At 62.1% G+C, this 56,050-nt stretch overlaps 5 protein-coding genes across 11 annotated transcripts; 1 reads left to right on the plus strand and 4 right to left on the minus strand.

The window, feature by feature from the left end:
• Positions 1–1,688: 1,688 nt before the first annotated feature.
• On the minus strand, positions 1,689–7,650 carry LOC135455368 (TBC1 domain family member 24-like). The gene is made up of 7 exons (XM_064728521.1): positions 7,548–7,650; positions 5,374–6,409; positions 4,845–5,003; positions 4,123–4,186; positions 3,771–3,866; positions 3,364–3,634; positions 1,689–2,630 (listed from the first exon to the last, which is right to left on the minus strand). Exons 1-7 carry the CDS (start codon positions 7,648–7,650, stop codon positions 2,485–2,487), a joined length of 1,875 nt encoding a protein of 624 aa, XP_064584591.1. The 3' UTR covers positions 1,689–2,484.
• Positions 7,651–12,451: 4,801 nt separating this feature from the next.
• CCDC42 (coiled-coil domain containing 42) lies at positions 12,452–16,615 on the plus strand. Its single transcript, XM_064728882.1, has 7 exons — positions 12,452–12,516; positions 12,873–12,978; positions 13,068–13,187; positions 13,739–13,936; positions 14,248–14,469; positions 14,948–15,106; positions 16,547–16,615. The coding sequence occupies exons 1-7, from the start codon at positions 12,452–12,454 to the stop codon at positions 16,613–16,615; spliced, it is 939 nt and encodes a 312-aa protein (XP_064584952.1).
• An 877-nt stretch (positions 16,616–17,492) lies between these two features.
• LOC135455409 (bMERB domain-containing protein 1-like) lies at positions 17,493–28,174 on the minus strand. 2 transcript variants are annotated; one of them, XM_064728589.1, is made up of 6 exons: positions 27,958–28,174; positions 23,346–23,466; positions 21,501–21,574; positions 19,603–19,717; positions 19,397–19,470; positions 17,493–18,627 (listed from the first exon to the last, which is right to left on the minus strand). In XM_064728589.1, exons 1-6 carry the CDS (start codon positions 28,031–28,033, stop codon positions 18,509–18,511), a joined length of 579 nt encoding a protein of 192 aa, XP_064584659.1. In that variant the 5' UTR covers positions 28,034–28,174; the 3' UTR covers positions 17,493–18,508. The 2 variants fall into 2 exon arrangements, with proteins under 2 accessions (XP_064584659.1, XP_064584660.1); XM_064728590.1 differs by lacking the exon at positions 27,958–28,174 and adding an exon at positions 27,020–27,100.
• Positions 28,175–31,769: 3,595 nt separating this feature from the next.
• On the minus strand, positions 31,770–34,191 carry MFSD6L (major facilitator superfamily domain containing 6 like). Its single transcript, XM_064728546.1, has one exon. It carries the CDS (start codon positions 34,189–34,191, stop codon positions 32,203–32,205), a length of 1,989 nt encoding a protein of 662 aa, XP_064584616.1. The 3' UTR covers positions 31,770–32,202.
• Positions 34,192–34,909: 718 nt separating this feature from the next.
• On the minus strand, positions 34,910–55,816 carry PIK3R6 (phosphoinositide-3-kinase regulatory subunit 6). 6 transcript variants are annotated; one of them, XM_064728677.1, is made up of 20 exons: positions 55,467–55,816; positions 48,619–48,696; positions 46,640–46,723; positions 46,079–46,170; positions 45,757–45,825; positions 45,243–45,375; positions 44,362–44,431; positions 43,838–44,021; positions 43,004–43,145; positions 42,641–42,727; positions 41,676–42,096; positions 40,981–41,077; positions 40,609–40,725; positions 39,973–40,074; positions 38,639–38,729; positions 37,942–38,012; positions 37,590–37,680; positions 37,131–37,201; positions 36,539–36,651; positions 34,910–35,953 (listed from the first exon to the last, which is right to left on the minus strand). In XM_064728677.1, the coding sequence occupies exons 2-20, from the start codon at positions 48,629–48,631 to the stop codon at positions 35,797–35,799; spliced, it is 2,205 nt and encodes a 734-aa protein (XP_064584747.1). In that variant the 5' UTR covers positions 48,632–48,696; positions 55,467–55,816; the 3' UTR covers positions 34,910–35,796. The 6 variants fall into 6 exon arrangements, with proteins under 6 accessions (XP_064584747.1, XP_064584748.1, XP_064584749.1 ...); XM_064728678.1 differs by lacking the exon at positions 55,467–55,816 and adding an exon at positions 52,215–52,299; XM_064728679.1 differs by lacking the exon at positions 55,467–55,816 and adding an exon at positions 52,209–52,294.
• Between the last annotated feature and the right edge of the window lie 234 nt (positions 55,817–56,050).

Raw genomic sequence — 56,050 nt, forward strand, 5'->3', positions numbered from 1 at the left:
AGGGTTAGCCATTCCAGGGACTAAATTGTGTGGAAACAGGGATGGAAACATGTTTGTTTTGATAAATGCTGTGGGTTTGACTGCAAGAAAACATCTGCAAAACCCCTCCTGTGGCACTGAAGGCTCTGCTCCAGCTGGAAATTTCTGCCGTGGGACATTATACATGTCTCCACGAGGAGCTGGTGGCAGTGCAGTGACAGGGAATTGTTGGTGTGAGCAGCAGGCGGGTGGGACGGGAGGGGAATCACTGCACAGGGCTGGGAGAGGAAAATGGGAAGGATGCAAATGGATCTGACAGTGGTGGGGGATAAAAACACACCAGGACCTTCTCCCCAGCTGCAGGGACAGGAGGGCCTGTGGATTTCCCATTTCAATGCTCTGGAAGTTGCATTTGGTGAGAGTGAGTGAAGAGGGCAGGGAGGAAGGAAGGTGGGGAGAAGGAGGGAAAGGTGAGCGCTTGTGTCCTCCACAATCCTGGCTTTGAACAGAAATGTCTGCTGTGGGCAGCAGGGGAAGGAGGAGGCTGGAGGCACTGCCTGTCACTCCCATCCCACGCATCTCCTCTTCTCCCCCTTCACCCCAATCATCAGTGGGCATTCCTCTCCCAAGACAGCCCCGTGGGAGCCAGTGCTGGGGTGAGACAGGGATGGTTGGGACACTCTTGGGTGTTCTGGAGTCAGTTCTGGGGTAAGACAGGGGTGCTTGGGACACTTTGGGCCGTTTCTGTCACAGTGTAACTGCCCAGGGAGCACACACAGCCCCTCGGCGCTGCCCCCATCGTGTGCCAGTGTGGGAACTGCTGAGCCCAGCCCTCCGGAGGAGCAGGGCATCCACACCCCCCAGATCTGCAGGGAAATCAGCTCCAAGCCTCACAAAATGTGCTTTTTGTAGCCATTTGCGGAATTGCTGAGCCCGTCCCTCGGGAGGAGCAGGGCATCCACAGCCCCCAGATCTCCCCAGCTTCACAAAATGTGCTTTTTGTAGCCATTTGTGTTATTGCTGAGTGGGGCCCTCTGGAGGAGCAGGGCATCCACAGCCCCCAGATCTCCAGGGAAATCAGCTCCAAGCCTCACAAAATGTGCTTTTTGTAGCCATTTGTGGTACAAGGCAGTGTCCAATAGTCCCTCACCTCGGGGGGAGCAGGGGATGACCCAGACCTGCAGGGAGGGATTGTCCCTTCGTTAATTCCCCGTTGTTCAGAGCCACCCTGAGCTGCTCTATTTGTGCCAAGGCTGGCAGGAGCCCAGAATGCAGCTCAGGGAGCAGAGGTGAGCCAGGCAGGTCCCTGTGCTGCTCTGAGACACCTCTGTGGGGACAAGGAGCAGAAACGCCCCAAAGGGATGAGCTGATGGATATTCCAGCTCCTTCCAGAGCACACGGGGGTTGAAGTTTCCTTTTTACTGAAGATTTCAGTGAAGACGCAAAGTCAAGGGAAATGGGTAGGGGGTGGCAGGGCTGGGGAGCTCTGGGGCTGTAGGGTGAGGGGCTGGGGTGCTGTGGGGCCATGGGTGAGGGTTTGGGGTGCTGACCGTCTCCAGGGAGGTCAGAGTAGGTCCCAGATCTCTTTATTCCCCATCATATGTCCCCTCTGCCTCCCAGCCCTGCTGCTCTCCCACCGTGTCTTTGTGCTGGAATTTCTTTGAATTCTCCAAGAGTTTGGAACTTTATTCAGCAATAAGGGGCAGGAAGGAAGAAGCCCTTTCAGGGTCCCTTTCAGCACGGCAAGGGCTCGGCAGAGCTCGGGCACCCCCCAAACCCCAGGCAGGGCTTTGCCACCCCCGGCAGCACTTCCAGCCAGGGACAGGGGGAGTCTCTGCCGGTGCTGGTGGGTCCTGGGCAGTCCTGGGTACCCACGGAGGCTGCAGAACCCCCTGGGTGCCTGAGGGGCTGTGCTGGGCTGGGGGCTGGGAGGGAAGCGGATCTGAGAACGTTTCTGGTGAGCTCTGGAGCTCAGTGCTGGAGCTTGGCCTCAGAACTCCCACAAGATCTGCCCGTGCTGTCCCTGTTTGCTGAGCCCCACGCTGCAGATAGGCCAGGGAGGTGTGAGAATCCAGCCTGGCTGCCCTCCCCTCCAGCGCCCCAAACTGGGCCAGACTGGGTGGAGTGAGCCAGATCTAAACTGTGAGAGGGGACATTGAATGTCCCCAGGGGCAGCTCGAATGTCCCCAGGGGCAGCACCCGCAGTTCTGGCCCTGGCACTGCCTCGGCCTCTCCCACAGAACCACGAGGGCTGATCTGGTCTGATCTGATCCGATCTGATCCAGTCTGATCCATTCTGCTTTGTTCTGATCTGGTCTGGTTGATCCATTCTGCTCTGCTCTGCTCCGTTCTGCTCTGCTCTGCTCCGTTCTGGCCGTGGAGGGGCCCAGGGGACCGGAGCAGCCGCCCAGGTGGCCCCAGCCCGGCCGGAGGTGCCAGCACAGGGAGGGTCCCGGTGCCCGGTGCCCGTGCCCGCGGGTGGCACTCGGGGTGTCCCCAGGGCCCCTAGGCGCTCTGGAAGCCCCACACCTCCAGGAGCTGCACCTGGAAGTTCTCCCGGCAGAGCGGGGGGTTGTCGAAGGTCTCGCAGCGCTCCGTGTGTCCCCGCAGCAGGCTGGCGTCCAGGGACAGCGCTTGGCCTCCCCCTCCGCCTGCAAGGGCAGCGCGGGCTGGGCTGGGCTGGGCCGGGCTGAGCCGGGCTGGGGCCGCCCTCGCAGCGAGGGAAGGGCCTGGCAGGGCCGCTCCGGGCCCGGGCAGCGAACCCCGGCAGGGTTTGGGATGTGGGAACCCCCTGGGGCTCCTGGGGCTCCCGGGCTGGGGAAGGGGAGCTGCCCTCGCCTGCCCGGACTTCAACCCGATATCCCCAGCTGGAGCTCCGGGGAGCCAATAGGGATCCCCCCCTTATTGATAAGGATCCCCTCTTATCCATAGGAATCCCCCCTCACTGATAGGGATCCTCCCTTACTGATAGGGATTCCCCCCCTCACTCATACGGATCTCCCCTTATTGATAGGGATCCCCCCGTCACTGATAGGAATCCCCCCTTATCGATAGGGATCCCTCCTTATGGATAGGGATCCCTCCTTATCCATATCAATCCCTCCTTACCAATATCGACCCTCCCTTATTGATAAAGATCCCCTCCCTTATTGCTAGGGATCCCTCATTACCGATATCATCCCCCTTTACCGATATCGATCCCCTCTTAGCGATACCAACCCCCGCTTACCGATATCAATCCCTGTTACCAATAACGATCCGCCATTACCAATATCAATCCCCCTTTACCGTTACCGACCCCCCCTTACTGATACCGACCCCCCTTACCGATACCGACCCCCCTTACCGATATTGATCCCCCATACAGACATCATCCCCCCTTACCGATAACGATGCCGTCCCGGGAGCCGGACATGAACATGGAGGCCGTTTTGGAGGGCAGCAGGAAGTGCCTGGTGGCCAGGAACGGGGACAGGCGGCCTCTGCCCTGCGCCGAGGGCACGGCCAGGTGCTGGGGGCTGGAGCTGTCCCGGGAGGAGCCGAGCAGGGACTCGGGAGCGGGGGAAGGCGAGCGCTGCCGGGAGCGCGGCACGGCCTTGGCCAGCTCCGGCCTCTGGATGAGCACCCACTCGTACCTCTCTGCCTCGGGGCGCACCTGGGCACGGGACACACCTGGTGACCTGGGGGAAGGTGCTGCTGCTGCTCCGGGTGGGGCCTGGGGCAGGGAAGGGACGGCGTGTCCTGGCAGGACAGCAATGAGGGGACAGGGCCGGACACAAACCGTGACTCACAGTGAACACAAAGCACTCCCCTGTCCCAAAAAAGCCCGAGGTGGCTCCGCTCTTCTTCCTTTCGGCCCAGTCGGAGGAGAGAAAGGCCCCACACACCTGGGAGAGAGCACAGGGAGCTCAGGGATGGATCAGTCTCACTGGTGGCCTCTCCCCCTCACCCTCCCTTCCTGGTTCCCCAGCACCCCGGCTGAGGTGTGTCCTGGTGGCAGAGGGGCAGTTTGTGCTGCCCTGGGAGCTGGGACAGACCCAAGCCGGGGCACGACAGGGAGCTCACAGCCCGTGGGTGCTCCCAGCAGTGCCAGGGGGGTCACCCAGGCCGTCCCCTTCCCCAGCCCTGCCTGGCAGCGCTCACCTCCCCCTCGGTGGTTTTGATGAGCAGCACCGTGGGTTCGTAGCCTTCACAGCACGTGTAGAACCTGCAGGGATTGACAAGGCTGGGCTGGGGGAGCTGGAGCCCCAGCAGGGTGTGCTGGCTGTCCCTGGGCACAGTGTGCTGGCTGTCCCTGGGCACGGTGTGCTGGTTGTCTCTGGGCACAGTGTGCTGGCTGTCCCTAGGCAGGGTGTGCTGGCTGTCTCTGGGCCACAGTGTGCTGGCTGTCCCTAGGCACGGTGTGCTGGCTGTCCCTGGGCACGGTGTGCTGGCTGGCCCTGGGCAGGGTGTGCTGGCTGGCCCTGGGCACGGTGTGCTGGCTGTCCCTGGGCACGGTGTGCTGGCTGGCCCTGGGCACGGTGTGCTGGCTGTCCCTGGGCACGGTGTGCTGGCTGTCCCTGGGCACGGTGTGCTGGCTGTCCCTGGCTGCTCACAGCATGCTGGCACAGGGTGGCACAGGGGACATCCCTGCCTGGCACAGCCACAGGGCTCCCTGTGCCCCGGGTGGTGCCCAGGGGTCGGTGCCCATCTGGGTCAGCCTCTGCCCTCTGCCCTCAGCCACCCTCGGGACCCCGAACCCAGCCCAGGAGGGTCCCCAGCAGCCCCAGAGGCGTCCAGGTCCCTTGTGCTGCTCCTCCCTCCAGCACCAAGCCCTGCCCAGGTTCCCCCGTGCCCGCCCGGCCCCGGGGCAGGTGAGGCTTCACCTCTGCAGGCTGCAGCCGTCCTGGGAGGTGGAGAAGAGCAGCAGCGGGGGGAAGAGCGAGAAGCGCTCGGGCAGCCAGGACCAGACGAGGCGCATCTCCTGTGCCGTGACCGTGCTGGAGCTGAACTTCTGCATGTCCACGGCCAGGTGGAAGGATGGCCTGGGGGGAGGGACATCAGGGGGCTGGGGGCCTCTGCGTTATGGGGCACAGCCCCTGCAGCAGGTTCTGCCCTGCCCTGAGCACTGTGAGCTCCCTGCCAGCACCCCCAGCTGGGCTATGTCCCCTGACAGGGTCCCCAGCTCTGGCTGGGCCGTGTCCCCTGACAGGGTCCCTGACTCTGGCTGTGCCGTGTCCCCTGACAGGGTCCCAGCTCTGGCTGGCCGTGTCCCCTGACAGGGTCCCCCAGAGGCTGTGAGGGCCCAGCACAGCCACAGCTGCGGGAGTTTCCTGCAGCTCCCCCAGAGCTCTCCACAGGAGCTCCCATTTTGCCAGCTCAGCCCCAGAGCTGGGAGCGCAGAGCTCTCCTCACCTCCTCTGCACCACGGTGATGCCCCTCTCCACCAAGGCCTTCCTGTTGGCCATGTGCAGCAGCCAGATCTCCTTGCGGGAGAAGAGGCGGATGCCGAAGGCTCTCTCCAGGAGTTTGTCCACGCTGACGTGCTGGGCGATGTTCCTGACGAAGGCCTGCAGCTCGGCCTTGACGTCGGAGCCCTGCGGCCCGGCCGGGGCCGCCGAGAGCCGGAACTGCTTGAGCAGGGCCAGGCCGATGCGGTACAGCACCTTCTGGCCCTCCAGCAGGAACACGTCCAGCACGCGCACGGCGTAGGCCAAGGGCAGCCCGGGGAAGAGCCACGACAGCCACTCCGAGTAGACCTCGAGCACGTTGTCGGCGGCGCCGGCGATGAGCTTGTGGGCCGCGGGGCAGTGCTTGCTGGCCAGGTCCCCGAAGGTCATGCAGGAGGCCTGGTGCGCCAGGAAGGACTGGTCGATGTAGGCGGCGTGGGGAGCGTTGCTGGCGATGAGGCGCGAGAGGCTCTCGAAGCACCGGGCCTCGTCCTCGCTGTAGTGCAGCAGCAGCGCCGCCAGCGCCGGCAGCAGCGGGCTGTGCGTGATGTCGGGGAACAGGGCGCCCACGCAGATGAGGATCTTCCTCAGGGCCGTGACCCCGCGCGGGCTGAGGCAGTAGGTGGGCACGGGGCAGCCCTCCAGGAACTCGGGCAGGGGGTGCGAGCTCACGCTGCGCTGCCCGAAGAGCCGGCCGGCCACGTCCCGGTACACGAGCGCGTCGGGGGTGACGAGGCGGCAGGAGACGCGCTGGATGAGCCGGGGGTAGAGCCGGGCCCGGCCCGCGTGGCTCCCGGCCCAGCAGCCTTCCCTCGCCAGCCGCTTCAGCTCTTTCGGGGGCCGGCCCAGCACGTCCCGCGGGATCCGCGCCGGGCCCTGCGCCTCCGGCATCTGGGCCCAGTCCACGAAGGGCCCGCAGCCCCGGCCCGGGGAGGTGTCGATGTCCCACGTGTCGGCCTCGGACGTGACCACGATGGTGACCGGGGGCGAGCCCAGCGCCTCTGCGGGACACAGAGCTTTTATTGATCGCCTCTCCCCGCCCCACCAGCGGCGTTCCGCCCCGGCTCAGGGCGCTCTGAAGCCTCACAGCCGCGTCCTGCATTTCTTTGCTCTGCCCCGCCAAGGGAAGCGTTTCAGCCTTTGCCCTCTCCCGCTCCCATCAGCTCCAGGCCCCGGAGAAGCTGGGGCCAGGTCCCAGCTGGGTGTCAGGGCTGCTTCTCACACCGTGAGGGGCTTTTCCCCGCTCCCAAAGCTCCCGGCCCCGATCAGGGCTCGGGCAGCCACCGGCGCTGGGCAGAGCGGGCTCCGAGCTCCACCCGGACACACGGGAGCGGCATTTCCCCGGGGCTGGACAGACGAGAGCGGCATTTCCCCGGGGCTCGGGAGAGCTGAGCCGAGCCCTGCAGGGGCTGGGGGCTGTCCCCGCGTCGGTGAGCTCTGCTGGGCGCTCATCAGCGGCCGGGGACACTGCCAATTAGCCACTCATTAACTCTCTGGTGTTTGTACCGTGCCTGTGCTCGGCTGCTGGGGGCCAGGGAAGGATTCGCACCGAGACAAGGGGACACGGGGACAGCCCGTGGTGGCACATCGGGACGGTCCCGGGCCGGGTCCGGCTCTGGCTCTCGCTCTCCAGCTCAGTTCGGCGCCTGCCCAAGGCCAGCGGGAGCAGCGGGTCGGGCTCAGCCTGGTTCAGGGCAGGAGCTGCTGGATCCGGAGCCGCTCGGGCCGGCTCCTGACCCGGACACAGCCTGACCCCGGCACATCACGGGGGCTCCTGGCCACAGAAACCAGGCTGAGACATCACTGGGCGGCGATCAGGGGCCGTTCGCAGCCCAAATTCACCCCAAATCCCTCTCTCAGGGCGCTGCCCTGCCCGGGTACCGAGGAGCATCAGCCCGAGCCCACCCGACCGCCGGTGCCCCGGGTGCTGAACGGAGGCTGCGGCTGTGCCCGGCCCGGGACGAGCCGGGGGCTGGGGGCAGGACCTGGCTGTGCCCCAGCCCCTGCGGCTGTGTCCGGCCGTGCCCCAGCCCCTGCGGCTGTGCCCAGCCGTGCCCCAGCCCCTGCGCCCCCGCTCGGTCCCGCACTCACCCGGCCCGGTGCCCGGCACGGGCGGGTCCCGCTCGGTCCCGCACTCACCCGGCCCCGTGCCCGGCTCCTCGCCCGTGCCCGGCTCGGCCATGGGGCAGGCGGCGGCCGCGCCCCCGGGGCAGCGGGGCACGCTGAGCCCCAGCTGCAGCATCTGCCAGCTCGGCCACCCCTGCCGGGTCCGCTCTGCCCCGCACCTGCCGCGCTTTTAAGGTGCGGGCCGGCCCCGGCCCCGAGCTTTGTTTGGGGTAAACACGGCGAGGGGTGGAGCGGCTCCGCGCCCGCATCGCCCCTTCCTGCCCCGATTCCGCGCCGGGCCCGGCCGGGGACCTCAAACACCCCGCGGGCCGAGATAGCATCGAACAGCAACACGGGCAGCAAATGAACCCTTTATTTTCTCCAGGATACCCTTCGTGCTCCGCTCGGGCTGCGGCTGCTGCGGCTGCTGCGGCCCGGCCGCGGGGCTCCGGCGTTCCCCGTGTGCCCCCGGGGAAATGCTCGGTACCGGTCGGTGCCAGCCCCAGAACGCGCTGCAGAGCTGCACAATGAGCGGGAAATGCTCGGTACCGATCGGTGCCAGCCCCAGAACGCGCTGCAGAGCTGCACAATGAGCGCTGTGCTCACCGACAGAGGAGCTGGGCTGGAGAAAAAGCGGCCTCCAGCAGCTGGGAGAGGCTCCCGGGACACCGCCCCGGTCCCACAGCGCTGCTCTCAGCTCGGGCTGCACTTAGCGGGCACTTTTATAGGCATCCCAGCCTTGTAAAGGATCTTTATTTGCCTTTAAAATCGGATTGTTTCTGCTGTGATAACAGAAGCTGCAGGTTGTTCCTGACCAAGTCCGGCTGCACCTGCAGCACCTCCCCGAGCATCTCCTGGCCCCGCGGCCCCTCCCGAGCACACCTCCCTGCTGGAGGAGCCTCTCCTTCCCCTCACCTTCCCCGTGCTGTGCCGAATCCCTCGGGAGCAGCTCGGCTGTCCCGTTACCCCTCCCTGCCTCTGCCCCTGACGAGCGAGAGCCTCGGGAGAGTCAGCAAAGGTCCCCGGGCTGTGCAGGGTGCAGGGGGGCGAGAGAATCTTCCAGTGGAGTTGTCCGTATCCTCATCTCCCTCTCCCGATCCTCCCAGAGCCTGTCCAGGCTCCTGACGGGCGGTTCTGCTCTACAGGCCGCTCCCAAAGGGGCAGTGCCGGCCCCAGCCCCGCTCCCGGGGATCCCCACTCTGCACCCCGCGCTCTGCCCGGTGCCTAGAGGCCGCTGGTTCCCTCTGCAGCCCCAGCCCTGCCCAGCTCCGGCAGCAGCGCCTCCTTCCCGCTGCCTGCGCGGGACCCTTGGGTCGCCTTATCCTCATTTCATCCTCATTTGCCTTTCCCGGGACAGCGGCCGCCCCTCCTGGCAGCCCCCCGCAGCTCTGACACCTCCGGCAGCCGCTCCGGAGATGGAGATGGAAGTGAATTAGGGACAGGGCGAGAGGAAATGTCGCTTCATGCGTTTTTAATGGCGAAATATGAAATATGTAGAGGCCGCGGGGCTCGGGCTGAGCAGCGCAGCCCAAGGCCATGAATGTTTGATGGCCGCGGCCGCGGGAGCATCTCCGGCTGTGCGGGGACCGGGCCAGGGCACAGAGCCCACCCTGTTATCAGCATCGTTATCATTGTTGTCATTGTGCCCCGGGCAGGGAGGGGTTCAGCGGGGTTTAGGGCTGGGGTTTTGGATGGCAGGTCTCAGAAACCCCAAATAAGTGGGGTTTGAGCAGTATTTTCTCTTCCTTTGGAGAGTTTGGAGGTGCAGATTAAATTCCTGCTTTCAGCATGGTGAAGTGTCAGAATTGCACAGAGACACCTCAACAAGAGCAGAGCAATAAAAGATTGCTGCTCAATGTGTCTGTATTTATAGAGGGCAAAGTCCTCTCCTGCCATCAGTGCCACCCCTGAGGAGCCCAAAGCCCAGGGAAACGTGGGGCTGGTGCTGTTTGGAGCCTTTGTGGGGCTGGAACTCTCCGGGCTTGTGTTGGCTTGTTATGGAAACATTGCAGGGGTGGCTGACTTCTCCATAAAATCATTTGTCCCGTGCCCTGTGTTTTCCAGCTTCTTTTAATCCATTAACAGGTAAAGGGGGATATTTGGCAGCGTTTGATTCTACTCTAAACAAGGTTCCCACAAGGAGAGAGGTGTTTCCATAACAGAAATGCCTGTTGAGAAACCCATGGCTGAGCAGTCGCGTGCCCTGTGCCTGCTGAGGGCTGAAATGCAGGGAAATGTCTGTGTACAGAACTGGCCTTTCAGGGAGAATATAAACAGGGTTTATTTCTGTAGTATTTTGCAATTAGCATGGCTGAAAAATTTCTTGCCTGTTGCTGAGCCAAAAATAGAGCACAAAATCTAAAATAGAACAAAAAAAACCTGTAGGGTAAGATTAGAATCCGGCACTTGCCATCTGTGAACTCTGCTCCATTGAGCTGGTCTCAAAGCTTCCACTGGATTCTTTTTTTTCCCTGAAATGGAAATGAACCCTTTTGTCCTGCCCTGCAGCGGGAGGCAGCAGTGGGGTCTGTGCTCAGTGACTTTCTGGGCTGTGTCCCCTTTGTGCTGCTCTGGGGCAGTTCAAGGCAGTGTTCTCCACGTTTTTGGGATTGGTGGGAGCCACACAGGCTCTGTGTCCATAACACACAAACCACGATGGGCACGGACTTGGAATAATTCTCTTTTTCCTTCCACGTGTTTAAAGCACCCAGTGAGTCAATTCCTGGAGAAGAGAGAGGATAAAAGGGATAATAAAACCCCAGCCTTGTTCCTCAGCTGGTAGCCAGCTATGGACAGCGAAGTGACTCTGCCATTTCCTCCTGTGGGGTGAATTCCCACCTGGAATTCCCTGGTCTTCAGGGGTACATGCAGAGACACCTCAGGGCCTGGATCTTGTGCCAGGAAATCCAGCTTTGCTCTCTTGCCTGAGCCTGAGCTGGGACTGGGTCTGTAGGGAAGGGGCTTGGGGAGAGCTTGGAAGGAGTTTGGAGGCATCTTGGGGGGATCTCAGAAGAATCTTGGAAGGATCTCAGAAGGATCCTGGCAGGTGCTGGCAGGTGCTGGCAGGAGCTGGTGCCAGGCATGGAGCCCCAAGCTCTGCAGGGTTCAGCTGCCATTCCCAGCTCGGGGACCCTCTGCAATCCTGGTGGATCCTGGCCCAGCTTTGGGCTCCTGGAGGTGGCAGAGCCCCCCTGGAATGTGCCTGGGGCTGACACTCAGCTTTGCCCTGCATTAGAACAATCAGCACCTGGGGTTTGATGGGGCTGAGCGCTGACACTTGCCTGGCTGGTGCTGCTTTTCCACATCTAATCCAGGCCTGATGTGACAGCCCACGGTGCCCAGGCCCTGCTCTTGCCAGCAGCCCTTCCTTTCATTAACCTTCCTGCACCACTGATCACATGTTTGCTGGCCAGGCCTGGGGCTGGAGCTTTGCCCTGGAATTAAGCTGCTTTACTGTGCTCAGCACTCAGGGAGCTCCACATCCTGTGAAAGCTGCTCTGAAGCTGTTTGGGCTGCAGGGCTGGGCTTTAATGCTCCCGGGGCTGATCCCAAGTGACAACTGCTGCAGGACTCTCCCTGCCTGGGGACAGCATTCCTGCCCCTCCAGCCCTAATTAAGGAGCCCCTGGAATGCCCAGGGCAGGGTTGGGCTGTTTGTGTGCCCCCCTCGAGCAGGGCCAGCTCCATTTCCTTTAGTGGGGATTTAATGACAATTTCAGTGGCTTCTGCCCCTGTTTCTCCGGGAGGGTCTGTGCAGGCTGTTGGAGCAGGGGCTGCAGTGGGGCAGAAACCCCAGGGTGTCACTGCATTCCCAAGGCAGGGCGGGGAGAGCAGCCAGCAATGGGGACTCTCTGGGTGCTGCTCACATTTGTAGGGAATCTTGCACAGAAACAGGGAGAGGGGTGGAAAGAAAGAAGAGCCTGGTGTTTGACAGAAGGGCTAATCACCTGGAAATCTGAGTGTGGGCTGTGTTTTGAGGGGGTCAAGAGGAAAGTCAGACTTGAAATGAAATGAAATGAAATATGAAATGAAATGTGCCCAGGAGCAGCAGGCAGGCTCTGCTTCGGTGCTCGGGGTGGTTAAGGGAGATGTTGTGATTTAAAACAAGTGCGGTTTAGTCACTTTTAGCAAAAAGGGATTTTTTCCTATTTTTCTTTCAGACAAGCCGGAGCGCAGTGCCCGCGCTGCCGCGGCCGGGCAGAGGAGCTGCGGGCTCTGCTCGGGCGATTTTCCAGCAGCGCTGCTCCATCGCACGGCCAGGAGATGTCCCCAGCTGCCCGGATTGCTGCGGGAGCCCGGGATTGCTGCGGGAGCCCCGGCCGGGCCGGGCTGGGCTCGGAGCCCTTCGGTGCCAGCGGGACCCGGAGCCCCTGTGTCCCCGGTGTCCCCCCAGTGACCCCCCAGTGCTCAGCAGGGCAGGGCAGTGCTCAGCCCTCCCTGGGCTCCAGCTGGGCTTTGGGAAAGGGGCTGGGGCTCTGGGACAGGGGCTGCCAGGACCCTGAGAGATCCCCGGAGCAGCACAGGGCACAAGGGCCAAATCTGGGCAGAGGAAGAAGCAGAAAAGATGAGGGAAGAAGAGAAGGGAATGAAAAAATTCCAGGTCCTGGATACAGTGGTCAGTCCCCCTGATTCACAGGAGCTGTCACAATAGGCAGAGGAGCCCCTGGAGCTGTCACAAAGGGTGCAAGTGTTACTGGAGCTGTCACAAAGGGTGCAGGTGCCCCTGAAGCTGTCACAGTGCCCGGAGTAGCACTGGAGCTCTCACAATGGTTGCAGGAGACCCAGTGGCTCTCTCTGGGACTGAGTAGCCACAGGGCTTGTCCTGGTGCACTGGAGCAGCCCCAGGGCCCGAGCAGTGCACAGCAGCCCCCGGGCTGCCCCGAGGCCGGGCCAGGAGCAGGACCTGCAGCAGGACCAGGACGTACAGTGGCCGCAGCCATGGCCCACGAGGACCTGAGCTATTACCGGGGGCAGTACAAGGACAGGCTCCTGTCCCTGCTCAGGTCAGGGCTCCTCCAGCCTCCCCCCATGTCTCCATGGCTCCTTCCCTGCCTTGCCAAGCTCCATCCCTTCCCTGCCGTGCCAAGCTCGCATCCCTGCCCCGCTCCTATCCCTCACCTGCTCCTGCCCCTTACCTGTTCCTGTCCCTTACCTGCACCTCTCCTTTCCCTGCTCCCATCCCTCACCTGCTCCTGTCCCTGCCCTGTTACCCCCTGCCTTGCCCCGGCTGTTCTGGGGGTCCCTGCAGGGAGGGCTGGGGGTTCCGAGGTGGGGCTGGGGTCCTGCCTGCCCCCAGGACACAGCCCAGCTCCGGAGCAGCCTGCCAGGGTGCCGTGTGAGCTGGGGACATGCGTGGCAGGGAGCTGCAGGCAGCCGAGGAGGACTCCACCAACTCCTTCATCTGCGTGCTGAAGAAGATGAAGGAGGTGCGGCAGATGGAGAAGGTTGTGGAGGAGACAGAGGAGGTGAGGAGGCTAGGACGTGCCTGGGGGGCTTTGCAGGGTGGCAGGGCAGGCGGGGAGTGGCTCTGGCTGTGGCAGCCTTGTCACCCTAGCTCTGGTGCTGCCAGGCCTTCGCAGAGAGGATGAAGACCCTCGCTGAGCAGTGGAGGGACCTGCATGCCAGGAGGGCCCAGCTGAAAGCCCACGTGGTGACATCTGGGGCCACTGTGAAGGTACAGGTGGCACACCTGGCACACCTGACACTCCTGGCACCCCTGGCACTCCTGGCACACCTGATACACCTGGCACACCTGGCATACCTCATGCTCCTGGCACACTTCATACACCTGGAACATGTAGCACACCTGATACACCTGGCACACCTGGAATACGTGGAATATGTAGCACACCTGGCACACCTGATACTACTGGCACACCTGGCACAGCTGGCACACTGCCCCTGCTCACTGACTCCTCTCCCCTGGGAGGAGCCTTGGCTCAGCACTCCCCGTCAAGGCCAAGGCTCCCCTGAGCTGTGGGGAGCAGGGATTTGTGCCCTGGTGGGAGAGGGATTGTCTGGAAGGCACAGCCCGGCCCAGGTGCTGCCCCAGGCCAAAGGGACAGGGAGGGGGGTGGCACAGGGACAGTCCTAGGGGGGTGGCACAGGGACAGGGAGGGGAGTGGTCCCCAGTGCTGGCCTCTCCTCCCTGGAGGCTCTCCTGAGTGACCCAGCTCCTCCATCCTGTGCCTCCCTCCCCCTCTGGCTGTGGGTGCTGATCCCCAGGAGAATGAAAGGCTGAGAACACAGGCTCTGAAGAAAGCCAAACAAGAGAAAGTGGAGAATTCGAAAAAGGAGAGTGAGCTCCTGAGGGCAAGGAGGGAACTGGATGACCTGAGAAAAAAGCACGAGAAACTCTCCAAAAAATTGCTGATGTACTCTCCATTCAAGAGGTACCTGGAGGATGTGGTAGAGAATTCACAGGTGAGCTTGGATGTGGCTCAGGGTTTGAGCCAGAGGGAGGAGGCAAGGCCAGGGACATCAACCCCTGACCAAACCCAGAGACTCCAGGTGGGTTGGGAGGGGCTCCCTGGAAATCAAGGCGGGTCACAGGGAGCAGGGTCAGGAGAGGAGAACCAGGACAGGTGAAGGTAGGGCAGGGTGTTCCTGATCCCAGGCAGGGTGTCCCTGACCCCAGGGATGGCTGGACAGGATGTCACTGATCCTAAGCAGGGCAGGGCAGGGTGTCACTGACCCCAGGCAGGGTGTCCCTGACCCCAGGACCTGTGCTGCAGTTCCGTGACATTGATGACATCATCAGCTACTACAAGGCCCTGCTGAGGACCCGCAAGGACCTGCTGCAGTCCCAGTGGTGGCACCGGCAGCTGATGGAGCAGGGCAAGGGCCTGCAGCAGCAGCTCAGGGCAGAGAAGGAGGCTGAGATGCTCCAGTGCAGGAACGACCTGGTGCAGCTCAAGGAATCCTTTGACCAGGCTCAGAGTGACATCCAGCAGTGGGTAAGGAGCTGATGGGTGCCCAGGGGGGGCTGGGGGGACAGGGCTAGCTCCTCCTGCAGCCAGGGGCTCGTGGCAGGGCCAGCAGCAGTTTGGGGTGGGAGGAGGTGCCCCATCCCATCCCATGGATCCCATCCCATGGATCCCATCCCATGGATCCCATCCCATCCCATCCCATCCCATCCCATCCCATCCCAGGGCTGCAGGAGGAGCATGACAGCCCGGGTGAGGGCAGGTTTGTCACCAAGGGAGGTGACAGTGGCAGCGCTGAAGGGCTGGCAGGGAGGGCGTGCCAGGGTGGGCACTGCAGGGTGGGCAGCACAGCCAGGCTGGCTCCTGGCTCTGCTCTGCTCCCAGCACACCGGGCTGCACCAGCCCCAGCCCACCAGGTCCTTCCCAGCCCAGATGAGGCTGAATTTGGGGTCCCCAGTGGGGTCCTGGGGCTGAGGCTGCCCTGCTGGGACGTGTCTCGTGTCCCCAGGAGGAGCGCTGGGCCAAGGTGCAGGACAGGCAAGCCAGGAAGGCCGTAGAGCTGAGGTCCCTCACCATGGCCATCCACGGCCTGTTCCACACCGCCAGCACCCGGCTGCAGCCGCAGGGCAGGGTGGCAGCTGGGGACAGCCACCGGCAGCTGGATATGGTAACGTGGGACAGACCCAGGGACAGCCCCGGGTACAGCCCAGGCACAGCCCCAGGGACAGCCCCGGGTACAGCCCAGGCACAGCCCCAGCACAGCCCAGCACAGCCCCAGCACAGCCCCAGCACAGCCCAGCACAGCACAGCCCAGCACAGCCCCAGCACAGCCCAGCAACCAGCCCGCCAGCACTGCCCAGCACAGCACAGCCCAGCACAGCCCCAGCCAACAGCCCCGGGGCCCTAGCCCGCAACCAGCACTGCCCCAGGACAGCCGGGTACAGCCAGGACAGGCCAGGGTAAGCCCAGGCACAGCCCCAGCACAGGCCCAGCACAGCACAGCCCCAGCACAGCGCAGGTCCAGGGACAGCCCCGGGTACAGCCCAGGCACAGCCCAGGCCAGCCCAGCACAGCCCCAGCACAGCCCAGGGACAGCCCAGCACAGCTCAGGCACAGCCCCAGCACAGCCCCAGCACAGCCCAGCACAGCCCAGCACAGCCCCAGCACAGCCCAGCACAGCCCAGCACAGCACAGCCCAGCACAGCACAGCCCAGCACAGCCCCAGCACAGCCCCAGCCCAGCCCAGCACAGCCCAGCACAGCCCCAGGGACAGCCCCGGGTACAGCCCAGGGACAGCCCCGGGTACAGCCCAGGCACAGCCCCAGCACAGCCCAGCACAGCACAGCCCCAGCACAGCGCAGTCCCAGGGACAGCCCCGGGTACAGCCCAGGCACAGCCCAGCCCAGCCCAGCACAGCCCCAGCACAGCCCAGGGACAGCCCAGCACAGCTCAGCACAGCCCCAGCACAGCCCCAGCACAGCCTCATCCTGGCCAGGACACACAGCAGGAATGGCTCCCCCAGGGCAAGGGGAGCCCCCTGGCCCAGCACAGTCCCCTCCTCCCCTGGGGACCCTGGCAGGAATGGTGGGGACAGCGGGCAAACCTGTCACTCTGAGCAGGGGAGTGGGGACCAGGTGTGGATAGGGGTGCAGGGATATGGGGGTGCAGGGATGTGGGGATGCAGGTATAGGGGATGCAGGAATGCAGGGTTGTGGGGATACAGGGATATGGGGATGCTGGGGTGCAAGGGTTCATGGGTGCAGGGATGTGGGGATGTGGGGATATGGGGGTGCAGGGACAGGGGATGCAGGAATGCAGGGATATGGGGATACAGGGGTGCAGGGATGCAGGAATGTGGGGATGTGGGGATACAGGGTTCAGGGGTGCAGGGGTTCAGGGATGCAAGGATTTGAATGTACATGCGTTCAGGGGTCCAGCCATGGCCAAGATTTGGTTCCATTCCCCCACAGAGGCACACTCTAGTGCTTTCCTGTCCTGTCACTTAGCTCAGGGACATCATCTGCCCTGCAGGAGGGACAGGCTCCCTCTGCCTCCTGCCCCCACTGCTGCCTGACCCTGCCCTGTCCCTGTCCCTCTCCCACCCCAGATCCGGCAGTTCATCCACGACCTCCAGGACTTCACGGAGGACATGAAGGAGCGTGGCCGAGCTCTGTGAGAGCCTGCCCTGCCAGCGAGGCAGCAGCAGGGCGGGCAGGGACAGGAGAGGACGAGAGAACCTGCAGAAATTGCAGACTAAAGAAATAGCAAATATTTAAAGCATCTCTTCATTTCCTGCTGATCTTCCCTGCTCTTCTGTGAGCCCGATACTCAGCAGCAGAGGAGAGAAAAGCAGAAGGGAGTGAGCCCTGCGTGGCTCTCGGAGTCCCAGAGGCCTCACAGACACTGGCAGTGCCACCAGGAGCTGCTCCTGCTCTGGAAAATCAGCTCCTGACTCATCCTGGAGCACAGAGCATGCAGGGCCTTTGTGTCTGTCCATCTCATCTCAGCTGTGACATTTCCAGAGGGACAGGGCCATCCACACCCCCCCGAGAGGTGACTCAGCTGTCCCCAGCCACAGCCACCCTGTCACCCACGGGGGTGCCACCCTCTGGGTGGTGGCAGGAGCTCATGGGACAGGAGCAGCTCTGCCCTGTGACGGATGGATGGGGACACAGCTGTTACTGCCCTGTGAGGGATGGATGGGGACAGGGCTGTCCCCTCCTGTGAGGGGTGGATGGATGGATGGATGGAGACACAGCTGTCCCCAGGGGCTGGTGAGGACACTGAGGGACCAAAAGTGAAGTGTGGCTCAGAGCCAGCAATGGGAGGGTTGGGCTCTTGCGGCAGCAGCACGAGCTGCTCTGGGCACTCCAGGAGCTCCTAAGTGCAGCCCAGCTGTTCAGGGTCAGGTTCTGCTCCTCTCTGCCCACCCTGCTGGGCACACACCCCTTTCCCACCCTGCTGAGCACACACCCCTTGCCCACCCTGCTCTGCCCACAGCTGAGCCATCTCCTGAGGCAGTCCCAGGAGTGAAAACACACACAGAGCTTCCAGCAGACATTTATTGGTTGGGGTTGAGGTGGATGCACGTGAAGCTGTGTCCCTCCATGGGCTGGGCTCCTCTCCCAGCCCTCCCAGCACTTCTGTGTGCCTGGGGAGCAGCCTCAGGGCCACGGAGGGACACACAGACATAGCCTGCCCATCCTCAGGGGACACACAGACACAGCCTGCCCATCCTCAGGGGACACACAGACAGACCTGCCCATCCTCCAGCACTGCCTCCAGCCCAGGCTGCCTCCAGAGGGTCAGGTTTGGAACCCAGGGCTCTCCTGGCCTCTGGCTGCCCTCAGCCCAACCAAACTCTCTGTCTGGGTCACTCACTGTCCCAGTGAGGCCTGGGAGGGCAGGACAGACTGGAGCCTGTGGTATGTGTGGGACAAAGCAAATCCCTGTGGGCCAAGCACAGCAGCCCTGGAGAGTCTCTGGAGCAGCGCAGGATGGAATAGGCTCAAGGCTGGGATCAACCCCAGGCTGGGATCAGCCCCAGGGCAGGATCAGCCCCAGGGCAGGATCAGCTCCAGGACGGGATCAGCTCCAGGGCAGGATCAGCCCCAGGATGGGATCGGCTCCAGGCTGGGATCAGCTCCAGGAGAGAATCAGCTCCAGGGCAGGGTCAGCCCCAGGATGGGATCAGCCCCAGGACAGGATCAGCTCCAGGACGGGATCAGCTCCAGGACGGGATCAGCTCCAGGACGGGATCAGCCCCAGGACGGGATCAGCCCCAGGACGGGATCAGCCCCAGGACAGGATCAGCTCCAGGACAGGATCAGCTCCAGGACAGGATCAGCCCCAGGCTGGGATCAGCTCCAAGATAGGATCAGCTCCAGGACAGGATCAGCTCCAGGGCAGGATCAGCCCCAGGCTGGGATCAGCTCCAAGACAGGATCAGCTCCAAGACAGGATCAGCTCCAGGACAGGATCAGCTGCAAGGAAGCCCCTCCTGCCTGTCCCGTGTCCCCAGGACGTGCCCCTACCACGGCCGTGTCCTGTGCCAGGCGCTGGCAGTGCCCTACATGATGGAGCAGGTGAAGCCACAGCACCCCCTGAGCAGGGCCAGCCCCGTCTTGGTCACATAGGGAGCCGAGGTTTGCTGTCCCCTCGATGTCATCTTCTTCTCTGGGACAGGAGCTGCAGGAACAGGAGCAGCTGTGTCTGGGGACAGGGACACGGACAGCAGGGGCTGCTGCTGGGGACAGGGACAGCCCAGGGCCACTGCTCTTCCTGGGACAGGGACAGTCCAGGGCTGCTGCTGGGGACAGGGACAGCCCAGGGCCACTGCTCTGCCTGGGACAGGGACAGTCCAGGGCTGCTGCTGGGGACAGAGACAGAGACAGAGCTCAGCGGGGGGTGCTGCTGTGCCAGGGACAGACACAGGGACAGCAGAGGACACTGCTGTGCCTGGGGACAGGGACAGGGCACAGCAGTGGCTGCTGCTCACAGATGCTCTGGGGCTGCTGCTGACCCCGAGGCAGGAGCTTCTGCACCTCCATGGCACTGCCTTAGGGCTCTGGGTGTCCCCTGGGGCTTTGGGTGTCCCCAGGGCTGGGAGTGCTTCCCATCACCCTGGGGAGGTGGCAGAGGAAAGGGAAGGGGTGGCTGTCATCAGAGGAGTAGTGTCCATCTGCACCCTCCCGAGGTGGAGCCGGTGTTCCAGGGGAAATGAAAGCTGGCAACTCTAAGAAACTCCCCCAGCCCCGTTCTCGGGGGCCATGTGGGAAATGCCAGGAGGGAAATCAGTCCCCAACATCTGAGCCCCCATGCTGGGACCTCAATCAGCAGCACCCCCGTGCCCTTTGCCCACCCTCCCCCAGGCAGGGAAACCTTGGGGGCAGAGTGCCTGGGAAGGGGACAAACCCCAGGGAGGGTCAGTGCAGGCAATGAACACATCAGCACCCACTCGTTCTCTGGAGGCAGCTTTTGGAGAGCTTGCTCTGCAGGAACTCGGCCATTTCCTTGTCCTCTTCCCTTTCCCTGTGTGTGACAAAGAACTCGGTTACTGCTGGGAAAGGAGCAGCAGGGCCCCAGAAGCCCTGGGAAGGCAGGACCCAGCTCAGGGGATGGATTGCAGAGTCCCCAGCACGAGCAGCAGGTGACAGCAGCTACCTGAGCCTCTCAAACTCCACGTCATCCACCAGGAAATCCCGCGTCTCCACCAGCTTGTGGATCTGCTGCACCAGCTCTTCTTCCCTCTGCTTCTCCTCGTTGGATTTCTGGTTCTCTGCAGCACGGGGAGCACTTTCACATCCTCACAGGGAGCACATTTCACACTCCACAGGGGCCACCCCACCCTCCAAGGCCAGTCCTGCTCTGCTCAGCTCCAAGCATGGGGGCAAAGCCAACCCAAGGGAGCCGCTGGATCCAGGCTTGGGCTGCTCAACGAGAGGAATCTCGTCCCAGCTGCCCTGGCTGGATGTGACAGCTCTTCTGGGGCTCTCCTGGGGCTCTCCTGGGCTCTCCCACCGCCTGAATCAGTGCAGAGTCACCTGGGCGCTGTCTCTGAGCATCCCGCACTGCCGGCTGGGACAGGGCCACCCCAAGGGCATCAGGCCCAAGCACCCCTGTTTGGGGTTCATTAACACCGGCAATTTGCGGTTCATTAACACCAGTATTTGGCGTTCATTAACGCCGGCTATTAGGGTTCTTTAACACCGGTATTTGGAGTTCACTAACACCGGTATTCGGGGTTCATTAACACCGGCTATTCGCCGTTAATTAACAAACTGCAGTCTGAGGCAGAACCTGTCAGGGTTAAGGTCCCCCTGGACAGATGCTGCCCCTTCCCGCTGCTGGCAGAGCCCATCACGGTGACATCTGAGTCACCAAAGGCGCCGTGGCCCTGGCCGGGCTCTGAGCAGCACTGACGTGTTCCTGTCTTTATCCAAAGCTCAGCTGCCGGGGCTGTCTCACCAGAACAGACGTGTGCAGGCTTTTTCCAGCACACACTGCTCTGAGTCAACTCATAAAGACAACAAAAAGCAGAATTTCTGCTCTCAGCTGAGTCTGAGAACACTGAAAAGGCAAGAAATGAAAGCCCAAAGCAGATGAAGGAAAGCCAGGCTCATTTATCCAGATGCAAAAAAACCCCACAATTTATCTCTGCTCTGAGCTGTGGTTTAGGGAAAGGCTTGGTTTAGGGAAAGGATTGGTTTATGGACTGGAAGGAGTTGGGATTAAAGCCCCCATGAGATGTGGAGCAAGGAGCTCCTGTTTTCCTGGCAGGATGCTCCCCTCCCCACTGAGCCTCCATCCACACACCGAGCCAGGTTTATTGCGGGGAGCAGCACCTGAATATTGAGCAGCACCTGAATCTTGAGCAGCACCTGGGCTCTGCCTGTGTGCACTCTGTGGCTGCCAGGCCCAGCCAGCATCGTGGCACTGTGGCACCTGGCAGGGCCACCCTGGCCTCTGGGGTGTGCTGGGCACGGCACAGAGGAGGTGCTGGGGACACAGCTGGGCACAGCTGGGCCTCGCCTGAGCCCAGCACCCCTGTAACACCTGCCCTGGGATGAGGAGTGCAAAACCCTGGGGAGAGCAGCATCCTCAGGGATCCCAGCATTGTCAGGGATCCCATAACCCCAGGGATCCCAGCACCCTGGGGATCCCATCACACTGGGGATCCCAGCACCCTCGGGAGAGCAGCACCCTCAGGAATCCCAGCACTCTGGGGATCCCAGCACTGTCAGAGATTCCAGCACCCTCAGGGATCCCAGCACCCTCAGGGATCCCATTACTCTGAGCATCCCAGCACCCTGGGGATCCCATCACCCTGGGGATCCCAGCTCCCTCGGGAGAGCAGCACCCTCAGGAATCCCATTACTCTGAGGATCCCAGCACCCTGGGGATCCCAGCACTGTCAGGGATTCCATCACCCTGGGGATCCCAGCACCCTGGGGAGAGCAGCACCCTCAAGGATCGCAGCACTGTCAGGGATCCCATCATCCCCAGTGATTCCAGTACCCCAGGGATCCCAGCACCCTCGGGGAGCACCCCCAGAGCCTCACCTGGCAGGTCCAGCAGTTTCTGGAGCTCTGTTTTCAGCCGGCTGATCTCCTGGCAGAGCTGGATGTCGTCCATCCTGTAGGGACACAAACGGGACCTCTGAGGGGGAAAGCTGGGACAGGAGAGGCTCAAACCCCCAGAGCAGCACCCAGGCAGTGCCTGTGGTGGGATCCCAGATTTTCCTGCCTTTCTGCGGGAGATGCCAGCCCACTTCATCCCAGAGTTTTGTTGGGGCTCTGGTTGTTGGCAGACAGAAAGTTAAATATGCTAATGATAACAAAGCCTTATCAAAACCTGGCCCATCCACCAGGCAAGGGCTGCTGTGTTTCTCCTGGTCCCAGAAAAATAATCCCCAAAGAGCAAATTCAAAAAGAATTGGAAGCTGCTGCCATAAAAAAAAAAAAAATCTTTTTTATCCCACCTTCCTGCAGAATTAAATAAAGGTATAAACATGAAACATAACAGAGGGGGTGTGCAGAGCACCAGGAGGCCAGCGGGACAGCAGAGATTGCTGGGGACACACTGATTGAAATGAAAATTACACTCAGATGAGAGCTGGATGATTGTTGCATTTAAATGGAAATTAATTCTGGAGACACTGATAGGGAGAATAAAAGATAATAAATTCTGGTTTCAATTAAAATCAGGAGGGGTTTCAGGGACAAGCAGCCAGGAGGCTCCTCTGGGGCTGGGATTGGTTCCACCCCTGCTGGTGACACCTGTGGCAGCCTCAGCCAGAGCCAGGTGTCCCAGGGAGTCTCAGAGAGCCTCAGGGACCAGGGTGGAGCTGCAGCTCCCACAGAATCCCAACCCTTTCCTTCTGCCCTGGGAAGGAGAAGTGTTTGGTGCCCCATTGTTCCCAGAGCAGGGACACCCAGGAGTGCTGGCATGGCTCATCTGACATTGCCCACAAGAGCAGACTCTGGTTATTATGGGGGTCCCTGCCCTGTTCAGCTGCTCACCCTGCTAGTTCTCCATCTCCCTGAGCCCTGCAGTCCATCCACCCACCTTGAGCATCACCTTCTGTCCCACTGGGGACCAGAAAGGGCCTTGGAGCCCCTGCGTCCCAGCCCTCTGAGGCTGTGCCACAGAGCCCAACTCTGGGCTCCCCCTCTCCAGCAGCAGCGTCCAGGAACTCCTCAGCCTTCCCTGGCTCATCCTGGGCCCTGCAGAGCTGAGCCTGAGCTCCCCCAGGTCACAGAGCTCCCCCAGATCTCCCAGAGCTCCCACACATCTCCCAGAGCTCCCACAGCTCCCCCAGAGCTCCCACAGCTCCCCCAGCTCCCACAGAGCTCCCCCAGAGCTCCCCCAGAGCTCCCACAGCTCCCCCAGATCTCCCACAGCTCCCCCACAGCACCCTCAGCTCCCAGCCAGGCACTCCTGGCCTGTCCCAGCCCCACGGGATCGCTGTGGCAGCCAAGCCCACCAGGAGGTTTCTGCAGCAGATTTCCCTTTGCTTTCCAAGGGAGAAACCAAACCAAGGTTAAGGAAACACCAGAGCTGGAGCTCTGACAGCACCTGAGAGCATCAGGTGCTGCTGCCATGGAAAGCCTTTGGGAGCTGCACTTCTGATGTTTCCACAACTCCTTTTCAAACTCGAGTTCAGGGGCAGCTGTGCCCCCCAAATCTGAGCCTGAAAGCAGCTCAAAGCTTCCACTGCCCAGATTGACCTGACACTCACATGTAGCGCAGAGGGACAGACACACAGCACTGATGGACAGACGCACAGCACACACAGGGACAGACACACAGCACACAGAGGGACAGACACTCACAGGTAGCACACAGGACAGACACACAGCACACAGATGGACAGACACACAGCACACAGAGGGACAGACACTCACATGTAGCGCAGCTCCGACTCCCGGCGCACCAGGATCTCCCGGATCCGCTCGATCCTGAAGAGCTCCCCCTCGATGTCATCCATGGTGGTGGTGGAGTCCGCCATGGACACGATCTCGTCCTCTGGACAAGGAGCAGGGTACAGGAGCGCCTGAGGCAGCAGCAGAGCAGCGGGGCCCTGGGGCAGCCTCGGGAGCAGCAGCAGCAGCAGCAGCGCTTCCCTGCTCCCGGCCCGTGCCAGGCTCTGTGCTGGGACACAGCCCCACATTCCCTGAACAGCAGCAGCCCAAGGGAGCTGCAACCTGCTGGATGGGAGGGCAGGAATGTCCCTTTCCTTTTGCAGAGGCACAGAAACCTCCAGCACATCCAGCACAGAGAGCTGAACCTGCCCTGCACCCTCCTGCTGACCAGGAGCAAACCCGGGCACACAAAGCTCAGAGCTGAGAGCCACGGGGTGAATTCCTGCTGCTGCTCCCCTCATCACAGGCTGGCTGAACACCCCCATCCCTCCCAGCCACTGGGGTGAGCCCCCGTTCAGCTCCCCCACCCTCTGCAGGGCTGAGCTCACATCCAGCCCCCACCTGGGGAAACTGAGGCAGGGAAGGGGGGGGTCACCGGCTCAGGGTGAGGCAGGAGCTTCACAGCAAAACGTGGGATAGAGGGGCTGTGATTTTTGTTTGAGAGGATGCACAGGGTGAAAGCCCATCCACCTCTGGCCGTGGCTCTGACCAGCAGCTCTGCCTCCCCCGCTGTGACTCACACACAAATCCCACTCACTGCTCCTGCCTGGCCTATGGATTCCTCTGGATGCTGTGGGGATCCCACAGGGACTCCCAGCCGGGTTTGGGGAGCAGCTGAGGATTTGGGAACAGCTGAGAATTTGGGAACAGCTGAGGATTTGGGAACAGCTGAGGATTTGCTGCAGGCCAGCTCCCAGCCTGGGCTGGCTCAGACACGATTCTGAGCCTGTCACCTGAGCCTGTCACCAGTGCCAGCAGCAGCACCTTTGTCACATCCCAGCCAGTCCCACATTCCCGGGGGTGCTGGGGACAGGGGCAGAGCCAGACTGGGGGACAACATTCCAAACAACATTCCAAAAACTCCTGCAGGGCTGGGTCTTCTTCCTCTGACCCTTACAGGACACAGCTCCCCTCTGAGGCTTCGCCTTCCTGCAGCCCTGGGACTTTCCCTGTGCAGGAAGAGGGGAAAGCACAGAAGGTGCAGCTGCTCCCAGGAAGAGGGGAAAGCCCAGAAGGGGCAGCTGCTCCAGGAGCAGGATTGCCCAGGCAGGGATGCTGAGAGATGCCAGGCTGCGTGCTCTGGGCATTCCAGGCAGGCCAGTGCTGAGGATTACAGGGCAGGAAGAATCAAACTCCAAAGCACAGGAGCAAACTCTCTGCACTCTGTCCTCTCCCCATCACGAAACACTCCTCAGGAAATCATTCCCAGAGTGGGACACATTCCAAAACTTCCAGCAGGGAAGGTTTATTGTGGAAATCCGATGGTTTGGATCCATGTGTGTGGTTTGGGGAAGACTTTTCTGCTCTTTCTGGCTTGGAAACCCATGAGGGTTCTTGGAGGTTTTGTCCCTGCCACCAGGCAGGAAGGGCAGGGTGAGGCTGATGCCAGGGCGTGACTCTTCCCTTGGTCCCTGTTGGGGTTCGGGGTGAGGCTGGATGAGCCCCCAGCAGCTTCTGCCTTGCTCTGCTCTCCCTTTTCCCCCCTCCTGGTGGTTGCCAAGGGACCGGCCTGTGCCTGCTACAGCATCACCGTGCGGTTGCTAAGGGACCAGAGTGCGGTTGCTAGGGGACCGGGATGCTGAGGTCCTTCATCCCGAGCACTCTGGGGCTCTGCTACCCCACAGCTCCTCTGGCCTGCAGCTGCACCCAGCTGAGCAGCTGGGGATGGCCCCAGGGGCCCGCTGCAGACGCTGCCAGATGTGCAGGGACCAGCACAGTTGGAGTGGCAGGTGGCACAGCTGGCACCAAAAGCTGTGCTGGTGTGTCCCCTCTGTGTCAATAAACACAGAGATACACAAAGCCAGGGTTCCTGCAGCCTCTGTGCCCAGGGACACCCCAGGGACACCCCAACCTGCCCGGGGGCATACTGGGGACACACTGGGGACACCTCAGCTTGCCGAGGGCACAGGGCGGGGCTGGGGACAGGGACTGTCCCTCCTGGCCTGGGAATGACCTGGAACGATCACTGCGCTGAGGTTCCCAGCAGGAATTTCCCGGGGGCAGCGCCAGGGCTGGAGCAGCTCCAGAATCCCAGAATGGCATCGGCACAGCCATGCCAGCTGCGAGAGGGGAATCCTCGGCAGGAGAGGCAAAGGGAGGAGGCAGCGCTGGGACGGGAGGAGGTGACAGGGATGGGACGGGAGGAGATGACAGGGATGGGATGGGAGGAGGTGACACGGCTGGGACGGGAGGAGGTGACAGGGCTGGGACGGGAGGAGGTGACAGGGCTGAGCTCCTTTCCCCCACCTGCAGCAGGAGGCTGGGGTGTAATTCCAGCCCCTGGGCAGAGCCCACAAGGGCAGGAAAGATCCTGGCTGGGCTCTGGGTTTGTTCTGGCACCACCGGGCGTGGCTGGCACCGCCCTGCCATCCCCACACTGCTCCCGTCACCCTTCTTCTGGACACTGAGCAGGTCAGAGTGTGCTGTGACATGGGGACAGTGGGAAGGTCACAGCACAGCCCGGCCAAGGCTGCAGGGCTCAGCTCTTCAGGAGCTGTGGTCAGTCCTGGCACTCTGCAGCCCTCAGGAATTCCAAGGAACTGCTCCCCAAGCAGACAGTGCTGGACAAGAAGCTCTGTCAGGACCTTTGTGTGCCTGGAGCTGCTGAATTCAGGGCAGAAGCAGAGGGAGGGCAGTGCCAGGAGAGAACTGCTGGAAAATTAACCCACAAACCCTGGGATGGAGCACATAGAGAAGGGGACACCCATGGCAGGGTGGTCACTGAAGTTGGGAGCAAGCCTACAATCCAGATCTCCCTTTGGGGACAGACAGGATGGCCCCAAGTGTGGCCATACTGCTCAGGGGTCCCTGTGCTCCCACAGCTCTCCCAGAGCAGCACAGCCACACACAGGAAACCTTACACAAACCCTAAACACAGAAACCCCAGAGCCTGAGCCAAAGGGATCCTGTCTGGCACCACTTCAGGCTGGCAAAGCAAGGACAGAAAATTTGGAGATGCTCTGATCATCCCAGGCAGCCCAGGGAGGGGCCTCAGCTAACGAGGAGTGTAACAGCCAGAGACTTCCATTGCAGATGGTTCGGGGACAGCATTTGGGCAGGCAGCAGCCAGCTGGGATGAGTCACAGCAGCCAACAGTGCAGGGTGAGTTTTGGGCAATTCTCTTCAGGATTGGAGTTGGGAAATCATTGTCAGCCCCTGTGGAGGTTCAGGGCCCTTCATGGGGGCACCATCCCGAGAAACCTCAGCTCAGCCTTGTGTTCCCTCTGCTCCTGCCAGCAGCAGGGACAGGGGACACTCAGCCTGTCCCATCCAGGCCCTGCCCCAGCCAGCAGCAGGGACAGGGCACACTCAGCCTGACTCCAGCAGGACGAGAGGCTCCAAGGGCTCAGTGCTGCACAGACTCAGTCTGAGCTGTCCTGGTGGGGAGGAAGCAGCAGAGCAGCACCCGAATAGCAGACAGGCATTGCTGTTCTTACCTGTCCCAAGGTTCTCACCCACGCCAAGGTTCCCAGGAGCTGGGAGCTCACGGAACTGCTGTGATCCAGCAGAATCACAGCCACCAGCTCTGCCCACGGGCACCCACAAGGGATATCCTGCCCATACCCAGAGCAGAGGACGGGCTGCTGAACCCCTCAGAGCCCCACGGGAGCTGTAGGGGAGGATTCACAATGCCAGGAAAGGCACAAAGGGAAAGGACCCAAACTTCCCACAGCTCTCCCAGGAGCTGAGCAGCTTCTCGGGCACCTCACAGCCCCCAGGCAGTACCAGCAGGATGCTGGAGCTGGTGATCCCTCCGGCCCTGCCCCTCCAGCTGTCTGTCCGAGACCGCTGGGTGCAGGGAGCAGACAGGGGCAGCGAAGGGGAGGGCTCGGAGGGGCGGTGGAGCAGAGGGATCGCAGGCACCTCCCTCGGCCCAGCCCAGCGCTGCGACCCTTCCTCCAGCCCAAGGTCGAGGGCTCTGCTCAAGGCGATTCCCCCGCTTGGCGTCCCCGCTCTCCTCACCTCGGTCCTGCTGCAGGGACCGGTCTGAGAGGGGCAAAGGCGGTGGAGGACAGGGGAGCCCCCCTGTGCCCGCTCACAGCCGTGCCCAGGGCCGCGCACGCAGCGAGATGTGACCGTGCTGCCCCGGTGTGTCCCTGCAGACACCCCCTGCACCCACCCTTCCTCCCCTCCAGTCCCCCTTCCTCCCGTCCTTACTGTCCACCAGGCACTCCATCCATCCATCCATCCATCCATCCATCCATCCCCGCTCCCGATGGCCGCTTGGGGACCCGGGCCGGGCTCCGTTTGCTGGATGAAGCCGCCGGTTCCCCGCCAGCTGCCGGGGCTCGGCTGCCCGGATTGTCCCGGACCCGGGCCGGGGGAAGTTGGGCTCAGGCGGTGCTGGTGCCGGTACCGGTGCCGCAGGGCTCACCTGGCCCCGCGCCGGCCGGCGGCCAGCGGGTGGATTCCATGGATCCGTAGCGGGGAGAAGCGCGGCTGCCCTCCATCCGCAGCCAGCACGCCGTGCTCCGCCGGGGCGGGGGCTCCCGCTGCTTTCACCGCTCCCTCCGCTCCGCTCCGCCGGGGCGGGGGCTCTCACCGATCCCACTGCACCGACCCACGGCTCCGCTCCGCCGGGGCGGGGGCTCCAGCTGCTCTCTCCGCTCCGCTCCCACCGCTCCCGCTGCTCCCTCCTCTCCCTCTGCTCTGCTCTCTCCGCTCCGCCGGGGCGGGGGCTCCTGACGCTCCCTCCTCTCCCGCTGCTCTGCTCCCAGCCCTCCGCTCCCTCGGCGCTGCTCCCGCCGCTCTGCTCCGCCGGCACGGGGGCTCCCGCGGCTCCCAGTGCTCCCTCCGCTCCGAGCCCGCCGCCTGCAGCCCCCGGCCCCCGCAGCTTCACTCGGGGCACATCCCTGCCCCTTTCAGCCCCAAAAGAGCATCATCGGCACCGACCGAGCGGGGCCCGGGCACTGAGGGCGCCCAGGCTCCGTGGGGCACAGGGGTGGGACACGGGGTGCCGGGGGTGAGGCTCGGCACCCAACAACCCCCTAAAACCCGCTGAGCCAGGGCAGCCGTGGTTCCTGGTAGAATCCACTTTTGCCCATGGAAAAACCCAAGAGCAAGAGTTTGAGCCAAGCCCCAAGGGCTGGAGTGCAGCAGGAACCTCAGCAGGACCTGGGGCTCCCTTCTGTCTGGGCCAGGACAGCAATGCCCGGGGGCACTGCCCTAGGCTGGGCACAGCAAACGGCCAGGACGGACTGGGTGTGGGGGGCAAACCCTGCTGTGATGGGGGTTTGTGCCCCCAGAGCGCCTGGCTGAGGATTCACGGCTCTTCAGGGACACATCTCAACATCCCTCCCAAAACACAGCGAGGGGACACACCTCAGCATCCCTCCCCAAAACACAGCGAGGGACACACCTCAACACCCCCTCCCCAAAACACACCGAGAGGACACACAGAGTCCTCTGCTGGGATAGCTCTCGGCCAGGATGTGCCTCAGGGTGACACTGATGTCCCCATGCACAGCTCCAAGGGCTCAGGCACACCCCAGCTCGGCGAGGTGGCTCAGGGACACTTTGGGAAGTGCCTCTGGGTGGAGAGCAGAGACACGGTGACACTGGGGGGGTCTGGGGGATCCAACCCCACCCAGAACCAGCCCGTGGGCTCTGGTCACAACAGCCTCAGCTCCAGCCAGTGCAACACAAACCTGAGCAAAATCCTGGAATTCCCACCTCCAACAGCCAAAGAAGAGCTCCATCCAGGCAAAGGATTTGAAGCAGAACACATGCCAGAGATGGTGCTTCATTCTTTGAGGATAACTGTGGAATATAAACACAACAAGGCAAAAATTAAGAGTCTCTGTCTAAAAACAGGGGAAAAGGATATGGGAGCTGCTGCTCTGAGAAGGAAATGCAGCAGCAGCACCTCTGGAAATGCAGAAGCACTCTCCCAGGAGCAGCACAAAGCCAGGGGGCTATGCAGGTGGGCTGGGAGCTGGAAGGGTGACCCTTGTCAAACGGGGAGCTCCAGCTTTCCAGGGAATCGCTCAGGAATGCCCTAGGGCTGTAAGGAACTGCTGGTTCCCAGCCGAGGGGAGGGACACGGCTGCCCGGGCTGGCTTGGGCGTGCAGGGGCTGCTTTGGGTGTTGGCGTTGGGGTGTGCAGGGGCTGGTTCGGGTGTGCAGGGGCTGCTTTGGGGATTTGGCTGTGCAGGGAAGGAGAACCATGAAGCTGCTGCCTCTCAGCCGATGAAAGGATCAGCGCCCCCAGCCCTGGAGCCAGCGGGGCTGCAGTGACTCACCTTGTTTTGGTCGCTCGGAAGCGCAGAGAAAATGAACCTGTAAATACTTTAATCAGTTCTTCAGGCAAGCACTCTCCAGGATGACTTTCACTGCGAGCAGCCAGATCTGCTGGGGGCTGAACCGGAGTTTAATGCATTTTATACACTCAATTTATCGGAAGTGAATCAGACAGCCCAGAGTCACCCAAAGCCAGGATACAATTCACCACTGGAGCTGCTGGATTGGATGGAATCCTCGGGGCAGAGGGAACTTCAAATCAGGCACAGGAGCAGCTGGGCTTCCTTCCCAGCCCAGCACCTGGAACTCTGAGGCTGAGGAGTTTCAATGGGACCTTCCCTGCTCCTCCTCAGGGAGATGTGCTCGTGCTGTGGACGGGCAGAATTTAAGGGAATGCCCAAAGTCAGTGTGATAATCTTGCACAATGAGGGATTTTTTTAAAGATTATCAATCCATTAAACACATTCGGTGCAGATTCAGGGGAGTCACCCCTCTGCACAGCTCCAGGATGGACAGGCTCCTGTCACTGCAAGGTTTCTCCCCGTGAATCTGGAATCCAGCAGCCGCTGCTGTGCTGAGAATGATGAAAAGGGCACGGCTCACCCAGGTAATCGGCTTCTAACGAAGGCAGCTGAAGCAGCAGCTGCATTTCAAAGTGTTCCAGCTCTTTCTGTGCCGCTCACAAAGGATCGGGATGCGCTGCGTGCAGGGATGAGCCTGACTGCAGGCAGATCCCCCATTAACACGCTTTGTTCCTCGGGTATTACACGACAATAAGACCGGGAGAAATTCTTGACATCAAAATTGCTCCGCTCGTGTTTGAATTCCCGGGAGATGATAACATCTTAATAAAAAGTTCCAGCTATTCTCGGCACGGGGACAGCTCTATCTATGGAGCCACTCCAGCGGAGCATTGTGCAGGCACCCAGGATCGCTGCCAGGAGAGCGGGAGCTAATTACCCTGAAAACATCTGATGCACACATAATGCGGGATCGATGCCTACAGAGGGAGGAATTATCGCCCGGAGCCCTTTCCTTGTCTCCAGCGCTTCCTGCGGAGCCCACAGCGCGGCACGGTGACACACTGCCAGGCCATTTGCATGTGCCACAATAAATGTGCATTTCCATAAATATTCTGCTTTCTGCAGCTGCCTGGCTCGGGGCTTGTGAGCCACTCATGCAGATGTTACTGAAATCCATCCCTGTGCACAGGAATGATGCGATTTCCTGACCGAGGGATACCTGATAACTGACAGCAGCCTTTGCTGTGCCTTAAGGGACTCCAAGGCTCATTTAAGGGGTTCATTTAAACCCCATTTGACATCTCTTGATGACACCAAAACACCGATTTTCCATTGAGAAGCAGAACTTACCTCCTGGAGAGGGGCTGGAATCTGTGCCTTGGAGGTGAAGGCAGGGCAGGTGAGGAGGCTTCAGCCTCCTCTTCAGGGTTAAAAGAGGAAGGCTGGGAACCAGTGACTTCCAGCAGGGAACAAACAACCTGGGATAACTCAGTGTAAAGGAGATCCTCTGGCATGGAGCGAGCGCTGCTCGCTGCTGTGCACCTGTGCCCAGGTGTTGCTTTGTTAGTGAGGGTTAATAAGGGACATAAATTCCCCTTCTCTTTCTGCGGTTGTGCTGTCCCTGCCTGGCTGTTTCAGCAGCCGCAGGAGCCCTGCGCAGGATGCGGCTGAGCGAGGGCAGGTGTTCCGTCCCATCCCAACCCCGGAAATCCCAGCCCGGGCGCCCAAGCCCCTTCCTGCCACCTGGAACGCCGGGCACACCTTAAATCAGCACCGGGAAGTACCCAGGAGGGCCGGGCCAGGCGCGGGCTCTGAGCACACCTGCAGGGCTCTCCCAGCAGATTCCCAGCAGGACACACCGAAATCACAAAGCACGACAAGCGGGCGGTCTGTGGAAAAACCTCCTCTTACAAATGAACCGGGTTTTTATTCACATCCCTTATAAAGTGCAGAGAGTTCACAGCCACCCCGGAAGGGTTCTGGTGCTGTCAGCATGCCAATAATTTCCATTTGGTGGTGTCACAGCCCAGGTCACAACTGTCACTCAGCCTCAGCAGCAGCTCTGGCAGCAACAATCCAAGCTTGGTTTGTGACTGAAAACTCAGCTACATTCATTTAGCCAATGTACACCTGAAATACCCTTTTGGGATTTTGGAAGCAAAATCATCAAGTTAAAAAGGAAAAATTACAAAAAATGTAGAATGTTAGAAAGTAAGAAAATAAGATTTATAAGAGTTTTTTAAAATAATCTCTCCTGTCAGATATAGCAGTATATATTCAGCAGTTTAGAATTGATGGTGATTTGTGGACATTATCATTGCCAGGTTCCCACTCCACCCCACAGATTTAGGTACAGACTAGTTGATCCCATGCTGTTGTATCCAATTCTTGTTAAAGCTCTCATCCTTCATCGCCTTTACCAGCCAGTCCTTCTCGCTCTCCTCCTCAGAGTCACTCATTTCACTGGAATCCGCAGCCAGCAGCCGGGAATAATTAATTTTCCTCTGCCGGGGCAATCTGGATCGGACAATTAGGGAGAAGATGATCCAGATCCCGAGCCCCACGCAGCTGGCCCGGAGCAGCACGGCCAGCCCGAGGTGCTGCACCACAAACCCTGCCCCGAGGCTGCCCAGGCCGGCCCCAGCCGTGCCCAGCGCCCGCAGCAGGGCGAGCAGGGCGCGCTCGGTGCCCGGCGTGGCCACGTCCCGCACTGTCCCCTGCATGTGGCACCGCAGGGCCCCGCTGCCGAGGCCGGACAGGCCCTGCAGGGGCAGCGCTGCCCAGGGCACCCGGAGCAGGGAATAGCTCAGGAGCTGAGCTGCCAGCGCGCCCAGGCCCAGCGCCTCTGCCCCGCCGCCTGGCAGTGCCCGCAGCAGCCGCTGCCCCAGCGGGTGAAGCGCCAGCTCTGCAAGCGGCCCCAGCGCCACCCAGAGCCCCACGAGCAGCTCGCTGCCGCCCTGGTCCTGCAGCTGCCACGGGAGGAAGTTGTGGTTGGCAGAGCAGGCGGCGCCCACGAGGAACAGGGTGCCCGCAAAGAGCAGCGCCCGGCCGTGCCCCCGCAGCAGAGACAGCGCCTTGGGCAGCCCGGGAGCGCGGGGGCTCCGCCTGGGAATGGAGCTGGGAAAGGAGACGCTGACCGTCAGGGAGAGCACAGCCAGGACAGCGTAGGCGTAGAAGTGCACGGCCAGGCGGGGGATGGAGCCGCCGAGGGAGCAGGGCAGCCGATCCACCAGCACGGACACGCCGCACGCCCCGGCGGCTGCACCCACACAGCCCCACGGCCACAGCCCCCCGTGCCTGTCCGTGGCATCCACAAAGTCCAGGTACTCATACACACTCTCATCCATGGCCCATTCCAGGGACGTGGCCAGCAGCTCCCAAAGCACCACGGCGCCCAGGACCATGAGAAAAACCGGGTACTGTCTGTCCTGGGAGAGGCTCTGCACTGCCTCCAAGCTGGCATCTCCAGAGTCTGAAAGGTTTTCAGGCACGTGGGAATCTCCAACGGCGGGAAGAGCTGTTTTAAACAAAGCTGGCTCATTACTCTCAGTAGCATTTAGGCTTTCTTCAGCATTGTCAGCAGGATCGGTGGCGGCAGAACCCGGAGTTTCCTCCTGGAGCCCAGGGGAGGGAGGGCTGTAGGACGCCGGCCCTCCTGGTTCCGGTGTCTGCTGGTCGATGCCTTTCACCGTCCGGCCAGAGCGACCATCCGAGGAGCCTTTTCCTTTTGGATCACCTTCCCCAGCCCCTCTGCCGCGTTCCTGAAGCGCACCTGCTGTGCCCAGCAGCCCCTGGGAGGCTGAACTGCCCAGAGCGGGCTCCCTGCTCGCTGCCACCACGTCAGCAGCCCTTGTCCCGGCTCGCCCTGGCACAGCTCTGGTGTGCGGCACAGCGCTCGGGTTCAGCGCGCTGTCACTGCTCCTGCCGGGGCTGGGCACGGGGCTGGGCACTGCGGTGGGCACCGGGCTGGGCAGAGCGGAGGGGAGCACGGAGGGCAGCGGGGCGGGCAGGGAGCCGGGCAGGCCGAGCTGCAGGCTGCAGCCCGTGTGCGCCGTGTCCCCCGCGGGCGGGACGAGGGTGAGCGCCAGGCTGGCCCCGGCCGAGCCCAGCGCCGTGCCCAGCAGCAGCAGGAGCCGCCCGGCGCGGCCCCGCGGGCAGCACAGCGGCACGGCCAGCGCCGCCAGCAGCCGGGCCCCGGCCGCGGCCCCCACCAGCGGCGCGGGCAGCCCGAGCAGCCGCAGGTAGAGCGGCAGGAAGGGCTCGGCGCAGCCCCGGCCCGCGCCCTGCAGCCCCCGGAAAAGCGCGGCCAGCGCCAGCGCCCGGCCCACGTCCCAGCGCTCGCTCATGGCCCCCGCAGCATGGCCTCACCCGCTGCCAGCGCCAGGACCCGGCCCACGTCCCAGCGCTCGCTCATGGCCCGCTCCGCATGGCCTCACCCGCCAGCAGCGCCGCCGCTCCCCGCCCGCCCCGCTCCGGGCAGGGCGGAGCCGCCGCACCTGCGGCACCGGGGCGGCACCGGCCCGGCAGCACCTGCCCCGCCACGGCACCGGCGGGGGCGCAGCGCCGTCTGCGGGCCGGGCGGGAATGGCCCGGGACTGGAACGGGAATGGTCTGGAACCGACACGGGAACAGCCCGGGACCAGCACGGGAATGATCTGGAACCGACACGGGAATGGCCCAGCACCGGTACTGGAGCGGCCCAGGACTGATACGGGAACAGCCCGGTACTGACACGGGAATGGCCCCGTACTGGCACAGGGATGGCCCGGGACCGGCACGGGGATGTCCCCGTACTGGCACGGGGATGGCCTGGCGCGTCCCCTCCCGCAGGTCCCGGGATGCTCGGGCTGGAGCGGCCACAGCGCTCATCCGGCCCCAGGGCCCCGCACAGGCCGGGGAGTGGCAGCCGCGGTTCCGCTGGGCTCGGAGGGGCCCTGCCCGGGGCTCGCCCTCCTCCCGGCCCGCCGGGGCGCGGGGGACACGGACGGGAGCCACAGGAGCCATGTGCAGCCCAGCCATGTGCAAACACACAACAACCACCAATGGCAGCTTCAGCTGGGGTTTGTCTTTATTTCTTCCAATTGGCACTAAAAGGATTGCACCCTCCTGTGCAAGTCATCCATGACACCTATACAAATAATTTATCATCCATGTACATAAATTACAGCTATACAGAACAAATTCTGACCCCAGCCCAGCTCCAAGCCTTTTAGCTTTCTGAGCCTTTTCTCTGTGTGTGCAAACCCCACAGGGAAGCCGTGAGGAGGCAGAGGGGTGCAGAGGGGTCACCCCTTAAAGCCCACACGATCCCAAAAACAGCAGCTGCTCGTGCAGAGGTTTCCTGAGGCGCCCAAGAGCTCCTGCTGCTCCTCAGCTTCCACCGAGGCACAATGTTTGATGCCCCAGACTGGCACACAGAGCTTGCGAGGTGAAAACCTGAGCCCTGCTGGGCTGTGAGACATCTCCAAAGGTAACATTGCTGCTGCCAGCTGCCCTGGGCTCCCCAGGACAGACAACACCACCTCCCACGGATCTGCCTTGTTCTTCCTGAATGGAGAGCTCTGAGCTTTTCCCTGACCTATGCAAAAGGTGAAAGCTCAGTCCTGTGGCATGGCTGTGCCCTTGGCATTGTCACACATGTCACAGGGCATGGTTGTTCCTTTGGCAGAGGCATGGGGCCATTGTCACACTGTCACAGGGCAGGGCTGTGCCCTTGGCAGGGGCATGGGGCCATTGTCACACTGTCACACTGTTACCAGCAGGGCTGTGCCCTTGGCACGGGTTGTCAGCAATTGTCACACATGTCACAGTGCAGGGCTGTTCCCTCCGAGCCCATTACCTCTGCTTTCCCCAGCATTGCCATGTAAAGTCCCCCCTGGTGGCTTTCAGAGTGTTTTCTCTCCCCATAACTGGGGCCACATTGTAACCCACAGCACCTTTTCCTGTCCCCTTCAGGGGATGACTCCTGCAAAAGTGTTGATGGGCAGCAGCAGAGACTTGGGCAGGTATTTCACCAGCCCCACGTCCTCTGTTTCCTCAGGGCTGCATTTCGTGGTCCTTGTCTTCTGCAGGCAGTAGCTGGGCTCGAGGCAGGGAGACACCTCCAGGCTGGAAGGGCACAGAGCACATTTCCTGTGATGGGATCTGTGAGCAAAGCCCAGCTCTGCCCCTGCCAGCCACAGCTGCATTTGTGCTCTCTGCAGCTGGGGCTGACTGCAGAGATGGGCTGCTGGGTGCCAGTGTCTGACACGCCCCGAGCTCCTGAGCCCAGTGAGACTCAGGCATTCACAGTTTGTGTTGGCTGGGCCCTGAACCCTGAGCACAGCCCGTGTCCCTGCAGCTGCCCAGGCCCATCAGCCCAGCCATGGCCGCAGGGCTGGGTGCTCTCCCCCCCTGCCGGAGAGCCCGGGGGGGATGCAGGCAGTGCAGGGAGCATCAGCATCCTGATACATTCATAGCTCAGGAGATCTGAGCTCTGCATGGCCCTAGCAGTGCCTGCTTTTCTCCTGCCTCAACGACAGCACCTTTTGTGTAAAGGACACATTATTCCTCACACCACCTCCCAAAACACAAATGTAGGAGAGCCCCTGTGTCCCTGCTGTCCCTGGAGAAGGAATGGGGCTTTGTCAGGGGTGAGGACCAGGGCTCCCTGACCGAGGGGAGGCAGGAGATGTGCAGAGCCAGGATTCTCACCCGACCACGTCCCTGTAGGTTCTCCTGCTGTCCTTGTCCAGCCGCACAGTAAAGGGTCTCTGCTCGGAGCTCCTGACCTTGATGCTGCGAGTTCTGAACCTGTGTGCCACAGCCTGCATGGGGACAGCAGGGAGAGCCTGTGAGGGTGTCCCTGCCCTCCCTGGGCTGCGTGCTGGTGTGACAGGGACAGACAATGGCATTGCTCTGGTTTTCTTCTTTAGCCTCAGATGTGACACAGAGAGAATCCTTTGTCTGGATTCAGAACCTGGCACTGACCAGCAGGGATGAGAGTGACCAGCAGGGATGGCACTGACCAGCAGGGATAGCAGTGACCAGCATGGATGAGAGTGACCAGCATGGATGGCACTGACCAGCAGGGATAGCAGTGACCAGCACGGATGAGAGTGACCAGCATGCATGGCACTGACCAGCAGGGAGGGCACCCAGGGTGTCTGGAGCTTTGGCTTAAACATCCAGACTTTCCCACAGAAAATAATTGCAGGGTGGTCCCAAAGCCCTCTCCTCCCCACAGGGTTGCCCCTTTCCCTGCTGTTGAGGGGAGTCTGGCCCTGAGGATCCCACAGGTACTCACTGAGAACGAGCGTCCTGCCAAGTTGCTGGTCCTGATGATTTCAGTGATGGTCACAGTGAGGCAGCCCTGGCCTGGGACAGAAGCAGAGGTTGGGCTGGGGCCAGGGCACAGCCTCAGCTCAGCTCTGGGGGCCCTGCCCCACATTTGGGTGCACTATGGACACACAGGACTGCAGCAGGCTCCAAGGGCATGGGAACTGTGTGGGGTCGTGCTCAGGGTGGAAAGCTGGCCCAGTGCTAAGGGGCAGCTGGAAGAGGAAGACTGGAGCAGAGGGAACATGCTGGAACCCTGTCTGAGCCTCAGACACGTCATTCCTGAGAAAACCCCAACCAGACTGTGGGGACAGCAATATTCCTGTCACTGGTTCCACCCCAGAGCCCAGACACAGCTGGCACCAAGGGCTGTGGGCAGATTCACTGCCCTGAGCACCAGGAACCCCAGAAAGGAGGAAGAACCCACCTGCAGCCTCCTCGGCAGGGATGGCTTTCATCAGCAGGCCCGTGGAGCGCAGGGACAGCGCCAGCTCCTTCTGCCGCTCACTGAGCACGACCTGCGGGCAAGGGGAGAGCCCTGGCAGTGCCCTGGAAATGTCCTGACAATGCCCTGGCAGTGCCCTGGCAATCAATGCCCTGGCAGTGCCCTGGCAGGGCTGGGCACAGCCTGTCACAAGCACAGCGGAGCTCACAGGTCCAGCACAGCCCCCGGTCCTTGCCTAGACAGCAGCTCCAGAGGAAGGAGGGAGGGTCAGTGCCCTTTTAGGAGATGTGTGCCCTGCTGGAGCAGAGATTGGGGGTGCAGGGGCCCCACTCACCCTCCTGCAGGTCACTGTGAGGTCCATGCCAGGCCCATCCAGGGTGCTTTTCCTCTTGGTCGTGCTCAGCTCTGCCAGGAGGGAACCAGGCTGGGTTGGATCTCCCTCCTCTCACCTGTCTGTGCTCAGCAGAGAGGGATCTCCATTGGGCTGAGCCCCCCAGTGTCCCACCATGGCCTCCTGTCACAGTCTGTCCCTTCTGTCCCTGCCTTGGCAGCTGGGGCTCTGTGCCAGTGGGACAGGCTCACTGCAGGCTCTGTGCCAGCCTCAGTGACAAACATCCCCTGGATTGGGCACCAGAGTGCACTGACAGAGGGGCTGGATGGCACTGCTGGAACTCAGTGTGGCACTGCTGGCACAGCCTCCAAGCACTCCTGCTCCATCCCTGGCAGCTGGAGGAGCTGAGTTTCTAACAGGAAAACATCTGGCTGTGAATCCCGGCTTGTTTCCTCAACTAAATCAGGGCTCAGGTCCAGTTCCCGAGTGCCCTGGAGCCGACCAGAGGCTCAGACTGCAAACCCTGGCTGGGCCAGGAGCCAGCGGCCACCAGGGCTCACATCAGCCTGATCTCCTGGTGGAGGTGGTCAGGGAGGCCTGGCCAGGAACAAGGAGTGCTGCCCACGGCCTGGAGCTCTGCAGGCTGAGGGGGGCCCTGGGCATGGCAGAAGCCCTGTCCAGGCTGGTGGGACACACACACCTCTGTGGGAGGGGCTGTCCTGCACCTGGGTCAGCAGCTCCGTCAGGAACACGTCCTCAGCTGGCTCCTGGGCTGGGTCCTGGAACAGCACCTGGAAGAGAGGGACAGCCCTGAGAGACACAATCCTAGCAGGAACATCTCTGACAGGAACAGCCCTGGGAGGAACAGCCCTGAGAGACACAGCCCTGCGAGGAGCTCTGGGAGTAACATCCCTGGGAGCAACAGCCCTGAGAGGATGCTCACGAACATCTCAGGGATGTTCCTCCACATCCCTTACAGGAACAGCCCTGAGGGACACATCCCTGACAGGAACATCCCTGAGAGACACAGCCCTGACAGGAACGCCCCTGGCGACATCTCCTCTGTCACCCTGAGGTGTCACACGAGGCTTGTACCCTGGACAGCCTCTCCAGAGCAGCCCCGGGGGGCTGGGAGCTGACCCTGGTTCTCAGGGTCCCTGTGGTGTGAGGAGCTGCCCTGGCTCCGTTTCCTGAGCTCCAGGAGGGTGGGGAGCCTGGCCAGAGGCACGGGGACCTGGCCAGCCCAGCCACGGGCAGTGTCCCCTGCCACTGGATGTCACTGTGCCCTCGGAGATGAGTCACTCCCATTGCCCTGGCCAGGCTGAGCCGCTGCTGAGCTTCAGGGGACGCTGTTCCTCTCTGACCCAACCTCAGTGCCAGCTCACCCAAACCCTGGGGATTATTTCCTTTTCACGGGCCTGAACTGGGTAGGATGTGCAGAGCAGGTCCTGGAGATCCCGTCCCAGCCACTCTGCAATAGGTGCCACAGTGAGCAGATAAAAGGAGCTCTGTGCCTGAGCTTTGGAGGGGCTGCCAGAGGAGCAGGGAGGGAAGGGTTAATGTTGTATGGTCAAATTTAGCACTTTGCTCTTCTATCAAATGCCAACCCTTGCTCTGATAGCACCTCAGAGCAAAGCTGGCAGGAAATCCATCAAAGGGTGCTGCAGGAAGCCCTGCAAAGCCCCTGCAGGTACAGGGGGTGCTGGCACAGCAGAGCCCTGCTTGCTCCCAGCACTCAGAGCAGCAGGAACAGGGCTCCTGAGCACCCCGAGCCCTGGGGGGGATTTCAAGGCTCCCTTTGCTGGGCTGAGATCCCCAAATGGCCCTGCCAGGGGCACTGGCTCAGCTGAGCTCCAGGGTCACGGGCTGGGGAATGGGGATCAATCTGGGATCAGCTGAGCTGAGCTCCAGGGTCACGGGCTGGGGAATGGGGACCCAGGCTGGGATCTGCTGGGAGCCCCCTCTGGCTCTGCCCAGCTCTGCCAGCCCCCGCAGGGCTGCTGGAGGCCAGGCTGTGCCAGCTGTGCCACCCACCTTGACAGAGTGCACCTGGAAGCAGACGGGCTGCGTGCCCATGCGGGCGTAGTAGGCGATGACGTCGGTGAGGAACGGGTCGGTCACCAGGGCCCTGCTGGGCTGGGGGACAAACCACAGGCTGGCTCAGCCCTGCCACTTCTCAGAAACCCTGCCACGAGGCCTCACACCCTCCTGGGCACCGAGGGAGGGATGAGCTGTCCTCTGGCCCTGCCACTCACAGGGAGTGGGAGCTGCGCCCCCCTCGCAGCCCTTTCTGTGCGGGCTGGCAGAGGCGGCTCAAACTGCCGGGAAATGACAGCTGGGGGGATTTCAGCACAAGGTTTCTTTCTTGAAATCTGCCATTTCCTGTCCCCTGATCAAAAAACCCCACCACAGCAAATGGCTTTTGTGGGCTGGGGCAGTGTCAGACACGGGCACGTCCTAGGGAGGGTTTGGAGGGGAAATCTCTGCCTGGGGTGGAGAGCCCTGCTGGGCCTGAGGAGGGTTTGGAGAGGAAATCTCTCTGGGGATGGAGAGCCCTGCAGGGCCCGGGGAGGGTTTGAGAAATATCTGGGGATGGAGAGCCCTGCAGGGCACAGAGCCCTCCCCAGGGGCTGCAGGTGTTTTCAGGACGTGGGAAGGTTTTCCTCCTACCATGGTGGCCAGCTTGGGGATCATGTGGCCCAGGGTGCTGATGTTGCTCTCGTACCAGGGGTCAGCCCTGCCCAGGTACCCGGCCACCTCACACAGCTCCTCAGGGTCAGTGTGTTCCTGTGGGGAAATGCAGCTCACAGCCACAGCCAACAGCCATAGCCTGGGACCCCGGACAGACAGGAATTCCCGATCCCACCCCCGGACAGACAGGAATTCCCGATCCCTGCTCTCCCCGGACAGACAGGAATTCCCGATCCCACCCCCGGACAGACAGGAATTCCCGATCCCTGCTCTCCCCGGACAGACAGGAATTCCCGATCCCACCCCCGGACAGACAGGAATTCCCGATCCCTGCTCTCCCCCGGCACTCACAGCCGCCGAGGGCTGGGGCTGCCCCGGCACCACGGGGATGTGGTAGAACTGCAGGTCCAGCCGGGGCGTCAGGAACACTCTGCGGGCTTCTCGCTTCCTGAAACGCGAACGGAGATGTCCCGAGGGCAGGGGCAGAAGGTGGCACCTGGGCACGGCCGGGCAGTGCCAGGACACGGCGGCTGCTCTGCCACCTGCGCCCCTCGCTGCCTCCTTCCCCGGGATGTGCCCTGGGCTCCCAGGTCAAGCAAGGGGAGATGATGGGGAGGAGTTTTTATCAGGGCCTGGTGTCCCTGTGCACCCAGCTCTGCTCCGAGGCTGCCCACACTGTCACCCACCTCACCCTAGCTGAGGACAGCCAGCTGGGAAACAGCTTCTCTGTGGGATTTTTCCGTTTGGCACAGGAAAACACCTTGCCTCGTTTGTTGCTCGTTTAACCGAGCCCCGGACAGAGGGGAGGACACGCTGTGTGCATCACCTGGGCCCCGAGAGCCGCCGGGGACAGCCGGGTGCGTTTGGGAGCCGCACACGGGATCAGAGCCCGCCCCGGGCACCGCCGAGCCCAAGCCCCAGCCCCAGCCCGCCCCCAGCCCCCCGGCTGCTCCCACAGCCCCAGCCCCAGCCCGCCCCCAGCCCCCGGCAGCTGCTCCCACAGCCCAAAGCCCCGCTGTGCTGCCGTCCCCCCGAGCCCGCAGTACCTGAGCGAGAGGAAGGCTTGTGCCAGGCGGCCCAGGACGCGATCGTCGCCCAGCAGCACCACGCGGGCGGTGTGCAGCCTCTGCAGCGGGGCCGCGGGCTCGGGGGGCACCCCCGCCCTCCCGGGGGGCTTCCCGGGGGCCTTCCCGCCGCCGGCCTGCAGCAGGGCCACGCTGTCCAGGGGGGACGGCTTCTTCTTGATGCCGCCCTTCCTGTGCAGCCGGGAGCGTTCGCACGGCTCCTCCGGCGCGGGCAGGTCCCGCTCGATGCCGCTGTCCGTGGACAGCACCGAGAAGCGGCTCTGGCCGCAGCAGCCGCAGCCCGGGAGCGGGTCCGGCATCTCCAGGGGCTCCAGCTCCTGCCCCAGGCACTCGGGCTCGCAGCTCTGCGACAGCGGCCGCAGGAACAGCACCAGCTCCTTCCCTGCGGGCACAGGGAGCCTGAGCGGGGACAGGGGCACAGGGGGGCCCAGGGGGGCACAGAGGGGCACAGTTTCCCTCTCCTCAGGGAACCCGCAGAGCTGAGGGCTCCGAGGGCAGCCAGTTCTCAGCCCCACCTCCCATTGAGAAATCTTGGTGCTGCTTCAGCCCCAGAAGCCCAGACTGGTTCGGGTTGGAGGGGACCTTGGGGATCATCCTCATTCCCAACCTTGCCATGGCAGGGACCCCTTTCACCAGAGCAGGCTGCTCAGAGCTCCATCCAGCATCGCCTTGGGCACTGCCGGGGCACCCAGAGGTGCTATGGGCACTACCAGGGGCACCCAGAGGTGCTATGGGCACCTCCTGCAGCAGCCCAGCTCCTTCCCCCTCCTCACCCAGAAGGAGGCCTGGGGCAGGCAGACCCATCTCCACGAGTCTGGCCCTGGCACAGTGGTGCCCCAATTCCCTGCCCAAGGGTCAGGGCTCAGTGACCCCTCTGGGACAGGACCCCCAGGCTCAGAGCCACCCAGCACCCCCGGGGCACTCACAGAGCTGCTCATCCTCTGTCCACAGGTGGAAGCTGATGTTGGGGCTGGGTAGAGGGGTGCCCTGCAGCCCTTCCTGGGGATCATTCCCTGGGAAAACAAGGATGCTTGGGGCATTTCCCCACACAGGAGCACGAGCCCCAGTGCTGAGCGCTGGCTGGGGCAGCCCTGGGGCTCTCCCAGCCCAGAGCTCCTGGGGTGAGGCCAGATGTGAGGCTGGGGGGCCCTGCTCTCACAGAGCCATCACCGAGTGTCTGCAGCAATACTGGGAGGGAGAAATGGAAACTGGGCCACGGGCAGGAGTGACACAGGGACACAGGGGACACCAGGGCTCCCCGTCCTGTGGGAATGTCTGCCTGGGCTCACCTGCAGGAGAGGAGCCCATAAAGCCGTGGTAGATCCTCTCCAGCCGCGCCGTGTGCTGGCCCCGCTCCGAGCCCCCCTCGCTGCCCTCCACGGCCGCCACCACCTGCTGGAACCAGTGCTCCAGGTCCCCCGGGGGCAGGGCCTGTGGGGACAGGGGCTGTGAGCGCCTGGAAACGGGAATGGTCCTCGGGCAGGGCAGCGGGAGGGCCAGGGAGAGCAAACGGGTCCTGCAGAGAGTGATTCCTGCAGGGAGAGCAAATGAGTCCTGCAGAAACTGATCCCTGGGGGATACCAATGTCCTCCTGTCCCCAGCAGAGACGCTGGCTGTGCTGGCTACTCACAGCTCCTTTGGGAGCAGCTTGGCAGCTGAAGGGCACCTGGGGCATCCTCAGCAGTGCTGGCACTTGGGGTGACCCTCGGGACATGGGGACAGCAGGCACACGAAGGTGACCTTGGAGGGGAAATTGCTGAGAGCCCCTGCAGTTTCTGAGGCAAACTTTGGTGCCACTGCAGCCCCACAGCTCCTTCCAGGAAGGTTTGCAGAAGATTGACTGAAACCTTTCCCCTGAGAGGTTCCTGCAGTGCCCAGGGCTCCCAGAGGAGCTGACAGAGTCTCTGTCTCAGCCTTGCTGGGCAAAACCAGCACTAAGACTGAAGGTTCCACCTCTGGCTCTGCTGCTTTCCATCCGAAGGGTGTCTGAGCTCAGCTCTGGGGCTGCCACCAGCACTGGGGAGCTGGAGGTTTCTCCACTTGCCAAAACACCTTTTGCATCTCCAGGGTGTGCAGAGCAGGAGCAGGGGAGCAGGGGATCAGGGGAGGAGCTGCTGCAGTACCTGGAGGCGGGCCCAGAGGCCGGGGGTGTCGCAGGTGTCCCCCAGGGCCGCCTGCAGGGCGTGGGTAACCACGCAGCTCATGCAGCCCCGCGGGCTCTGCGACACCTGGGCAGCCTCGGTGTCCATGGCCAGAGCCCTGCAGATGGCTTCGGGCAGCAGCTCGGGGTCAGCAAAGATGAAAATCCTGCGGGGGAAGGGGGGAGATGCAGCCTCACATCAGAGGCCCCAGGGCTGGCAGGAGCAGCTCCCATCTCACATCTCACTTTTTCCATTGTGGCTGTTCCCCTTCTCCACCCTGTGTGCCCCCCGAGGACAGCTCCCTGCCTCCCAGAATAATCGGGACACAGCAGAATGTGTCCCCCTGATGCAATCCCAGTGTCCCCAAGGCCACGAGGCTCAGCCCCAGGCTGTCTGTTCCAACCAAGAGTGCTGGGAAAGGACGGGGCTACCTGAGAGACCCCGAAATGACAGCACAGCCCCTTCCAAGGGGCAGCACTCACAGCCCACCCCAGGGCAGCACTCACCTCTCCTGGCAGGGGAAGGCAGCGCTGTGCAGGCTCTGCTCGGAGATGACCATCCTTTGGTACAGGGTCCCTGCGAAGCACAGACACACTCGGTAGGAGCAGCACAGCGCTCGGGCAGCCAGCCCGGGCCGCTCCCGGTTCCGCAGCCTGAGGAGGCTCTGCCAAGGCGGGGAACACCCGCTGAGCTCAGCTCAAACAGCCAAGAGCTGGGCCAGAGCTAAAAACAGCCCGGGACAAAGATAGCCCAGGCTCCCGAAAAAGAAACCCCCGTGTGTTCCGGGTGATTTCCTGTGTTTCCCTTCCTTTGTTTGGGGCACTATGAGCTCGGGAGCGGAGGTGCAGGCAGGAGGGAGAGCTCTGTCCCCAGGGCCGCGTGGGGACGGTGTCTGGGGACATCTGAGGAGCACCAGGCGACTCTGAATCAGGAGAGAGGCACTGCCCTGCCCTGCCCTGGCTTGGGGACAATCCCCCTGGGACCCCCGTGCTGGCCCAGGGGAGCCCTGCTGGAGATCCCCCCTGTGCACCCTGAGCCACCCCTGCACCCAAGCTCAGGGGACACAAAGGTGCCCCTTGGAGCCAAAGCAGTGCTGGGGAGGAGAGCTGGGGCTGCTGTGGGGGGCTGAGGCTCCCCATAATGGCACCAAAACTCCCCAGCAGGTTCCTCCTGCTTCCCCTGCCCCTCACAGGATGTCTGCACATGCTCTGCTCTAAAGGATTGTTTGAAAGGCTCCTATCAAAGAAAACCTGAACTGGAGGAGCTTTAATGAGAACAGAGAAAAAGAACACAGGGAAAAAGAAACCAGGTGTTCCCTGCAGCCCCAGTGACACCTCAGTGCCCACGGGCTGCTTTAGAGCTGATCAGCCCTGCCAGCCACCCTTACCTGGGGCTGCCCTCTCCAGCTGCAGCCTGCTGGCATAGTCCAGCCCGATGGTGCAGAAGGGCTTGGGCAGGGTCAGCAGTCTCTTGCAGAAGTCATAAACCCTGGCACAGAGCTCGTCAGGGATGCAGGGAGCCTGCAGGGGCACAGGGAGGTGACAGGCAGTGACCCCTGAATCTGCCTCAGCACAGCCCCCGGGCTGGGAAGGCACCAAACTCACTGCACAGAATTCATTCTGGATTTAAATGTAAAACGTGGGGCAGAATCAGGCCCTGCAGGGGTTTGGGAGCCTCCAGCAATGCCCACTGGAGCCTGGGCACACATTTGCTTTGCCAGGTTGTGGCTTCCTGCAGGCACTGCAAGGCAGAGCCTGGCACTCCCTGTGCCACAGGGACGCGGGAGATGCCCAGCTGATCCCGCCCAGGGCAGTCCCAGGGCTCTGCTGGCTCTGAGTGGCTCCAGGTGGCCTCTCCTGTGCCCTGATGTCCCCGGGTGCTGCCCCAGCCTGTTCCCTCACCTGGATCAAGGTGTACATCAGCGTGTGCAGCAGGGGGATGATGTAGTGCCGCAGGTCCCCTCGCTCTGCCTGTGGGAGCAGAGGCAGCGCAGGCACGGTCAGCTCACTGCGCTGGGCAGAGCAGCCCCAGAGCCCCCGGCGTGGGCCAGGCTCTCTGGGGTGGCACTGTCCCCTCCCCGGAGTGGCACTGTCCCCTCCCTGGGGTGGCACTGTCCCTTCCTGGGGTGGCACTGTCCCCTCCCTGGGGTGGCACTGTCCCCTCCTGGGGTGGCACTGTCCCCTCTCTGGGGTGGCACTGTCCCCTCCCTGGGGTGGCACTCACCCTCTCCAGCTCCTTCACCAGGATGCTGACCAGGACACAGCTGGTTCTGGGGTTCTGGTCCATTCTCTTGTGCAGGGTCCAGCGCAGCATTCCTGGGGGGGGACAGACGGGGTGGGACTGCAAGGGTGACGATCACACCGGGTGACACAGGGTGTGCAGGGGATATCACACAAGGTGGCACAGGGTGACACAGGGTGACAGACGCTGCTGGGGATGTTCAGGGGGTGTCACACAGCGTGTCCTCAGGGTGACAATGCTGGGACTCTGCAGGGGTGACAGTCACACAGGGTGTCCCCAGGGTGGCAGACGCTGCTGGGGCACGGATGCAGCTGATGAAAGATTGGCCCCTCCCGCAGAGGGCTCGGCAGGGCGGGTGAGCGGAGTCAGTCCCCAGGTCCCCGCGGGCAGCGGGAGGAGCGGGGCCGGGCAGGAGCGGGGCCGGGGCAGGAGCGGGGCTGGGGCAGGAGCGGGGCTGGGGCAGGAGCGGGGCTGGGGCAGGAGCGGGGCTGGGGCAGGCGGTGCCCGCTGTACCCGCTGTGCCCGGGCATGGGCAGTGCTCACCTCGGTCACTCTGGCAGGACGGGTGGTGCCCGTCCAGCTCCCGCAGCAGCGTCCGCACCCGCCGCAGGATGTCTGACTCCAGCTCTGCAGGGGACAGCGACACCTGAGCAGGGACAGCACCCCCGGGGTGGGGACAGCCCAGACAGAGCCGGGATAGAGCCCGGACAGAGCCCCGGGAACAGCTCGCACAGAGCCCGCACAGACCCCGGACAGAGCCCGGACAGAGCCCTCCCCAAGGCATCAGAGCCCTCCGAGCCCTCAGAGCTGTGATGGAAACTGCAGAGCTGTGCCCAGGGCTGCTGGAGCGGGTCGGGAGGTGCCACAGAGTGACCCAGAGTACCACAGAATGACACAGAGTGCCACAGAGTGACAGAGTACTCCGGAAGAGTCACCCAGCCTGGGAGGTTCTGCCTGCCTGTCTCACTCCGGCCTCTTTCACTCTGCCTTCCAGACCTTCTCCTGGCAGCCTGCTCCTCTTTACAGGCTTGCAGAGGATAAAAAGCTGAACTTTCTCTTCATTATATCACCTTAAAGGTGATATCACTGCCTGATACATGTGGTTAATGAAATAACTGACTTCTTCGTCCCATTCTGTGAGCAAGCACAGGTCCAGCCTGCAGCTCCCAGCTAGGCTGGCTGTGCTGAACTTGATGCCCCAAATTCCTGCAGGCTCTCTGTTAGATCCCTCAGCCATCTTGCGAAGCAGAGAGAGATAAACATTTGGCCATAATCTCACTTTTGGCTCACAGATAAGTGTGAACTGTTCAGAAATGCCCCTTTGGATGCAGGCTCTGCTGCCTTTCCAGCAGCAGAGCCTCGGAATGACTTCGGGGCTGTGGTGGGGCACAGCCCCAGGCTCAGGGCCAGCAGTGCTGCCCTGCTGAGGTCGGGTCTGTGTGTGCACAGGGAGCCCCATCCCTGCCACGGCACCAAAACACCCCCAGGACTCTGCGTTTGTCTCGTTTAGGAGGTGTCATTGGAGAGATGTGTCAGAAACTGCTCTTTCCTCACCCTTGGTTTCCCCTCAGGGATTTTGGGAAGCTCCCCATGTCCCTCTCCTGTTTATTGGTTTGGGAATTCCGCCTCAAAGGGCTGTTTGAAATGTGCTGCTCTTTTCCTTTGTGAGTGTTTGTAACCAGGGGAGGCTTTTCCTGAGCTCCGCTCTCAGCCCGGGCCTCTCCTGCTCATCAAAGCAGCCCCAGCGCTGAGGGTCCCTCACGGGGCACAGCAAAGAGTCCGACCCAGCACAAACAAGAGGCACTTTGATCTAAAAACAGCAAAAAATAAACCCAGCAACAAAGAGCAGGGGCTTGGAAATGGAATAAAACCTTTCAGCATTGACATCCTGACCCTGGGAGATCAACAGCACCTCTGAAACAGCACGAAAATGAAACATGGGGGAATGGACTGGAATACACACACACAGACAAAAAAAAATAGTACTATAAAATAAAAAATAAAATATACTACTATAAAATAAAAAACTCTAAAATATACTACTATAAAATTAAATAACAATAATAATTTAAAAATTTACTATTATAAAATAAAAAAGAATAATAATAAAATATATTACTATAAAATAAAAAAGAATAATAATGCTAAAATATAATACTATAAAATAAAAATAATAAAATCTACTGCTATAAAATAAAAATATATATTCTAATAAAATATACCACTATAAAATATAAAACAAAAATCATAATTAAATATACCACTATAAAATAAAAAATTACTACTATCAAATAAAGAAATTAAAATAAAACATACTACTATAAAATGAACTACTTTAAAACTCAAATGTTTTGTCAGCTGTGAGTGCCCCTGCGCTGCTCTGTGCTCATTTCCCACCTTCCAGCAGCACCCGGCAGCACCTTGGGCAGCACCCGGTGTTTGAACAGAGGACAGGGGTGTAAGGGGTGGCTGAGGGGGATTCCCCGGCTCCCCCTCCCCGCCCGGGGCTCAGCATCACCCACCTGAGCTGTCCATGGCCGGGCCGGGCTGCGGCTCCTGGGGCACCAGCGCGGGGCTGCTCACGGCGCTGGGGCATGGCCCTGCAGGGAACGGCAACAGCGGGCTCAGGCGGGTGCAGAGCGGGCTCAGGGTGAACCGGGGCAGCACGAAGCGGCCGGGACCCCCTGGGACCCCGTGGAACTCCCTGGGACCCCCTGGGACCCCATGGGACCCCCTGGGACCAGGACAGAGCCCGAGGGGAGCACGGGCGGTGTTTGGGGGAGAATCCCCAGCTCGGGGATGCTGGCACTGCCAGTCCCGGGGCTGGAGCTGCTGGGTGAGCACGGCGCTCGCCGGAGCTGTGAGACCCCCGGAGCTTTGAGACCACCAGAGCTTTGAGACCCCCGGAGCTGTGAGACCCCCGGAGCACCCCAGAGCTCGGAGCCCCCCGGAACTGGGAGACCCCCGGAGTTCGGAGCTCCCCGGAGCTCAGAGACCCCTGGAGCCCCCCGGAGCTCGGACACCCCTTCGCTGCCCCGGCTCCTCTGGGCGCTGCCGGAGGAAGCAGCCGCTCGCTGCGTGCGGCCCAAGGTGTCGGTGGCTCCCCACATCCGCATCCTCCTGGCGCTGCGGGGGCGGGCGCTGCCGGCCTCCCACAGCTTCCAAATTTAGCCAAGAGCAACGTGAGCCCGAGAAACTCCGCTCCCCGCTTCACCTGCCTGCCCCAAGGGGCTCCTTCTGCTCCCCGGCAGCAGAGAGCAGCTGAGGCTGAGCCCTCAGTGCACGGCTTGCTCCCAGTGCTTGGGTGTCCCGGGAAAATCCAACAGAAAGAGATCAAACAGGTCCCCAGCAGGCTCAGAACCAGTCACGCTGCCCGGGGGACAGGCAGGAGTTGTGGGAGAGGAGGAGGAGAGGACAGGCACAGGAACAGGCTCTGAGGAACTCTGGGGTCAGGCAGGGTCCTGCCAGCTCCAGCCGCTGCTTCTCTCTGGCCAGGACCAGCACAGGAACCCAAACAAGCAGAAATTCCCCCGTTTCATGGGGATGTTCCTGACCAACACAGAAACCCAAATGAGCAGAAATTCCCTCTTTTCCCTGGGAATGTTTCTGAGCAGCACAGGAACACAAATGAGCAGAAATTCCCTCTTTTCCCTGGGATGTTTCTGAGCAGCACAGGAGTCCAAAGGAGCAGAAATTGCCCTGGTTCCCTGGGAATGTTCCTGACCAGCACAGCAACTCAAACGAGCAGAAATTTCCCCTTTTCCCTGGGAATATTTCTGACCAGCAAAAGAACCCAAACGAGCAGAAATTTCCCCTTTTCCCTGGGAATATTTCTGACCAGCAAAAGAACCCAAACTAGCAGAAATTTCCCCTTTTCCCTGGATGTTCTCTGCCTGCTGCGCTCCCCAGGGTGGGGGCACAGCCCCTCAGCCCTGCTGTGCCCATTGCAGACCCAGCAGGGCAGCAGGGATGATGCCAGCCCACAGGAAGGGCTCTGGGCACCAGGGCCCCTCTCCAGCCATCCTCTCTGTGTGCCTCAGCCCTCCTGAGAGCATCCCTGACCCCAGGAATGGGAGCTGTCCCCAATTCTGGGCATGGACCCTGCGCTGGTCCCAGCCCCTGCTGGACTCAGCCCCTTTCCCTGGAGCCCCTCCCTGCTCCAGGAGGGCTGGGAAGGTTCCCTGACCCACACCAGGAGGGCTCTGTGCCCTCTGTGTCCTCATTCCCCTCGTCCCCCTCATCCCCTGCAGCAGGCACGAGGCAGAGCTCATCCATCCCCGGGTGTTCTGCTGTCTGCCAGCTCAGCAAGACCGGAGCCTTCTCTGCATTCATCCCATTTCTCTGCAGAGCTGCAAATCTCCGCTTCCTCCCTGCAATTCTTAAAATACCCATGGCATCAGCTGGATTTTATTCCTTTTGAAGGGAAAAAAATGAAAAAGGAAGGGCAAGAAGAAGAAGAGTTGCAATTCTGCCTTCAGGCTTCAATAATCCTGAGATTCATGGGACAAAAACCCCAAATTACCCCAACGCTACCTCCCCAAAGAGTTTGGGGCAGTTTTGGGGAACGCCTGGCTCTAGTCTTAAAAATGCAGGACATGGCAGTGAAAGTGCAGCTCTCCTTTGACCCTGGCAGATAAATTGATGAGTTAAGGGAATTGCAGGGTTAAAGGGAACCCTCCTGTTCCAAACTGACCTGGCTGAGCACAGGGTGCTGAGCACCCCACAAAGCCTCCTCAGCCCCTCCTCTGCAGGGCAGCAGCCTAGGGTCGGAGCAGTTCGTACCAGAGCTCCACCTCAGCCCAGCCAATCCCAGGTGAAGCTCTGTCCCATTTTGGGATCCTCCAGCCTCTGCCTCCTCTCACCTCTCCATCCTCCCCCTGCTCATCCCACTGAGACTCCTTCCTCCCAAGCAGGGATCCCATTTACCGGGCCCAGGAGTGCACAAGGAAATTGTCACCTCCTCCAGGGTTGTCCCTTCCCTAATCCTTATAGGCTGGGGGGAACACTGAGGACACCACCCTGAATGCTGGGCACACCACCCCAGGGCTGGGGACACCCCCAGCTCCCTCTCCCTTCTCTTGGGCTGATCACGAGCAGCAAAGGCTCTGTCACCAGGTGGGTTCCACAGCTCAAACAACGCCCTGGTGGCCTTTGGGCGTTTCTGCGGGGTCCTGGGCAGCAGCAGCAGGGACAGCCAGCAGGTCACTGTCCCTGTGGGGCCATGCTCTGTGTCCTGAAGGGAGGAGGATCCACCCAGCCCTGGGCTCATCCCTGCAGGAGAGCACAGCCCTGTCCCACTAAGGGACATCTCCAACCACGGCAGGGGCTGGAGCTCAGCCTTGGGGAGCCCTCGGGGTGGGACTGAAACCCCCCTGAGGGATGGGGACCTGCCCATGCAGGGAAGCCACTCCAGCCCCACCGTGGTGACTCAGGCTGCCCCCTGGAAATGTGGGGTGGCTCCCCAAAAACCTCTTTCTCTGTGTCACCATCAACACTCGCAAATCACTAAGCCCCAACCACCCCCGGCCAGGTGAAACACAGAAATAGAGAGGCACAGAAATAGCTGAAGAGAGGCAGAAATAGCTGAAGCCACGGAAGAAAACCCAAACCCCTGGGTGCTGGGAGCTGGGCTGGCAGCAACGAGGCTGCCTTGGGAAGCTCCAGCACGTCCGGGCACCTGTCCCTGCTCCCGGCACACCCCAAATGCCATACCTGGGGCCGGGCTGGTCCCTGTCGCCCTCCCCGCCTGCCCAGGGCCAGCGCAGCCCCAGCAGGACGCGGAGCACACCCCGAGCTCTGTCCCGTTCTATTTATCCGCTCCAAAGGCGCCTCCCCACGCCTCCCGCAGCCCGTGTTTAGTTACCAACTCACCGCCCGGGCACGCTGAGCTTTATCCCGGGGCTGTTTGCCAGCTCCGGGACAGGGACTGAGAAAGCCGCGCCTCGCACGAGCACAGAGCGGCTCTGTCCCCTCCCAGCCCATCTCAGCCCTCTCCTCGGCACACCTCAGCGCCTTCCCAATGCCCCTCAGCCCCTTCCCGGCACATCTCAGTCCCCTCTCAGCCCACCTCAGCCCTGCCCACCGCCCCGTTCCCAGCCGGGGGGGGTCGCACCGGTACCATCGGCAGCGGCTCCAGCTCCGGAGCGTCCTGCGGGGGCCGCGGGCAGCGCTCAGCCCGATCCGACCGGACCCGCGTGGGCTCGGTGGCGTCACGGCACGGCAGCAGGGCTGGGACAGCCCCGGCCCGCCCCCCGTGCCGCCCTCCCGCGCTCCTGCGGGCGAGGCTGGCTCTGAGAGCGGCGGCACAGCCTGGCACGGCCCCGGTACCGCCCAGCCCGGGATGGCTCCGGGAACCGACACGGCTGGAGCGGGGTGGGGAGGGATGGGATGGGATGGGATGGGATGGGATGGGATGGGATGGGATGGGGATGGGGATGGGATAGGATGGGATGGGATGTGGCAGCTGAAGGGCCGTGTCCCCCAAGCTGCACTGGGGATCTGACATCGCATCCTCTGGGCTGCCCCAAACTGCAGCTGGCAGCTCCTGAACGCTGAGAAACGGCTCCAGCAGCATCCCTGATCCCTTAACCCCTTACACCCCTCACACCCTCAGCCCTGGAGCTGCAGGGGACCCCAGCAGAGGCAGATGCTGTGTCCCGTTTGTCCCCTCCTCTCAAAGCCTGTCCGTGCAGCATGTTCTGCTTCTGGGCAAAACTTTGCCTATGAAACCCAAGCCCCACAGAAAGATGCCCTGGCCCCTTCCTGGCCCCTTTGGGCTCACTGCTGGAGTGGACAGAGCTGCAGGAGAGCTGGCAGTGCCACATGGGGCACTGGGGCCCAGCCTGAGCCCCTCCTGCTCTCATTGCCAGATTTAACTGCAGCCCTGGCAGGGCCCTGCTCCCACCAGCTCGGAGATGGAAGCAGATGCTCTCCCTCGGGCTCTCACTGCCAAGGAGGAGAATCTGGAGCCCAGACTCGGCTTTCCAGCACCTCCTTGGGGCTCCATTTGCCTGCTGGCTCCTGGGGGAAGGCTCAGCCCTGTCAGGGGGTCCTGCCCGTGCAGGGGGGAGCACGGATGGATCCTGGGGCCAGCTCAGGGGTGAAACTGCAGTGCAATGGCCCTGCAGTGAGTGCTCACCAGCCACAGCTCTGCACGGGCCCCCAGCCTTTGCTGGAGCTGTGCAAGTCCAGCAGCTTCCTGGACACCAGTGGCTGTTTGGAGACTTCCTTGCCAACGTCACATTTCATTCTTCCCAAGGAAAGGAAAGAGTTTTCCGGAAACAGCAGCTTTTTAGATTTAGCATCTCTTTCCATCCCCGGAGTCAACTTTGGAAAAACAATCACAGGGAAAAAAATAGGTGTGATCTGAGAGCCACTGCCAGGACTGTGCTCACAAACAGCCCAGCAAGCACCTGAGGCGGAATTAAAGGCAGGGAGAGCTCACGGTACCAAACGTGGCCCACCTGAGATGGGCCAGGCTGCTTTCCTGGGCTGGGAGGGGCTGTGGGTGGCACAGCTGATCCCAGCCTCCCTCAGAGCCATTCCCTGGGCATTCCCTCCTTTGGACAGCGCTGTCACCAGCCCTGGGACAGCCCTGCCCTGTCACACATCTCTGTGCAGTGTCCCAGTGCCCGGCTCCGTGCAGGGTCACAGCACTGCCCTCTCCATTCCCCAGCCCCTGCTGGCAGCTGCCCTCAGGTGGCCACAGTGGTGACCTGGGAGGGCACAGAGGAACGGCCTGGGGTGACAGGAGGAGGGTGACCAGAGTGGGCCCAGCATGCTGTGCGTGGCACCCAGCCCCGTGTGCCCGGCCTGGGGGGGCTCTCCTGGCACCCTGGGGACACAGAGGGATGTGACAGCTGCGGGCAGGGAGGGCACAGAGAAACCCTTAGCAAGGAAGGGATGAGGGTTTAGGGTTGCACCAGGATAACGAGGTCAAAAAGGGGATTTAATTACAGGGCACGGGCACCAACAGCCCCCTCTGCTTTCAGTGAGCTCCCCAAAACTCCAGCCTGGCCTGAAGAACCACAGCACCCTGCCCCTCAATCACACCTGGCTCAGAACAGATCCTGGAGCAGCTCCCTGCCCCTCAGTCATCCCTGGCCCCTCAATCAAACCCTGCCCAGTACAGACCCTGCAGCATCTCTCTGCTTGTAGAGCTCCTGTGGAAAGGAGCAGCATTCCGAGCAGGTGGCTGGCCACGGGAGCTGGCTCTGAGCAGCCCGGGGATGCCGAGGGTGCACTCAGGGCAGAGCACAAAGCCCTGTGCGCCGCAGACTTGGCTCACGTGCGTTTGTTCGCAGCTCGGCCCGAGCCCGCAGATTTTTGTTTCCCTTCTGGCCGGGGCCGTGCTCTGTGCTCGTTATCGCCGCTGCCATCGCTCTTTATTGCCCTGTCACCGCTGCTCGGCCCCCGGGGACAGCCCAGGCGCCGGGCCGAGGCCAGGGCAGCCACGGGACTGCGCACACAGCCAGTGCCAGCATGGGCATCACTGTGCCAGCATGGGCATCACCCCCGGGCAGCCGTGCCAACACAGCCAGCACAGCCCCGGGCACGGGCAGCGGGCACAGGGAGCCCGGGGGTGGCACTGGGCAGGGGACTGTCCCTTACAGCAGAGCAGAACAAAGCTGAGCAGCGCGGGCTGGCGCCGCAGCAGCCCCCGGCATGGGGTGGAGCTCACACAGACACTCACTCACTCACACACACACACACACACACTCACTCACACACTCACACCTTCACTCACTCACCCAGCCAGGCCGAGCCGGGCCGGGCCGTGCAGGGCTGTCCCGGGGCGGAGCAGCGACCCCAAACAAAACCCGCCCGGTGCCCGCTCCGGGCCACGGGGGCTCCTGCCCGGGACAGGATCCAGGGCCAACCCGTGCCCAGCAGGATGCCCCCGGCTGGCAGGGCAGCTGTCACCCCTGTTCCTCCAGCAGCACCGCCCTCATCTCCCGCAGCACTGCGGCTGCCTCCCCTCGTCCTTCCCGAGAAAACGAACGGCTCTGCCCCAGCCGTGCCCTCCAGGTTCTGGCAGCCCTGGCATTCAGCGCTTGGTGCCAGTCCCAAGAACCCAGTTCTGGTGCCAGTCCCCAAACATCCAGCGCTGGGTCCCAGTTCCCAGACAAACATCCAGCGCTTGGTGCCAGTCCCAAGCACCCAGCACTCAGTACCAGTCCCAGACATCCAGTGCTGGTGCCAGTCCCCAAACACTCAGTGCTCAGTTCCAATCCCAAACATCCAGCGCTCGGTTCCAGCCCCCCGACAGAGCCCTCGGCAGTGCCGGAGCAGCCCCGAGGGCAGCGGGGCACGGCCGAGGCTGAGCCCCAGCTTTCCCCGGGACACCGCTCCCTCCCTCCGGGGCTCTTACCTTGTTCAGGCCGGGCTCGGGGGGCCCAGGGAGCCGCAGCCCCCCCTCAATCCAGCGCGGGGGGCACAGCGGGGTCCAGCAGGGGACATCGGGCAGGGGCGGGGGGTGGCGGCGGAGCCCCGGCGGCTCCCGGGCTCGGCAGCCGCTTCAAAGCGTGCGGGGCCGGAGGGGAAGCGCGGAGTTATTTCGAGACAACTTCCTCTTTGGCGGAGCGCTGCCGCGGTGACGGAGCTGTCCCCGAGCGCCTCTCGCTGCCCCGGCGCTCCCCGGGCGGGCGGCAGCAGCGAGCGGGGCTCAGCCCTGCCCTGGGCGCGGTCCGCTGACAGCAGGTCGGGCTGCCAGGGGATGAGTCTGAGGGCCTGGCACCGCCCCTGGCAGCGGCCCCGGGCCTGGCACAGCCCCCGCTGTGCTGCCAGCCGTGCCAGACAGGGACAGTCCCGGCGCTGCTGCCGCCCAGGGAGGCAGGGGGAGCCTGGATGCCCACAGATCCCAACAAACAGCGTCGCCCCGGGACACCGGCAGTCCCTCCAAGGACTCCCCGTTCCAGGCACGGTGTTTGTGCCCCTGGCAGCGCCTCCCGCCCG

The sequence above is a fragment of the Zonotrichia leucophrys genome, chromosome 18, assembly GCF_028769735.1.
Source record: "Zonotrichia leucophrys gambelii isolate GWCS_2022_RI chromosome 18, RI_Zleu_2.0, whole genome shotgun sequence".
Lineage (NCBI taxonomy): Eukaryota > Metazoa > Chordata > Aves > Passeriformes > Passerellidae > Zonotrichia > Zonotrichia leucophrys.

What these genes read in the sequence shown, in the direction of transcription:
- MFSD6L (XM_064728546.1), bottom strand. Translation starts at nt 34,191, where the DNA reads ATGAGCGAGCGCTGGGACGTGGGCCGGGCGCTGGCGCTGGCCGCGCTT.
- PIK3R6 (XM_064728677.1), bottom strand. An exon ending in CAAGCCTTCCTCTCGCTCAG is followed by an intron (nt 41,078 to 41,675) that starts GTACTGCGGGCT and finishes TTCGCGTTTCAG; the next exon opens with GAAGCGAGAAGCCCGCAGAG. An exon ending in GGACAGCCCCTCCCACAGAG is followed by an intron (nt 38,013 to 38,638) that starts GTGTGTGTGTCC and finishes CCCTCCTGGCAG; the next exon opens with AGCTGAGCACGACCAAGAGG.
- CCDC42 (XM_064728882.1), top strand. Translation starts at nt 12,452, where the DNA reads ATGGCCCACGAGGACCTGAGCTATTACCGGGGGCAGTACAAGGACAGG. An exon ending in ATGTGGTAGAGAATTCACAG is followed by an intron (nt 13,937 to 14,247) that starts GTGAGCTTGGAT and finishes CCTGTGCTGCAG; the next exon opens with TTCCGTGACATTGATGACAT. An exon ending in GCCACCGGCAGCTGGATATG is followed by an intron (nt 15,107 to 16,546) that starts GTAACGTGGGAC and finishes CTCCCACCCCAG; the next exon opens with ATCCGGCAGTTCATCCACGA.
- LOC135455368 (XM_064728521.1), bottom strand. Translation starts at nt 7,650, where the DNA reads ATGCTGCAGCTGGGGCTCAGCGTGCCCCGCTGCCCCGGGGGCGCGGCC. An exon ending in GGAGCCGGGCACGGGGCCGG is followed by an intron (nt 6,410 to 7,547) that starts GTGAGTGCGGGA and finishes TGTGTCCCGCAG; the next exon opens with AGGCGCTGGGCTCGCCCCCG. An exon ending in TCAAAACCACCGAGGGGGAG is followed by an intron (nt 3,867 to 4,122) that starts GTGAGCGCTGCC and finishes GCTCTCTCCCAG; the next exon opens with GTGTGTGGGGCCTTTCTCTC.
- LOC135455409 (XM_064728589.1), bottom strand. Translation starts at nt 28,033, where the DNA reads ATGGAGGGCAGCCGCGCTTCTCCCCGCTACGGATCCATGGAATCCACC. An exon ending in GCCGGCCGGCGCGGGGCCAG is followed by an intron (nt 23,467 to 27,957) that starts GTGAGCCCTGCG and finishes CTCCTTGTCCAG; the next exon opens with AGGACGAGATCGTGTCCATG. An exon ending in GAAACTGCTGGACCTGCCAG is followed by an intron (nt 19,718 to 21,500) that starts GTGAGGCTCTGG and finishes CCCGTGCTGCAG; the next exon opens with AGAACCAGAAATCCAACGAG.